The sequence below is a fragment of the Neoarius graeffei genome, chromosome 4 (assembly GCF_027579695.1).
Source record: "Neoarius graeffei isolate fNeoGra1 chromosome 4, fNeoGra1.pri, whole genome shotgun sequence".
Classification (NCBI taxonomy): domain Eukaryota; kingdom Metazoa; phylum Chordata; class Actinopteri; order Siluriformes; family Ariidae; genus Neoarius; species Neoarius graeffei.
In genome coordinates this window covers 38005829-38069148 of record NC_083572.1, presented here as the reverse complement: position 1 = coordinate 38069148, position 63320 = coordinate 38005829, and the positions used below count along the sequence as shown (strand labels likewise).

The 63320-nt window shown below is 42.3% G+C and overlaps 1 protein-coding gene across 2 annotated transcripts; it reads left to right on the top strand.

Moving 5' to 3' along the window:
* Window positions 1–16833: 16833 nt before the first annotated feature.
* LOC132885012 (TSC22 domain family protein 1-like) lies at window positions 16834–61184 on the top strand. Of its 2 annotated transcripts, XM_060919219.1 has the most exons (3): window positions 16834–19968; window positions 55490–55541; window positions 60072–61184. In XM_060919219.1, the coding sequence occupies exons 1-3, from the start codon at window positions 17738–17740 to the stop codon at window positions 60324–60326; spliced, it is 2538 nt and encodes an 845-aa protein (XP_060775202.1). In that variant the 5' UTR covers window positions 16834–17737; the 3' UTR covers window positions 60327–61184. The 2 variants fall into 2 exon arrangements, with proteins under 2 accessions (XP_060775202.1, XP_060775203.1); XM_060919220.1 differs by lacking the exons at window positions 55490–55541; window positions 60072–61184 and adding an exon at window positions 36803–37000.
* The last annotated feature ends 2136 nt before the right edge of the window (window positions 61185–63320 follow it).

Genomic DNA, 63320 nt, shown 5'->3' with positions numbered 1-63320 from the left:
ATCCTGCTCGTCACAGAGACCTGGCTTCACTCATCCATTCCAGACACAGCTGTCGAGCTAGCAGGCCATACATTACATCGGCATGACAGAACCAGGGACTCTGGTAAGAGCAGAGGAGGGGGGTTATGTATTTATGTGAACAACAGCTGGTGTACCAATTCTAAGACTATTAGTAGTCACTGCTCTCCAGACCTGGAGTATGTGACTGTTAAATGCAGGCCAATATATCTTCCTCGGGAGTTTACTGTTGTCATGGTAACTGCTGTGTATATTCCACCGGATGCTAATGCTAGCTTGGCCCTTGGATGTTTACATGAGATCATTAGCAGTCAACAAAGTATGTATCCCGAGGCTGTTCACATCATGGCAAGGGACTTTAATCATGCTGATTTAAAGACAGTGCTCCCTAAATTCCATCAGCACCTCAAGTGTGCTACGAGGGAAGCAAAAACACTGGACAAGGTCTATTCTAACATTAAGATGGGCTTCAAGGCAAAGCCATTACCACACCTGGGCCAGTCAGATCACATGTCCCTGTTCTTGATCCTGGCATATACCCCCCTTATGAAAAGTGCTTGGACCATATCCAGAACTGTTAAAACGTGGCCTGATGGTGCCTCTCAACAGCTGCAGGACTGCTTTGAGTCAACAAACTGGGATGTTTTCGAGCATCAGGACTTAGAGCAGTACACACCAGCTGTCCTGGGATACATCAAGTTCTGCACAGACACTGTCACTGTGGATAAGTGTATATAGGATTATCCCAACAAAAAACCCTGGATGACAAAAAAAGTGCAGAGCCTTCTCAGGGAGAGGAACATCGCCTTCAGGTCTGGTGACAGAGCATTATATAGTGCTACCAGAGCCAATCTGAAGAGAAGCATCAGAGAGGCCAAAGCTGCTTACAGGAGGAGGATAGAGGACTCCTTTCAGAGCAACAACTCCAGGCAGGTGTGTTAGGGAGTCCAGCACATCATCAACTACAAACCCAGCAACCTCATAGCTGATGGTGACTCCTCTTTGGCAGAGGAGCTTAATCACTTCTTTGCCCGCTTTGAGATGGAGTCACAAGAGGCAGCCATACTACACTCAAGCCCACAACAGCCACACTCTCATGGTGGAGGAGCATGAGGTGAGGCGCACTCTGAGCATGGTAAACCTGTGGAAAGCTGCAGGACCTGACGGCGTCTCAAGACGGGTGCTGCGGGTCTGCACAGATCAGTTGGCTGGGGTCTTTACCAAGATCTTCAATCTGTCTCTGTCTCAGGCTGCTGTCCTACCCTGCTTAAAGTCCTCCATAATTGTCCCCCTCCCAAAGAAGAACACCATTAGCAGCTTTAACGATTACCGGCCAGTAGCACTTACACCTATCATTATGAAGAGTTTCAAGAAACTGGTCTGAACTCAAATTATTTCACACCGGGTTTGACCCTTACCAGTTTGCTTACAGAGCTAATAGGGCCACAGAGGACACAGTAGCCATGGCGCTCCACCTTGCTTTGTCCCATTTAGAGCAGCAGGGGAGCTATGTACGGCTGCTCTTTGTGGACTTCAGCTCCGCCTTTAACACCATCCTCCCGAACAGACTGGTGACTAAACTTACAAATCTGGGAATATCCCACACAATCCGTCATTAGATTAAGGACTTCCTCACTGATCACTCCAAGAGAGTGAGAGTAGGTGCCTACATTTCCTCTGCTGTCAGCATCAGCACTGGCTCCCCTCAGGGCTGTGTGCTGAGCCCCCTACTCTACACCCTCGACTGCATCCCTGCCCACTCCAGTAACAGTATCATCAAGTTTGCTGATGATACCACTGTGGTGGGGCTCATCTCTGGGGGTGATGAATACGCATACCGAGATGAGGTGAAGCAGCTGTCAGATTGGTGTACAAATAACAACCTGATCTTAAACAACACCAAGACTAAGGAGTTGGTCATAGATTTTAGAAGGAAGAAAACAGACATTCTGCCCCTGTTTATTAGTGGGAACTGTGTGGAGAGGGTCTCAGAATTTCAGTTTCTGGGGGTCCACATTCGGGACGACCTGACCTGGAGCGTCAACACTACAACTGTTATCAAGAAGGCACAACAAAGACTGTATTTCCTGAGAGTGCTCAGGAGCTACCATCTTTCACAGAAACTACTGGTGTCCTTTTACCATTGCTCCATTGAGAGCATATTGACTTACTGTTTCTGTGTGTGGTTTTCTAGTTGCACAGTAGGAGACAGGAAAGCGCTCCAGAGGGTCATCACTATGGCCTAGATGATCATCGGCTGTCCTCTCCCCTCTCTGGAGGATCTGTACAGTTCCTGCAGTATAAAAAAAAAGCACAAAACATTCTCAGGGACCCATCTCACCCCGGACACACTGTGTTTGAACTGCTGCCTTCGGGCAGGTGTTACAGGTCATTAACAGCTAGAACAAACTGGATTAGGAACAGTTTCTATGCCAGTGCCATAAGGGCATTAAATAAAGCAAACCTGTAAATTCAATAATACAAATATGATACAATATGGGACCGTGCAATGCCCTCCACACCACAGGACGTGAATGTTTGCGAGTGATGACTGCTGTTTTAAATAATTTTTTAAATTATTTATTTATATGTTTATTAGTTTATCTTGTATTATTTTCATAGGTTTTTAGATGCACTTTTTTTGCACCAAGGATTGCATTTAATTTAATTGTACTGTATTTATTTACAATGACAATAAAGATATTCTATTCTATTCATACTCTTCATTACTAATCCTAATGTGGAATACAGGCGGCACGGTGGTGTAGTGGTTAGCGCTGTCGCCTCACAGCAAGAAGGTCCTGGGTTCGAGCCCCGGGGCCGGCGAGGGCCTTTCTGTGTGGAGTTTGCATGTTCTCCCCGTGTCCGCGTGGGTTTCCTCCGGGTGCTCCGGTTTCCCCCACAGTCCAAAGACATGCAGGTTAGGCTAACTGGTGACTCTAAATTGACCGTAGGTGTGAATGTGAGTGTGAATGGTTGTCTGTGTCTATGTGTCAGCCCTGTGATGACCTGGCGACTTGTCCAGGGTGTACCCCGCCTTTCGCCCGTAGTCAGCTGGGATAGGCTCCAGCTTGCCTGCGACCCTGTAGAAGGATAAAGCGGCTAGAGATAATGAGATGAGATGAGATGTGGAATACAAATAATTTAGGAGAATCTAAAGGTTGCTTGGTGTCAGTAAACCCGCTGAGAAAACTACAAACATGGATACCCTGAACTACAAGTCCCAAGACACACAGCACCCTCTGTCTCCAGCCTACTGAACCTCAGCTGTCCCTCATTTCCTTAATCACCTGTCCCTCTATTTAAGCTCCCCAAACAAACACACCTTTGCAAAGTATTGTCCTGCTAGTTAAGTTCATACCAAGCCTTGTATCTTTTCTGTCTGCCTCTCATATTTCTGACCCTTTGTTATTTCTTCCAAGTTTTTGCTTTGTCTTTCCTTCACTAATTTGTTTGCTGATTGCCTGACCCTCGCTTGTTTTCTGACTCCGATTCCTGTCTGTCGTCTTGGCTTTGTTGACAGTCTGCACTCTGCGCATACATCTATAAGTGCCTGCAGTCTAACAGGATACTTCACCTACATGGATGTAGCAGAGGATACAAAACAGACTGCTCTGAATGTGCAAGGGCGTTTGCTGGGAGAACATCAACAGATGCTCATCGATCTCAACACTAGGATGACACAGCTCGCAACTGTGATGTTGCAGGCCCTCCTGGCACGCCCTGAGTCTCTTCCTAGCCCAGCACTGCAACTCCCCACTCTGGAGAAGTTCGCTGGAGACGCCATCGCATGTAAAGGTTTCCTACTTCAATGTTCTATGTATTTTGCCACCATGCCAAACTTATCTGATGAGCATAAAATCACTAAATTTCTATATTTTCTCACTGGCAAAGCGCTCTGCTGGGCAACTGCTATTTGGAACAAGGGTGGCAAGCCTACTACTTCCTATGAGCACTTCCTCTCCCTATTCAAAAGAGTTTTTGACCATGAACCAGAGGGGATTGAGGTCAGTGAGAGTCTACTCACCAGCTCTCAAGGTTCTTGAAGTGTTGCTGAATATGTCCTGGACTTCAGGACATTAGCGGCTACCAGTGGATGGAATGACCCAGCTCTCAAGGCAGTTTTTCGCCAAGGTCTGCACCCTGAAGTCATCAGTGAACTGGCCTGCAGAGATGAGAACCTCACCCTGGACTCCCTCATTGACCTAGCTATCCATCTAGACCAACTGCTAAAGCGCCGACCCTCTCTCCACAAAAGCACTAGGTCTGTGCAGCCTTCTAAGGACAGCTCACCTATGGAGGTGTCACACACTAGGCTAACCCATGCTGAGCGTGCGAGATGACGTAAGGAGGGCTTATGCTTTTATTGCGGGATCGCTGAGCATAACATCTGGCACTGTCCAGTCCATCCAGTCCAGGAATCTCTAGCAGAGACACCAGCAAAATCTAGATTACCGGTGAGAGAACTTAACTCTAAATCCTTTAAGATTCCAGTAGTGCTAAGGGTAGTGTCCTATACCTATGTCCTTTCTGCTTTTATTGACTCAGGGGCAGAGGAGAACTTTATTAGCAGCACCATCGTACAGAAGCTCAACCTGCCTACCACCCCTCTGCACAGCGTACTCAGCATTAAGGCTATCGAATGGAGGACCCACAGGCGATGGACTCGTCACCACACGCATCCAACCAGGCCAGATTCAAGTGGGAGCGTAACACAAGGAGTTAATTTCCCTGTATGTGGCCACTACCGTTGACCACAACATTGTTCTTGGATATCCCTGGCTACAGCTGCATGATCCTCTGATCTCTTGGCAAAATAAAGAAATTCTTCAGTGGTCACCCGCGTGCTTCCAGAGCTGTCTTTCTTGTCCTCAAATCCAAGTGTCATCCACCTCAGTAGAAAGTCCTCAACCAGACTCCCTGGACAATGTTCCTGAGTGTTATCGGGATCTATCGGAAGTTTTCAGTAAGGGCTACCTCCACACCGGCCATATGACTGCGCAATTGACCTACTGCCGGGTATGTCACCACCATGTGGTCGTATTTATCCTCTATCCCAGAAGGAACATGTTGCCATTGAGGAGTATATTCAGGAGGCCCTCAAACAGGGATATATCCGCCCGTCCAAGTCTCCTGCATCGGCTGGTTTCTTTTTTGTGGCGAAACGAGGATGTGGACTAAGGCCTTGCATCGATTACAGAGGTTTAAACCAGGTCATGGTAAAATACCCTGATCCACTTCCCCTGGTCCCGGCGGCTCTGGAGCAACTAAGATCCGCAAGGATATTTTCTAAGCTGGACCTCGGAAGTGCATACAATCTGATCAGGATTAGGAAAGGCAATGAGTGGAAGATAACCTTCAGCACGAACATGGGACACTGAGTACTGGGCCTTATGGCCTTTCTTTGGCTCCCAGCGTGTTCCAGTGCCTGATCAATGACGTGCTACGGGACATGCTGGGCAAATAAGCCATTGCCTACATTGATGATATCCTGATATACTCCCCCTGATATCAAAAGTCACCAGGAACACGTCAGAGCAATTCTCAAGTGTCTACTGGAAAACAATCTCTATATAAAAGCTGAAAAGTAGTACAGTGGGGCAAAAAAGTATTTAGTCAGCCACCAATTGTGCAAGTTCTCCCACTTAAAAAGATGAGAGAGGCCTGTAATTTTCATCATAGGTACACTTCAACTATGAGAGACAGAATGGGGGGGAAAATCCAGGAAATCACATTGTAGGATTTTTAATGAATTAATTGGTAAATTCCTCGGTAAAATAAGTATTTGGTCACCTACAAACAAGCAAGATTTCTGGCTCTCACAGACCTGTAACCTCTTCTTTAAGAGGCTCCTCTGTCCTCCACTCATTACCTATATTAATGACACCTGTTTGAACTCGTTATCAGTATAAAAGACACCTGTCCACAACCTCAAACAGTCACACTCCAAACTCCACTATGGTCAAGACCAAAGAGCTGTCAAAGGACACCAGAAACAAAATTGTAGACCTGCACCAGGCTGGGAAGACTGAATCTGCAATAGGTAAGCAGCTTGGTGTGAAGAAATAAACTGTGGGAGCAATTATTAGAAAATGGAAGGCATACAAGTCCACTGATAATCTCCCTCGATCTGGGGCTCCATGCAAGATCTCACCCCATGGGGTCAAAATGATCACAAGAACGGTGAGCAAAAATCCCAGAACCACACAGGGGGACCTAGTGAATGACCTGCAGAGAGCTGGGACCAAAGTAACAAAGGCTACCATCAGTAACACACTACGCCACCAGGGACTCAAATCCTGCAGTGCCAGACGTGTCCCCCTGCTTAAAGGCCAATTTATGCTGACAACCCAGTCCTTGCAGACGGTGTCGCAGACAGTGTCTGCGTAGCCCCCCCACCTTCGCAGACACTCTGCGCGCACCTCCCAAAAATTGTGACCACCGCAGAAGCAGTGTCAGTGTCGCAGACAAGAGGGCTCTGATTGGTCCACTCTACATTCGCTGTACACGCACTTACGCTTCCCTACTTTCCTGGTTTGGTTTGTTTTCACTACCACCATTTTTAAAAACACGAGCGAAGATGGAGCAGCACGAAGAGCGGTTGATCGAGGAAGTGAGGAAGTACGTACATCTATACGACTCCAGTTCTAGTCGTTATAAGTAACCGGAGGATAAACACTCCACTAACCACACCCACCAACTACTCCTAGTGATTTCGCAACTTCGCACCCCCTTGTGTTGTGGCGGTGAATAACATCGCGCACGCCTATTACTCCCCGCTCAACAATAAATTACAACTGTCTGCGAAAAGCTATCTGCGAAAGCCTTGTCGCAAGAGCATGCAGAGGCCTTACGCCAATACATGTCCAGGCCCGTCTGAAGTTTGCTAGAGAGCATTTGGATGATCCAGAAGAGGATTGGGAGAATGTCATATGGTCAGATGAAACCAAAATAGAACTTTTTGGTAAAAACTCAACTTGTCGTGTTTGGAGGAGAAAGAATGCTGAGTTGTATCCAAAGAACACCATACCTACTGTGACGCATGGGGGTGGAAACATCATGCTTTGGGGCTGTTTTTCTGCAAAGGGACCGGGACGACTGATCCGTGTAAAGGAAAGAATGAATGGGGCCATGTATCATGAGATTTTGAGTGAAAACCTCCTTCCATCAGCAAGGGCATTGAAGATGAAACATGGCTGGGTCTTTCAGCATGACAATGATCCCAAACACACCGCCTGGGCAACGAAGGAGTGGCTTCATAAGAAGCATTTCAAGGTCCTGGAGTGGCCTAGCCAGTCTCCAGATCTCAACCCCATACAAAATCTTTGGAGGGAGTTGAAAGTCCGTGTTGCCCAGCGACAGCCCCAAAACATCACTGCTCTAGAGGAGATCTGCATGGAGGAATGGGCCAAAATACCAGCAACAGTGTGTGTGAAAACCTTGTGAGGACTTACAGAAAATGTTTGACCTCTGTCATTGCCAACAAAGGGTATATAACAAAGTATTGAGATGAACTTTTGTTATTGACCAAATACTTATTTTCCACCATAACTTGCAAATAAATTCTTTAAAAATCAGACAATGTGATTTTCTGGATTTTTTTTTCTCATTTTGTCTCTCCCTGGCGACTTGTCCAGGGTGTACCCCGCCTTTCGCCCGTAGTCAGCTGGGATAGGCTCCAGCTTGCCTGCGACCCTGTAGAAGGATAAAGCGGCTAGAGATAATGAGATGAGATGAGATTTTGTCTCTCATAGTTGAGGTATACCTATGATGAAAATTACAGTCCTCTCACATCTTTTTAAGTGGGAGAACTTGCACAATTGGTGACTGACTAAATACTTTTTTGCCCCACTGTATAATGAAGAGCAGGAACAGTTGTGGATGCTCACAAGTTCACATTTGTCAAGATTCAAACACAAACTAGAAGCTTGAGAGAATAATTTCATTTTTGTAAGGCAAACAGGATTGGTTCTTTGTTCTTTAGAAAAAAGAACTGTGTCATCAGCTAACTGACAAATAATTGTTCACCATTTATGTTTACACCCTCAATATTAGAGTTTTTTATGAGAAAGCCAATAATTCAGCAACTGCAATAAGCAAAACACAACCCCAATTCCAAAAAAAGTTGGGACACTGTGTAAAATGTAATTAAGAACAGAATGTGATGATTTGCAAATCATGGAAACCTTATATTTAATTCAAAATAGTACAAAGACAACATATCAACTGTTAAAAGCAAGAAATTATATTGTTTATTGAAAAATATATACTCATTTTGAATTTGATGCCAGCAACATGTTTCAAAAAAGTTGGAACGGGGCATGTTTACCACTGTGTTGCATCACCTCTACTTTTAACAACACTCTGTAAACTGAGGAATTGAGGAGACCAGTTGCTGGAGTTCATCCCATCTCATCTCATTATCTCTAGCCGCTTTATCCTGTTCTACAGGGTTGCAGGCAAGCTGGAGCCTATCCCAGCTCACTACGGGCAAAAGGCGGGGTACACCCTGGACAAGTCGCCAGGTCATCACAGGGCTGACACATAGACACAGACAACCATTCACACTCACGGTCAATTTAGAGTCACCAGTTAACCTAACCTGCATGTCTTTGGACTGTGGGGGAAACCGGAGCACCCGGAGGAAACCCACGCGGACATGGGGAGAACATACAAACTCCACACAGAAAGGCCCTCTACGGCCACGGGGCTCGAACCCGGATCTTCTTGCTGTGAGGCGACAGTGCTAATCACTATGCCACCGTACCGCCCGTTGCCGGAGTTCTGAAAGTGAAATATCATCCTATTCTTGCTTGATATACAGTTTCAGTTGCACAACATTTTGGGGTCTCCTTTATCATATTTTACGCTTCAAAATGCACCAAGTGTTTTCAATGGGTGACAGGTTTGGATTGCAGGCAGGCCAGTTTAGCACCCAGACTCTCTTACTACAAAGACATACAGTTGTAATACATGTAGAATGCTAAAATAAGCAAGGCCTTCTCTGAAAAAGATGACGTATGGATGGCAGCATGTTGCTCCAAAACCTGTATATATCATGCATTAATGGTGCCTTCCCAGCTGTGCAAGCTAGCTATGTCATGTGCATTAATGCACCCCCATCCCATTACAGATGCTGGTTTTTAAACTGTGTGCTGATGATAAGCCAGATGGTCCCTCTCCTCTTTAGCCCAGAGGATGTGTTCTCCAACATTTCCAAAAATAATTTCAAATTTTAATTCATCAGACCACAGGACAGTTTTTCACTTCACCTCAATCCATTGTAAATGAACTTGGGCTCAGAGAAGGTGCCAGTGTTTCTGGATATTGTTTATATGTTTTTAACTTGCATTTGTGGATGCAGTGACAAACTCTGTTCACAGACTATGGTTTTTGAAAGTGTTCTTGAGCCCATGTGGCGATTTCCCTTATGGAATCATGTCTGCTTTTAATGCAGTGTCATCTGAGAGCCTGCAGATCATAGGCAACCAATATTGGTTTTCGGCCTTGTCTCTTGCATACAGAGATTAAAAGACTCAGAGAATCCAGAGAAATGATATTATATACTGTAGATGATGTGATCCCCAAATTCTTTGCAATTTTACATTGAAGAACATTACTGTTAAAATGTTGCACTATTTGTCCACACAGTCCTTCACAGAGTGAACCCCTCCCTATCTTTACTTCTGAGAGACTCAGCCTCTCTGGGATGCTCTTTTTATACCCAATCATTTTATTGAACTGTTGCCAATTAAAATAATTAGTATTAAACATTCCACAACTCTTCCAGTCTTTTGTTGCCTCTGTCTTTTTTTAAGCATGTTACTAGTACTAAATTAAAAATAAGCATATACAAGTAGTCGTCGACTTATGACCTATGCGACTTACGACCGATCGACTTTACGGCCGTCTGGTTATGACTGGCAAGTGTTTCCCAGCTGAGCTAGCTGAGCGTATGACAGTTTCTGCCCCAGCTCCCGGCAGCACCTCTCACCGCATACAACAGTTTCCGCCCCAGCTCCAGGCACATGCGCAGTCTCTCTCGCGCTCCCTCGTGCACTCCGTCATACAGTTTCTGCCCCAGCTCCAGGCACATGCGCAGTCTCTCTCGCGCTCCCTCGCGCACTCCGTCATACAGTTTCTGCCCCAGCTCCAGGCACATGCGCAGTCTCTCTCGCGCTCCCTCGCGCACTCCGTCATACAGTTTCCGCCCCAGCTCCTGGTTTATGAAATGAGCAAATGCTCCCGCCAGCCCGAGCGCTGCAACAGCTGATGATGACGTAGACGACCCACGGCCAAGCACCAGTGATGTCAGCGGTCACTAAATTTTGTATTTTGCTATGTTTTACATTTGTATTTTGGTATGTTTCAAACTAAAATGTTTTCTATTTTTCACACCTGTATTTCATATTTTTTGTTTTGCACATATTAAACGAATTGTACTGTACGCAGTGTAGTATGCAGTGTTTGACTTAAACCAAATAATGAGCCAAGGTAATGAAATAAGAAAATGTTGATAAAATAAGACTTTAAGATGATTACAATATCATTACACATCACAATATACTTACGTTCATTTAACATAGGCCGACTTACGACCAGATCGGTTTACGACCGGTCAGTTGTAACCAAACGCAGTCGTAAGTCGACGACTACCTGTATATAATTTTTTTTAAAAATAAGGTTTCTCACTTTCAACATTCTGTGTTGTCTTGATATTATTTTCAATGAAATGTAGGGTTTCCATGTTTTGCAAAAATCATAGCATTCTATGTTTATTTATATTTTGCATAGGGTGACCAGATGTCCCCGTTTTCCAGGGACAGTCCCCACTTTTGATGGCCTGTCCCTGGAAATGTCCCCATTTTTAACCATGACCAACAGACCCACCCCCCCAGAAAAAAAAACAAAAACAAAAAAAACCCACACACAGACTGAAACATCTACCAGATTTCAGCAGGCGCCTTGCATATTGTTTTGTGGATCACTTTAAGATGGGCTCAGGCCGATAGCAGAGATGTTCTAAAACAGTGTTTCTCAACCACTGGGCCACGGCCCATAAGTGGACCATGAATTTTTTTTTCAAGTTGAAGCTAACTTTTACTCATAGTAGGGTACAATTGCTGGGTTGCATCTGATGTTACATCTGCCTCATTAAGCTACAGTCACACTACAGCTCGTGCTGCTTTGCGATGGGTTATCAATGAAAATGAGGCATTTTGGCGGCAATGCATGGCGATATACACGTGAGCTAAAAGTTGTGGTCACACTGCAGGTGAACACTTAACTGTCACACCTTCACGCACTTGAGTCTGACACAGCTTGAGTGGCCGCGCTCACTCACGGAGCGCATTGTGCATGCACTTGGGACCTGGCTGTTATGGGAAACACCTGACACTGATTTGAGCGCAATCAGCATGTGCAGATACGGATGCTGTTTTCATGGAGGCTTTGCGAAGTATCATCATTATCACATTTGTTTCTAGCCATGTTTACAATGCTGTTTAAGTAATCTGCTTTATGATTCTCCTTTCTGTTTTGCTTTCGTTTTTGTAAATATCACAGCTGCTAATAAGCACTCTTCCTGCTCTTAGATCTGTCTACTGCCATCTGTCTTGTAGTGTCCTGATCCCCAGATCTTTGACCTAGCCATATATAAAAAGTTGTACTCCTCCATGCTCTTCCAGGTTTTCATCTGTCTGTCCATGTAGAACGATGTCTGTAGCACCAGATAGTTTGAGACGTCTGAGAACTCAACGGATGGATAATTTTCCAACTCATAGGAAAAATCCTTCTTTGTTAATGTGTAAGGATCTATCCCATTGAGTGGTTTCTATATCCACTTCTTTTGAGTGTACTTCTTGGTTTTAATAACTTGCTTGTTTGCTGTACACAAACATGGCAATAAGTTCTTGTGTTAAAAGACCAGACTCCACTTTTGGATCATTAATCCCTTTTGAGTGAGAATACCCTGCATGTATGGTTTTATATTGGCTTTGGCATATCCATACAGTTTTAAATACAATACTTACAATTAAAAATATTTGTTTTTATTGCATTTATTTAATTCCTGGGTTGCCATCTGTAACAGGGAGTGATGTTGCATCCCATTAATACACTTTACAATAGATTATTAGATTCTAATAGAATAGATGAGCCAAAATAAATGGTGATCTTTTTTCATGGGCCCCGACTTGTTGCAAGTATGAATAGGTGGGCCTTAAAGTAGAAAAAGTTAAGAACCCCTGTTCTAGAACACCTCTGGTGATAGCCTTTCCAGTATTTTGATTGGTGGAGCTGAGGAATAACTTTTTAGTGGAGCGCTAGAATCTTTGCCTAAAGTCATTCATTCAGCTTTGACAGATTGCTTCATCCACTCCTGGACAGGTGGACTATAGTCTTTTTTTGTAGACCTAAGTGACATTGTTTGTCATCTATGTTATTTAGCCTTTAAATGTGTAAACTACATTTTGCGATGTTGTATATGACATAACATTGCTTGTCACACTGTACTGAGAGGTAGCAGTTGACCTAACAAACCGTAGCCTACTGCAGCCAATGCTAGCAGGAGAAAGCTCAGTGCAGTGCCAGTCAGTCAGCTGAAGTTGTTGCTAGATGTAGTGTTACTGTAACAGAAATCCAGATGAGGTAAAATTGTAACAGTTCAATAGCATAAGCTAACTTGCATACAAATTGGTGTGTTATCCCACAGAGTAGCTGGCTATGTAAAGCTGTAGGCTTATGGTAATGTTCCCAAAGTGTCAGTAATTTGTGTAGTGGACTACACATTTTGATTAAGGCTAGTCATTTAGGCTAGGTCATCAATTCAGTTATGGCTACAATTTAGGCTATGGGAGATCAGGAATCATTTGTATCCTCAATGGATTTAAAAAGGATACCAGGGAGGTTATAAGGCTTGGATAATTGTAATCTTACATTTTTTAGAATATAGATACAACCCCGATTCCAAAAAAGTTGGGACAAAGAACACATTGTAAATAAAAACGGAATGCAATGATGTGGAAGTTTCAAAATTCCATATTTTATTCAGAATAGAACATAGATGACATATCAAATGTTTAAACTGAGAAAATGTATCACTTCAAGAGAAAAATTAGGTGATTTTAAATTTCATGACAACAACACATCTCAAAAAAGTTGGGACAAGGCCATGTTTACCACTGTGAGACATCCCCTTTTCTCTTTACAACAGTCTGTAAACGTTTGGGGACTGAGGAGACAAGTTGCTCAAGTTTAGGGATAGGAATGTTAACCCATTCTTGTCTAATGTAGGATTCTAGTTGCTCAACTGTCTTAGGTCTTTTTTGTCGTATCTTCCGTTTTATGATGCGCCAAATGTTTTCTATGGGTGAAAAATCTGGACTGCAGGCTGGCCAGTTCAGTACCCGGACCCTTCTTCTACACAGCAATGATGCTGTAATTGATGCAGTATGTGGTTTGGCATTGTCATGTTGGAAAATGCAAGGTCTTCCCTGAAAGAGACGTCATCTGGATGGGAGCATATGTTGATCTAGAACCTGGATATACCTTTCAGCATTGATGGTGTCTTTCCAGATGTGTAAGCTGCCTATGCCACACGCACCAATGCAACCCCATACCATCAGAGATGCAGGCTTCTGAACTGAGCGCTGATAACAACTTGGGTCATCCTTCTCCTCTTTAGTCTGAATGACACGGCGTCCCTGATTTCCATAAAGAATTTCAAATTTTGATTCGTCTGACCACAGAACAGTTTTCCACTTTGCCACAGTCCATTTTAAATGAGCCTTGGCCCAGAGAAGACGTCTGCGCTTCTGGATCATGTTTAGATACGGCTTCTTCTTTGAACTATAGAGTTTTAGCTGGCAACGGCGGATGGCACAGTGAATTGTGTTCACGGATAATGTTCTCTGGAAATATTCCTGAGCCCATTTTGTGATTTCCAATACAGAAGCATGCCTGTATGTGATGCAGTGTCGTCTAAGGGCCCGATGATCACGGGCACCCAGTATGGTTTTCCGGCCTTGACCCTTACGCACAGAGATTCTTCCAGATTCTCTGAATCTTTTGATGATATTATGCACTGTAGATGATGATATGTTCAAACTCTTTGCAATTTTACACTGTCAAACTCCTTTCTGATATTGCTCCACTATTTGTCGGCGCAGAATTACGGGGATTGGTGATCCTCTTCCCATCTTTACTTCTGAGAGCCGCTGCCACTCCAAGATGCTCTTTTTATACCCAGTCATGTTAATGACCTATTGCCAATTGACCTAATGAGTTGCAATTTGGTCCTCCAGCTGTTCCTTTTTTGTACCTTTAACTTTTCCAGCCTCTTATTGCCCCTGTCCCAACTTTTTTGAGATGCGTTGCTATCATGAAATTTCAAATGAGCCAATATTTGGCATGAAATTTCAAAATGTCTCACTTTCGACATTTGATATGTTGTCTATGTTCTATTGTGAATACAATATCAGTTTTTGAGATTTGTAAATTATTGCATTCCGTTTTTATTTACAATTTGTACTTTGTCCCTACTTTTTTGGAATCGGGATTGTAAATTCCATCAGTGGGAAATATATTCAGATGGTGTAGGTTATATTTGGTGTTGTCCATGGTACCGTTTTGACAGTAGTTTTTCCTGCCAATAGGTTAAAATTCTACTTATTGTGATGTAACCGCTACAACTCATCTCATCTCATCTCATTATCTCTAGCCGCTTTATCCTTCTACAGGGTCGCAGGCAAGCTGGAGCCTATCCCAGCTGACTATGGGCGAAAGGCGGGGTACACCCTGGACAAGTTGCCAGGTCATCACAGGGCTGACACATAGACACAGACAACCATTCACACTCACATTCACACCTACGGTCAATTTAGAGTCACCAGTTAACCTAACCTGCATGTCTTTGGATTGTGGGGGAAACCGGAGCACCCGGAGGAAACCCACGCGGACACGGGGAGAACATGCAAACTCCGCTACAACTCAATTCGCCATAACGTTAGAAATGTTTGTCAGTGATGGCTATGATCTCTGGCATTACCTCCTCGAATGTTCATTAAGTTCTTACCCGAAAGCTGTGTAATCCATGAAATGTATCCCTTGCCTATTCAAAAAAAAAATCACTGTGCCTGAAAAGTTAATATTCTAAACAATGTTTTGAGAAGTTTGCATAAACAAAATTCAGGCAAGCAATAAGAATAAGTATTTTATTTAATAGTGTACTATTTATTGTTAAAGACTGGACAGGGAGAAGAAGAATAAGGTGAAGGGACAAAAGAGAAAGAAGATAAGTGGCATATATGGTAATCCATGAAATGTATCCCTGGCCTATTCAAAAAAATATCACTGTGCCTGAAAAGTTAATATTCTAAACAATGTTTTGAGAAGTTTGCATAAACAAAATTCAGGCAAGCAATAAGAATAAGTATTTTATTTAATAGTGTACTATTTATTGTTAAAGACTGGACAGGGAGGAGAAGAATAAGGTGAAGGGACAAAAGAGAAAGAAGATAAGTGGCATATATGGTAATTAATTTCATATATTTACTTTCATGGGGGGGTGGCATGGTGGTGTAGTGGTTAGCACTGTCGCCTCACAGCAAGAAGGTCCGGGTTCGAGCCCCATGGCCGGCGAGGGCCTTTCTGTGCGGGGTTTGCATGTTCTCCCCGTGTCCGCGTGGGTTTCCTTCGGGCGCTTTGGTTTCCCCCACAGTCCAAAGACATGCAGGTTAGGTTAACTGGTGACTCTAAATTGACCGTAGGTGTGAGTGTGAATGGTTGTCTGTGTCTATGTGTCAGCCCTGTGATGACCTGGCGACTTGTCCAGGGTGTACCCCGCCTTTCGCCCATAGTCAGCTGGGATAGGCTCCAGCTTGCCTGCGACCCTGTAGAACAGGATAAAGCGGCTACAGATAATGAGATGAGACTTTCATGGGTCTAAAACATCAGTTTCAGCTAGCCTACAGTTTAAGAGTCTATAAATCTAAACCATGTACCCATACCAGACATTTTCACATTGTCTTTAATTAATGTTAATCTAAAGCAGTTGCAGAATCGGCCTACAGCGCACTCAGTGAGAAAAATCCCACTTTTTATGCAATGCATGATCAAAATACATGAAAACCAGAAATGTCCTGCCTTTTTATTACAAAGATGAAAACATTAGATGTTTTAATGATATTTTCACTGCCAAACAGAAAATGTCCCTGGTTTTCTTCTCAGAAATCTGGTCACCTCAACTTTTTTTTTTTCGAAATGAGGTTACATCTTCATCTAAGTTATACCTCTTCCTACGTTGAATCTAGAGCATGTTCCTTCTGGGAGGGCAACACAGCTGATAATGTCTGTATGTAACATATAATATTCATATCTACAAAACTACTGCCAAATCCAAAGTGTTTAAGTGTGTCAAAAATAAAAGCAAGTTCAATTAAGTCGAACGGAAGGAGACACTATCCAAGTATTTTATAACTGCTCCCTGACTGAGACCTTCACGTGACGGTAAACAGTCGCAAAACAAACGCACCGAATAATACAAAAAGTACTGTATGGGAGATGAAGTTATCCAATCAGATCACAACCCTACGTCAGTAGGCTGTGACTGGATCAGCTGATCCATACAGCGCACTGATACGAGGTTTATGTGAAAACGTGCTGTTAATATTACATTAATAATTAATATCAATATAAAGGTTGACATAAAATATAAAACATGGAAAAAAAAACAACCAACCAAACAAAAAACAAAACAAAACACTACCGTCAAACAATCGTCTCAGACTGATGACGTATTTGAATGCGACACTCATTCTTCTGGTTATGTAGAGACACAACTGAAGCGTAAGTTAAAGAGAAAACAAAAGGGGGGAAAATGTGTCACAAGCCTGGATTTTTATCTTGGCCTTATATTTGTGATGTTTTCATTTTGGTCATCATTAAATATATCCAGCTCGCCAAGTAACCAGCTCAGCAGTGAGCCCGTGTCCACTGTGCCTGGTCTCCTCCCATTTCTGTCGTCGAAAGAGGAATTGTTAGCGTGCTAGCTCTCTGCATTCAACTATGCCAATGGGCGGCTGAAGATCATAGGAAAGAGGATGATACAGCAACCCTTCAATTGAAACAGTTGCGAAATGGATTTACCAAGCTGACAACCAAGAGGATTAAAACCAGAACAAGGATTTTATTGCAGAAGATGCCAGAGTTGCGTTTTCTTTATTAAACAAGAAAGCAGACTAATATGCACTCCAGTTCAACAACGTTTGTCCTAGTGTGATGGAGGTGATGTCATACAACAGTTTGTATGAAATTTAGCTTACTACTATCGTTGTATGATAACGGATAACGGATGTTAGTCTCAAAATAGAACGTGGGACATAGAAAAATGTGTTTAGATAACGTATGCGTTGAATTGTGCCTAAAACGCACATAGACTGCTGCATATATTTCAGACATGTCAGTTGACCTGGGAATGTATTTTAGCATTGCAGCTAGCTTGTAGGTAGCTACCTGCCTAGTTAGCTTTGGAGTATTTTTGTTAAACTTTGTACACACAACCGGTTCGATTTAATTGTCGCTGATTGTTGCTATGCGTGACTATTAAAACGGGACTGTACTGTCAGTCTTTAAACCGAAGCTTGTGCGTTAACCGACATTTTTTCCCTAAAGCACAGTTATATTTGCCTCTCTTTACTTTGTGAAGAGACAGTTTCATGAAATGCATCACTCTGAAGCAACCGGGGATTCCCCCGGGACCAGAAAGATGGCGCATGCATCTGTTTTCACCAGTCGTACGGGCAGTAACATGGGAAGTGGTGGAACGTCTGCCTCGTTGAACGCCGTCAACATGAGCTGTAATTCCATCCTGAATGATGACCACCAGTCATCACTATTAATCCACCATACACCCTCCACTGGATCATCCTCACCAAGCCCTCATCATCATGCTTCCACCAACTTGAACATATACACACAGTCTCAATCTCACCAAAGCACTGGGGCCCAAGTTAAAAAAAAGAGTGGCTTCCAGATTACAAGTGTCTTGCCGGCACAGATAAGTGCGAGCACTAACAACAGTATAGCAGATGATACAGAAAGCTACGATGATCTGGATGAGTCACATACTGAGGATCTGTCCTCTTCTGACATTCTTGATGTGTCTGTGTCACGGGCCACTGACCACGGGATTCCTGAGAGAAGTTCTTCAGAAGAAACACTAAATAGTCTTCACGGAGGAGAGACTCCTGGAGTTGTATCACCTAATGAAGCAGTGAATCCTCATCTGCAGTCTATTCAGCCAGGATATATGGTGAATGGGACTGTTCATCACCATAACCACCATGCTTCTGGACATTATAAGGACCAGGGTATGTCCTCAATGGCTACACCACAACAACCATTTCAAGGCATACCTGTGTGCTCTGCATTAGTACACAGCAGTGCTCAATCTGCAGATACCACTGTACAATCTGTTGCTGTTGTCCAGAGTAGAACCCAAAGATCAGCTTCAGTTCAAGCTGCTGCTGTTGATGTTAGTGCTAGTGGAAAAGTGAACCAGGCCTTATTTTCAGCATCAGGCTCTGCAAGTGGTGCCAGTGGATCAGAGACGTCCGGAGGTATGACTGGGTCAAATGCTGTTGGAGGAAGCCTCGTTGGTGCAACAGTGCCTCCAGGAAACAGTACAATAGGAATTGCAGTCACAGCTGTGCAGCCTCCTCCAGCATCAAGTACCACTCAAATTCAGGCTTCCACAGCCATAGCGTCCCGTTTCAGAGTGGTGAAGCTGGACTCCAGCTCTGAGTCCTTCCGAAAGGGACGATGGATGTGCATGGAGTATTATGAGAAAGAAGCTCTTGCTGCAGCTCCATTTACAGATGCAGCACTGACCTGTCGACTTCTGGAGAGCTTCATACATTCAGAGAGTGAAAGCACAAGTGGTGGTACAGGAGATCAAGGAATGCAGCCTACCCAGCAGACATTTATACAACCTGCTGTTCCTGTTGTTCACTCAAGTCTGTCCCAAACCACTTCCCAACTTCACACGCCTTCCCAAGATGCTGGAATGCATACGCTTGGTTCACCACCTGTAGCCCCCCCTAACAACACACAAGTTGTTTCAGTCCCAAGTCTATTAGGAACTGAGGGTCAACCTCCCCCTCTCAGGGCCCAACAGCAAATCCCCTACATTGTAGAAGGCCACACGGGCCAGTTGCAGAGTGGCTACCCTGTAAATCAACAGCCTTCTATGCTCATGAACCAGGGTTTGCAGTCAGTAGATTATGCCCAGATTTCACAGGGCATCCAAGCCCCAGCTCAGTCTCATCCAATGCTGCCAGTTCAGAGTAGTTCAGCACCTACCCCAGTGCCTAGCCTTCCAGTTGGTACACCCACATTGTCTGTCCCACAGCCTGTATCTCCAAGGCCCCAAGTTCCAGTTCCACAGATGGTGTTGGCCCAAGGAAGCACAATAAATCAGGTCCAGCAACATCAACCACAAATGCCCCCAGAGCAGCAACAGCAGGCCACTGCTAATCAGCCACCCCAGCCAATGTCCTCAACTACAAGTCAGACACCACCTAGTATACCTTCCTCTCTGAGCAATATTCAACCAGGCATTCCTCCATCTCTCCCACACGGAGGTCCTGTTGGAGGCCACTCTGGTGGACTAAGTCTGACCTTGCATCACCAGGGAGGCCAGTCCTCCCAGCCTCCCCTAACAAGAGGCCCTTATAGTGGTGTAACACCTTTGACTGCCTCCCAGCTTGAAGATGCTGGGCGTCTACTTCTCCAACACCAGTCCCTGCTTTCTCTTCCCCGGCTGGCAACAGGCGTCGTGTCGGGGCTTACTGGACAGTATGGCTCTGAAGCAAGTGCCAGTTTTGGACAGGAGGGCAGTGCTAGTGGAGATGCCGGCGCTTTAGCCACATCTGCAGGCACAGATGAGGACAGGTAAGAGTTATGACCTCAAATATAAATTAAAGGTAGACTGCTTTTCAGATTTAAGTGTAAGTCATGAAAATAATTTGCCTTGACACCCAATTATTTTTGCTTAGTTGACTGAAAGTTACTGAATTTGAATCACAGACTTCCAATTTTATTAGGGTTTTTTAAATAGAACAATTAATGAATTTAGGGCCATGTGGCCCTAAATTCTCTATTTTCTCCCTGCTTCACCATGACCCAATTCAAGATACTATGTCTTGCATCATGTGGTGGGCTTTCCCTGTTCGCGCAAGGCATTGTGGGATACAAATTCAAAACAGGACAGAAAAATGGAGGAAGGGAGTGTGTGAATGAAATGTGAAAGACAAACTACAGCAATGGAAAGTGAGAAGAAAAGATATGTTGCAAAGGAAAGGAAATGCAGGACCAAACTAATAAATATCGGCGGTCAGTGAGCACCTCGGTGTGATCAGCTGTTTGTTTGGCGACAGAATGATGTAACTGTTAGTGTATGGTCAAGGTAAACCTGTAGATGGCAGTAATGCAACACTGTGGATGCCAGCTGCCGTAAAACCCAAAAGAAGGTAAACCTGCGCACATGGACTTCCTCTGTCTGACTGTGCGAAACGAGTGACTTCTTGCACATTATTTGCTAGGGAATCCCCTCAAATTAAATATCTTCCCAGCCACAGAATGGCCTGGGTTTTTTTTTTTTTGAGATATTACAGAAATAAACATATCGCAATGACCAAATTTCAGAGGTAACTAAATTTCACCGATTTTATGAAATCAAAAGGCTGTCTAGCTTTAATGAAACCTGTGTGTGTGTATATAATATTATATAAAAATACATACAAAGACCAGTGTTTCCCCCAGCACTTTCCAGGCAAGGCGGCCGCCCTGGGTAACTCGACCGCCCGCCCTAGCAAGGTTCCAAGAAAAAAAAAAAATGCGTCCAAAAAAAAAAAACCGAAGTGGTAATGCATTTCAGCGCAGGGACTGACAGCTAGACTAAACTGCGGCACCTAGTGGTTGGATATATTACTACGCCATATGTCCTCGAGGCCATATTTACAAACATTTTAATTTTAAATTCAACGGTTCAGCGGGAAAGTCGAGACGTTGCCATTATCGTCGGTGGAATAAGAAGGTAAGTTGTATTTGTAACTGCTCATCTAAACGGTGCATTTGCACTGTTACAGTGAAATTTAATTTTCATGTACTAATATAAGTAAGATAATATAATAATATAATTATATAGCCTAATGCTATATAATGTTCATGTGCTAATATAAGTAGGCCTAATATAAATGTATTAAGGTAGGCAATATAAATTATGGCTGTTGAGCACTTTTTTTATGAGCACTTTTATTGGCCAGGAAACCATTTTACCTCAGTTTTTGTAAGTAGTTGTGACATTTAATTTCAATAAATACCTATTTTACAGTTCTACACAGCTTTGTTATTATTGTAGTACTACTACCCCCCCCCCCCCCCCCCCCCCGGACTATCTGTGCAACGTGTGACGCGTTACGGCCCGACAACCCCCCTCCCCCGGACCACTATCCGTGCCGCGCGTGATGCCCACCGAAGACTCACCACCTTGACTAAGCAATTTTCTGCGGGAAACACTGCAAAGACCATGTGTTAACTTGTGGTTTTATATAAGCACTAAAAGTATTAAGATAAACTTATTTTTAGCAAAACAATCTCCCACTTTTGGCCTGTGTAGCACAATGATCTTTACTGAAATATTTTCTGCTTTGTGTATGTGTACCAGATATTTACTTTTGAGTGAAATGCTCGGTGTCCATCTAATTTGTGCTTGAGCATCTGCTTCTAAATATAGCACCACCTCTTTTCTACTCTAGGATTATTCGTTTACATCATTTAACACTCTAGGTGTACACTGAATATCTGTTTATCCCGTGACATGTGATGGCATAATAGAACACTAAACATAAGCAGAATCATATTTTTATTTAGTACCAGTGAATGTTCTTTTCCTATGTCAGGGACCAACCTAGGACTTGATTCATCACCTTGTGTGTCTTGTAACACAATCACGGGTGGAGTGTTGTTTTTTTCTGTTTGTTTTTCTGTACCTGAATCAGAATTGAGCTTTATATTGATTCAGTCAGACCAATGAGAGCATTGTGCTGCAAATGGTGAACCCTTGTACAAGCTATTGACCTCTATAGAGATCTTGCAGTCACGTGACCGGAAAGTACACAACCCCCATCTTGTCGGTTAAAAACACCGCTGAATACTGCTGCACTCGTGTACAGAATGGATCAATTTCAACCGACGGACTACACGGCTCATTTTTCTAATGAACAGATAACTAGATATATGTCTAAAATAAACGATCTACAGATTTGTGACCCTTATGGCTTTCCGGACGGAGTTTTCACGACCGGATTTTGAACTGCCAGCGGAATACCCGGACGTGTATATTACCTCATTAACTTTCCCTCGCTGTTTAGTGGTGAAGCACTGCGTGTTTATAAATCTCTGGACAGTTTTCTTTACAGAAATTCAGGATTTGTCAGCGACTCAGATGTGGCATCTTGTAAACAAGAAAATAATCCTCACTGGATGGGTAAGTCACTTAAGTATTGAGTATAGCACTGACCAGCCGATTATAGAATAGAATAAGGTAATTCCAAATCGTCCGTCTTGTTTACATGGATCTGGTGTTGGAGAGGTAGAGGCTTGGCAGTGGAGGTTTGAGTAGCTGTTTTCTGTGCTTAGTCAACAGGCCGGCTCTGCCTGTAGCCTCGCTTTTGCTTCGGCTCCCGGCGCCGCCTCCTTCGCTTTGCTTCCGATAACAATCCACAGAGACCCCGCTGGTCTTGCCATCTCGTCCGGAATGTTTATTTATTTATTTTTTTTCTCGTCCGGAATGTTGTGCATGCGATGGAAATCGCTACAAACCGTCATTTTCTGCTGGAAACCAATGTCCAGTAAGTCCATACGGTTGTAGTGGATATTGAAGTCCGGTACAGACGAACAACACGCAAAAATACACACAAAAAACATAAAAAACGTGCACAGGTAGGGAGAGCTTGTAGTTGTAGTAGAATTGTATATAGTAGGGTTTTCCAGAAGAAAAGGCAGAAGTAGAAGGTGGAATATGGCGTTTGACCGACACGATGGCGTCTGTCACAATCTGGATCGGCTGTGACGTCACATGCAAGTGCTCCATACAAGCTTTTCACTTAGTGTTGTCCACCGATCAACTATAAAATTAAAAACACTGACAGGTAAAGTAAATTAAATTTGATTGTTGTTACAGTGGCAACTGTCAAGGGGTGGGATATATTAGGCAGCAAGAGAACATGCAGTTCTTGAAGTTGATGGATTACAAGTAGGAAAAATGGACAGCATAAGGATCTGAGCAACTTTAAGAAGGGCCAAATTATGATGGCAAGATGATTTTGATCTGAGCATCTCCAAAATGGCACATTTTGTGGGTTGTTCCTGGTATGCAGTGGTTAGTACCTACCAAAAGTGGTCCAAGGAAAGACAATCGGTGAACCGGTGATGGGGTCATGGGTGGTCAAGGCTCATTGATTCGTGTGGGGCACGAAGGCTAGCCCATATGGTCTAATTTCACAGAAAAGCTTTCTGACATCAAGGGCGTGGGAAGTGGGGTGCTGAGGGCGCTGCAGCGCCCTCTATTGGAGTACTGAGGGTGCTGCGCACCCCTACTGAGCAGGGATGAAACGTTTTAAATCATTACTAATTTCGCCATCTGAGCAATTTTAAAATCACACAATGAAATTCATATCCGAATATAAACATAATAATGCATAAAAATGACTGTGTATTTAAAATTCGTTTTTATGTAGGCTACATTGTAAGGTCAAAGGTAAAAACTCGTTACTATGGAGAGAGCCATACAGTGAGGAATTTTGGCCCAAAATCACAGGCTGGTTCTGCTTACATGCGTTACATGTAGATTATGGAACGTCGGGTACCACGCTGCAGTGATGTCAAGGTATCAATCTTAAAGTGCATTATAACGGCATATATATAAACCCATGACCCCCATTAACTAGGCTACTTAATATGCAGCACCCCGACCTAAAATGTGTTCCCGCGCGCCTGTCTGACACCTGTTTTAGCCAGCATTAACTTTTTCAGAAGTTTATGCTACAGTATCTCTTCTGTGGGATTGAACCATGTGGGCTAACCTTCATGCCCCATGTGAATCAGTGAGCCTTTGACACCCATGACCCTGTTGCTGGTTCACCGGTTGTCCTTCCTTGGACCACTTTTGGTAGGCACTAACCACTGCATACTGGGAACACCCCACAAGATGTGACATTTTGGAGATGCTCAGATCCAGTCATCTTGCCATCGCAATTTGGCCCTTGTCAAATTCACTCAGATCCTTACACTTGCCCATTTTTCCTGCTTCCAACACATCAACTTCGAGAACTAACTGTTCTCTTGCTGTCTAATATATCCCACCCCTTGACAGGTGCCATTGTAACAACATAATATGTCACTTTGCCTGTCTGTGTTTAAGTTTATGGCTGATCGGTATATCTAGTACATAATGTGTTATGAATGTTCTTATTTCAGAAATACTCACCTGATTCTCCTCAATTATAGGATTTTTAAATGGTAACTTTTTATATTAATTGTTCATGTAACTTCCCACTTATTTAAACCTCATCAACCTCAATTGCACTTTCAATTAAGACACAGTATGCAAAGCCCATGGCATGTTACATCGTCTTTTTTGGGGGGGGTTCAGTTATGGCACTTATTGGATGTGGTTTGGCTATAGAGTCAAGTAAATAAATTTTTGTAGTCAGTCCTAAAAAATTTTATCAGTGTCATTCAGCAGCCCATTTTGCCTCTCATAACTGGTTTTAGCTGGACAATAATGAGGAGGCTGCCGTGTTTGGCTCTGTTGTAGCTCTGGACTCTGTGGAAAAACCCCAGTCCTGTCATGTGATGTGCATGAATAAGAGTGAGGGATGGTCTCTGAGAGGGATATGCTGAGGGTGTGTAGTTGGTTCACTAATACAGGTTTCTACAGTAGGTTCTCTTTTTATTTGAGCTAGTGTAATGTTGCTGCCAATATCATTCATACACTCTATTGTACTACTATGACATTTACTCTGTGGCTATTCAATATGGAATCAATTTTGTGCCAAAATGTTCATACAATACTTTTGAAATATCAAACAAAAACGACAAATCAAAATACAAAAAAAGAAAAAAAAAGTAAATTTTTTTAGACTGGCAAACAAATTATTCATGTAATCATGCAAAATATCAGTCTATTACTCTTCAGAAACCTTTTATTTTTGTTCCGCGTCTTTCTCGGTTTTGTTTGACGTAATTTATTTTGGTTGTGATTCCAGCTTTCTCGTTTGCGCTCCCTGACTTTTTGCTTGCAGTTTTGGCACAAACTTCACGTGTGGGTGGGCTGTCCAGGAATGCATTCCCATTGGCTAACTTGTGTTTGACTGACAGCTACGCTCAGCCATTCCCTACTCGGATTTTGGCGGACTGTTTGACGAGTGACTGATCCATTGACGGTAAACAAGGATCGAGTGGACTTCAGTGGCGACTATGATATTGAATTTACACTTTTGTTGAATTAATTCAATATCATAGTCACCACTGAAGTCCACTCGATCCTTGTTTACCGTCAATGGATCGGTCACTCGTCAAACAGTCCGCCAGAATCCGAGTAGGAAATGGCCACAACAGCCTCCGGGGGAATGGCTGAGCGTAGCTGTCAGTCAAACACAAGTTAGCCAATGGGAATGCATTCCTGGACAGCCCACCCACACGTGAAGTTTGTGCCAAAACTGCAAGCAAAAAGTCAGGGAGCGCAAACGGAGCGCGCTGCTTAATTTGAGGGGGAGCAAGCCGGAGCGCGCTCCGGCAGCTATTTACACTGGATCCGGTGTAAATAGCTGCCGGATCATAATTACAGTAAACTAGTAAATACAGTAAAGGAAAAACTTGAGACTGAAAGGTTTTAACAGTCATCCAAATGACTGAACGTAAACATTGCTACAGTAACATACTAGCTACTATGTTGTTGACATTAGCTAGCTTGACCTTCAAAATGGCGGACACCGGGGCGTCACGTGACCCTGTGACGTCAGGTGAAATACCTCAATACAGCTTTTGGATCAACGTGCCCGTTCTCTTGTTCTTGTCGTTTTTCTTTTGTTTGTTTTTTTCCTATAGAGAATGAACAGGGCTCATGAATTGAATCGTCCTACTCGGACACGCTCCATCGCAGATGCACCAAACCTCGTGATACTTCAGGCCAACTCCCTCAACACATGCATGCAATCGGTTCTGACCCGCACTCATGTTATTCCTTTCTTTTTGCTCATTCATTTTTGGCCCCATTGAAAATGAATGGTGTTTCAGGAGAAAAACTTTCACTCTCCATCAAATTTTTTTTTTTTAACCAAGTGACCAAACTTCAAGAAACTTCACTTGATGCCTCAGGCCAAGTCCCCGCACAGATCCATCCCCTTATCTGAGACCTGCACTCGTCTTTTCCTTGGTTTTCACGCATCTCTTTTTACCTCCATAGGCTTCCATTGATTTTTGGCCCCATTCAAATGAATGGAGTTTTGCTCAGTAACACTTCACCACACACCCACCAAACTTCATACGGCACCTCAGGCCAAATCACCCATCACACACGATATCGGTTCTGACCCGCACTCGTCTTTGTCTTGCCTTTCATCCGTCCATTTTTCTCCATTTTGCCGCTAATCAATGGAAGCTTGATTGAGTCATTCCTCCCTTCCCCCATAGGTGATGATGCATTTGGCAAGGATCTGCTCATTTGAGACTTTGACAGCAAATCAACTTCAACTCAATGGCCACTTTATTAGGAATACTTACCCGCACACACGACAGCAATTAGCATATAAGCATTCACGTGTTACCATGCTAGCTGTTACCCATTACGATATCATGCCTGCTGTTAGCTCGCGAGTTGTTAGCATGTTCACCATTAGCATGTTATCATGAGAGCTGTTAACATGTTAGGATTGGCATGGTAGCATGCAGAGTTCGCATGTTTGCTGTTAGCGAGTTTGCTTGAGCATGTTAGCATGCTAACTGTTAGCTGTTAGCATGTCACCCTCAGCATGTCACCCTCAGCATGTCTCATCTCATCTCATTATCTCTAGCCGCTTTATCCTTCTACAGGGTCGCAGGCAAGCTGGAGCCTATCCCAGCTGACTACGGGCGAAAGGCGGGGTACACCCTGGACAAGTCGCCAGGTCATCACAGGGCTGACACATAGACACAGACAACCATTCACACTCACATTCACACCTACGGTCAATTTAGAGTCACCAGTTAACCTAATCTGCATGTCTTTGGACTGTGGGGGAAACCGGAGCACCCGGAGGAAACCCACGCGGACACGGGGAGAACATGCAAACTCCACACAGAAAGGCCCTCGCCGGCCCCGGGGCTCGAACCCAGGACCCCCTCAGCATGTTAGCATGCTAAAAGTTAACATATTAGCCATTAGCATGTTAGCTGTCAGCATGCTAGCTGTCAGCATGTTAGCTGTTAGCAAGCTAGCATGCTAACAGGATTAGCATGGTAGTATGCAGAGTTCGCATGTTTGCTGTTAGCAAGTTCGCCTGAGCATGTTAGCATGCTAACTGTTAGCTGTTAGCATGTCACCCTCAGTGTGTTGGCATGTTAAAAGTTAACATACTAGCCATTAGCATGTTAGCCTGTTAGCTGTTAGCATGATAGCTGTCAGCATGTTGGCCTTAGTGTTAGAATTTTAACAAATAGCATGTTAGAATGCTAGCTGTTAGCATGTTGTCTATTAGCATGTTGTCTATTAGCATGTTATCTATTAGCATGTTAACATGTTAGCTGTTAGCATGTTAGCTGTTAGCATGCAAGCTGATGCTAACTGTTCTGCTACAGCTCAGCAAGCACACTTTGCATTTTCTCTGCAGAAATGAAGTCTAGTTGTTATTTGAAGTCTGAAAACCTGATTGTTTTTTCAAGTCTGACTTTTTGTGATCCTGACTTACATTGTCAAATCCCTGTTTTAAGATCGTATTTGACAAGGTCACCAAGCAGGACGTGAGCTCATATCTTGGCTAATTTTTGGTGAATTCACATGAAACTTGCTATGAGTGCATACAGCTATGCCTTTGGCAAAATGATGTGAAGTTTTCATGGCAATTATGCCCTGCTGGACTTTTTGGCCACCTTATTGCTGCTTGCAGTTATATTGTTAGGGTCCAGTCAGGAAGCTGCTGGAACTCTGTTGTATAGATATTATATAGATTCCTGAACTAGAAAAAAAAATCTCACAAAATTATAATTACCTTTGAATGACTCGAGGAGTGCTATAATAAGCATGGTCTACAACAGTGTTTCTCAATCACTGGGCTATGGTCCATTAGTGGGTCGCAATTTTTTTTTTTATTATTGTCACGTTCTTCCTTTGCATTTAACTCCTGTGCACAGAGAGAGAGAGAGTGCAAAATAAATCAGTTTGTGGGTAAATTCTATGGGTCTGTGATGCCTGCTGGAAGAGAAGAGCAGGGAGGATTGAGAATCGAGCAGCTGTGGTTTGTTTACACCCAATACTAAAACTTGTAACATCCTAGCAACCATCTCAAAGACATGTACAAAAGCCCAGAAACTCCTATTTACCCAGGCAAAAACGATAGAGGATTTATCTTGTAGTGTCCTGATCCCCAGATCTTTAACCCAGCCACATATAAAAAGTTGTACACCTCCATGCTCTTCCAGGTTTTCATCTGTTTGTCCATGTCGAATGATGTCTGCAGGTAATTTGAGATGTCAGGGAAGTCAGCGGCTGGATAATTATGCTGGGGTCATAACGATAATTTTCCAGCTCATAATGAATGAATGACTTTATTTAAACACGATAAGTTGACCAGCAGAACTGGGGTTGTGCGTGTACGGATACAAATAATTACAAATACAAAAGATTAAAAGAAGAAGCCTTTGTCACATGCACACTCAAGCACAGTGAAATTCATCCTCTGCATTTAACCTGTCTGAAGCAGTGAACGCGCATGTATGTATACACACACACACACACACACTACGTTTACATGCACATAGAGAGAATCGAATTTCTGCCGTTGCTCGACTGAAATCGAAGTTCAAAATGCCATGTATACACCTTAATTCGGCTGAAATTGAACCGAACTTGATTTCTCGGAATCGAGCTACACGACCTAGTTTATGCGATTTCTGCCGAGCTACTTTGTGCATGTATACCCTATCGAGCTAGTTGTCGAGCTACTTCCGGAAGTGACGAGTGACGAGACCACAAGCGGGAAACACAACAGCCTCGGTCGGCATGACAACGAATCATGACAACGGCATGAATCTTTTCTTTTTGTGGCATTGTTTGCACTGTTAAAATTTAGCTCACTTACTGTATCACCAAATACATCTGTACAGCTGTTGCATAGCTGTGAATTGTGTACATAAACAAGTCATTGTATTTGTGTGTGTGTGTGTGTATATATATATATATATATATATATATATATATATATATATATATATATATATATGTGTGTCCAACATCTGAAGAATGTCAATAAAAACAAAACAATTGAACTTTTTATGTGGTTATTAAGACATAAGTTAAATTGTAAGCAAAAAAAATATATATATTTTTTGTAAGCAAAAAATGGACTTTAGAAAAATATTATAGTGCAAAATAAGTTGTCTTACAAAACAGTGGTCTGCGCCGGACAGTTTGTAGCCATAGTCTGTTAGAGCAAGCCTAACAGCTTGAGCACGGAACTGCTGCGATTGGGGGTTTTAAGTGCATTTTAGCGGATTTGAACATGTTTTGGGCTGGAAAACGTCAGCAGTATCTGGCAACACTATACACACATGCAAACTCCTCACCTTTCGGCGAAATTCGCCGTTTTGGTCCCAAAATAGGTCACTTGTGTGAATCGTGTAGATCCGAAGAGTTGTTTTTTTTTTTTTTGGGGGGGGGGGGGGTAGGCAGGCTACAACGCTATTGTTGCCAAACATTTCACTTACAAGGTTACAGCCAATCAAGATAAACAGTTACTAACGTGCTTCTTTTCCATTGGAGTTCTGATCAGCTGGTGCGCAACCCACTGCTGGTTGCCAGTCCTCGCTTACGAATATTCCATAGATTCAGACCGCAAAGTCACCTTTTTATAGAGAGATCTGGCAACCTCATCTCGCGACTGGATCTGAATACCAATGGAACAGTTTCCAGCGCGCTCGGGGGTGAATAACCATGGGCGGATCTACCGGGGTGGCATATGCCACTCTAAAAGAAAGCCTTGCCACCCCTGCTGCTACCCCAGTTGGCAGCGACGAATTCAAAGAAAAATTACGGCCAATTTGACATTTACGTGCGCGAATTTCCAATGTCCGACTGCGGCGAATGCAGCACGAGATAACGCCAGAGATTGGTTGTTTTGGAAAATTGAGAGGCGCGAAGCGAGGGAGCCAGGAGTCGCGAGGAAAGGAGACACGGGAGGAAAGGGGTAAAAGCTGATTAACTATCTATCAAAAAATGAAATTATAATGAATGAACAGTGCTAGTATAGTTGCGATGCTGATTTTGAGAGGATAAAAATCAGGTTGGAGAAGGTTATTTAGCTAACTATACATGTAAGGCAAAAAAAAGTGTGTTTCCGGTAACCCGACCGATCGAGAATTTCCGCGTCGAAATTGCCGACCGTAAAGTTTTTATTACAAATTTCCCTCGATATTTTAGTGTAAGCGGCGTTAGTTTGTCATAATTTTTTGTTTCAACGCATTCAAGTTGTGAAAGAAACGATAAAAAGTAAAATGTTTTGCCACTTCTATCAGCCCTCCTGGCTGTAATGCAAATTGCTTCCTCTTCAGTATACAAGTGCACTTCCATGGCAGGGAAAAACACTACATTCTGCCGCCTATGTAGTCCCCTATTTATACAAATAGGAGTCATTCAGGATTCAGCCATGTTTTTGCTCCGTGTTTTTGCTCGACCCAAGTTCTACAGTAGGCGAGGCCGTCTGCTTTTAATGGAAGTAGCCTAGCCTAGGACGTTAAACCATATTTTCACGTTATTTCTTGATAAGGTGTTTTCACATTATCACATGAAAATATCATGAAATTACGTGATGTTATTACATAAATATATTGTAAAAACGTGATAACTCTGTTAACAATATCTTTTCACGTAATTACTTGAGTCTAAGCCAATTTTTTTTTTGAGTGTGGCAGCAATACGCTTCCGCAGATCATAACTCGGACTCTTGCGATATTTTTTTTATTCGTTTAAAGATTTAAAACACTTATTTTATTATGATGTGTGGTATAAAGGATTCTGTGCCAAAATACTATTTTGTAAGATGTTTACTTGTGTTAATTTTTTCGAACAAAATAAAACAAATTAAGAAAAAAAAATTTCCTACCTACCGACCTTATTTTAGTATTTCATGTTACCTGAAACACACTTTTTTTTTTTTTTTTTTTTTTTTTTTTTTGGCCTAATGTTAGCTAGGTCTGACATTAGTTTTGTGTAAAGTCGGCCACAAAAGTTAATATTGATTCACCGTCTGTCAAGGAAAACATTGCTATTGGCTGAAGCTTATGATTCAAATATTGAGGATCTTAAACATGAGTTACATCAGACGAGGAGAGGACTAGACAGAAAAAAGGGGGAACAGGAGAGTCCTACCACTCTCATGGAGTTCACTGTTTTTGGACCCATACCAAGATGATGATGTTGTTTTTTTTTGAGTTGTTCAGGTTGTGTAAAATAGCGGTTGTCTTGCCTGTGAGCAGTGCATCCTGTGAACGAAGTTTTTCATCTCTCAGGCTCATAAAGACTTATTTGCGGTTGACTATGACAGAAAATAGACTATCAAGTCTGGCTGTACTCAGCATTGAATCAAAGCACACAAAAGCATTAGATCTTGATAAATTTGTGAAGCGTTTTGCTGAGCAACATGGAAATCGCCGCATTGAGCTGTTGTAGGCATGACAAGTTCATGTTATGCTCACTGGTGAGCCTTTACAAAGCGTGAGGAAAAAAACTATAAAATGTGACACTGGTGTAAATGGTTTAAATCATGCTGAACTTGAAGCAGTGTTGTTGTTGTTGTTGTTGTTTTTTAGTGTCTGTTCTTTTGCATATACAGTATAAAACTGTCCAGAAACGGTATAGACCTCATCTGAGAATGTGTGTTCTTCGTGAACAATAAAGGCATGAGATTAAGTTTATCTGTATGAGTTTGTAAATGGCAGTCTGTGCCCTTTTGTAGTGTGTACATACTATTTGTCATCAAACTGTGATTAAATTCAGTATATATACACATGTCTGTAATACGTTGCCACCCCTCAAAAATTCCTGCCCCCCTCTTGCCACCCCATAAATATTTTTCTAGATCCGCCACTGATTTCACATAGGTGATGTCTTTAAGAAAATTGACAGACAGGGATTGGCCAGGTGTGTCCTCTGGGGTACGTCTGTTAGATAGCACAGGCAGTAATATATACCTTTTTGTAAATAGCCCACTGTGTTGTACACAGGGGTGAAAATTAACTTCACAAAATATCAAACTTTACCGGCCACTGACAAATAAATGGTACAATTTACCGGCCACTCAACAGTAACTTATTAAGACATGTTTATGGAAAGTTATTTTGTACTGTATTAAATTCAAGATGTCACTGGTTGCAATTTTTTTTGTAACGTAGACTACGAAATGTACTTTTGCGCGCGTGCCGTGTCCCCATGCATCCTTCTCACCTTTTTCACCCCTGACCAGTTTGCATGCCTGACTATAGCTCTTCTTCATGACGACAACCGGAAGTGTACCAACACGATGGGGCGTGTAGCGCCACGTGTGGCTCGGGTGCACAATAGCCCGATTTCACTTGTGCATGTAGGATTGGATTTCTCTGGCACCCCTGCTGGGACCCTTTGCTCGATTACCAACAGCAGCTTGATTTGGACATGCATGTAAACGTAGTCACAGAGTAGTGGGCAGCCATACTACAGCACTTGGGGCACTTCAGCCTAAGGCTGCCCCATGTTAACCTAACTGCATGTCTTTGAACTGTGGGGGAAACCGGAGCACCTGGAGGAAACCCATGCAGACACAGGGAGAACATGCAAACTCCATAGTATGCATAACTCTTGTCTTTTGTATTTTGTTACAACTACAATAGGATCAAAACTTATTCAACTAATGTCAATTTTAGCTAGTAAATTTTTCTTTTATAGGAAAAATCCTTCGTTAGTGTATAAGGATCTATCCCATTGGGTGGCTTCTATATCCACTTCTTTTGAGTGTACTACTTGGTTTTAATAATTTGCTTGTTTGCTGTACACAAACATTAGTAATGAGTTCTGGTGTTAATCGCCCAGACTCCACTTTTGGATCATTTAATCCATTTTGGCTGAGAATGCCCTGCATGCATTGTTTTATGTTGGCTTCTGGCACATCCATACAGTTTTAAATACAATACCTACAATTAAAAACAGTTTGTTTTTATTGCAGTTATTTAATTCTGGGGCTCCCATCTCTAATAGGGAGTGATGTTGCATCCCATTAATACACTTTTTTTTTTTTAATAGATTATTAGATTCTAATAATAAAATAGATGAGCCAAAATAATTGGTGATCTTTTTTCTTGTGCCCCGGCTCATTACAAGTATGAATAGGTGGGCCTCAAAGCAGAAAAGGTTGAGAACCCCTGGTCTACAACATTCTTTGAAAACGCATGAAATGTCATCCATAGGAGACCCTACAATTGATAAGTGTCCATTTCACAAAAACCGCTTAAACTAAAAATCTGAACTTTGGTGTACTTTTACTTCACCTCATTTGTCTACATTTCTAAAGTACCAATTGGCTGGCTTACCAAAATGGCTGCCAAACAGCCAATTAAAATTCAGCAACCAATATTTGCCATTGACAATGCCCAAACTTCATGAAACTTGATGGGCTCATGCTTATTGGCACATAGAACCTATATACTAAATAGGAAACAATTCAGTCAGAAGGGGTGCTGTACGAAGCACATTTGCATTTTGTCTCATATCTCAGCAACTGCATGGGTTAGAACAAAAATTAAAAAAATAAAATCATCCTCGACTGTTTGAATGAAATGACCTTTTCTTTTTTTGGCAGTATGGTGGTGCATTGTCGCCTCACAGCAAGAAGGTTCTGGGTCGAACCTCATGGCTGACGGGGGCCTTTTTGTATGGAGTTTGCATGTTCTCCCCATGCCTACGAAGGTTTCCTCCCACTGTTGCGAGACATGCAGATTAGGTAAAATACCCAGTCACTGGGGTTGCACAAGCCAGTGCATACTTTGTGCTGGTCCCAAACCCGGGCAAATTGGGGAGGGTTGTCAGGAAGGGTATCTGGTGTTAAAAACCAATGTCAAATCAAATATGCGGATCTGGATGATCTGCTGTGGTGATCCCTAATGGGAGCAGCCAAAAGAAGTAGTATGTCCATCCAGGTCTCGGCATTAACGATAGTCTGACTGTCCAAATGTTTGGTCTGGACAAGTCCAATCTACATCTGTCTGTCTGACAGGACAAGTTAAATTATTCCCAATTCTCCCTGAAGTTCCAGGAGTCTCTCACACATTCATAGCAGCTCCCTGACACCCGCATATTAAATGCGGTATCCCGGAATCAAGAGCTAGAGTGAGGGAGAGAGCATCCTGATTGCTCAGTCTTGCTAAGTAGACTAATCAGTTTTCTGTGTGGGTGGACTTTACATCATCTCTCCCGGACTGAGAGTCTATCACTTCAGTGTATCCAGGAGTGTCGTGGCAGAGTGCCCCAAGAAAAGAAAATGCAAAACCCACTACACAAAAGTTTATCCTTGTCTAATAGGGGTAAAAAAATAATGACTGTGTTGCATGCTGTACTGTTTGCAAGAGTGATTTTAGCATTGCCCCTAGCGGTTTAAATTATTGTAAAAGACATGTTGAAGTGATTTTAACAGTGTCATTTGTTCATGTGCATGTTATTTATACTAGCTGCCAAGCTAGTATATATATTTATACAAGCTTGGTGAGCTGCCAAGGCTACCATGATGAGGCCAAACTCCTTGAAAACTTGCTTAGAGTTGCAATAGAATATAAAAAATAAGTTAAATAATAGTGATAAGCCTTTTACATAAATGGTATAAGAAGACTACATACTTGATTGTCACATTTTCTACATGTAGGCTGATCTAATTTGGTTGACAGGCTAGAGAAAATTACTCAATAAAGTATTACATATAACCGCCCCAGACAATATAGTAATGATACCTTATGCCTTTTATATCTGTTAAGGATTGTTGAAAATCATCCATTTTTAATAGTGATTTTGATTCAAAAGTTACACCAAGAAAGTTCCAACAAAACTAGTTCAATCCCTTCAGTGATCTAGACGTGTTATTGTTTACAAAATTCCAGGGAAGCAGAGTGTAAAAATGACCCCATCGTAATATCTAATTATAGATTATTAGACTTTGAATTCATTAAAATCAGAGAAATGGCAATAAAATACCTCAATAAAATAAATATGTGGTGAATCTTCATTTCATTTGGACAATCATTTGTATTTTTCTTTTGTATGATACACATTTAATGCATTATTATAAAAATATTTTGTGGGAATTTTACGACCTTGCCAAACTCACTTACAGTTTTTCATTCACAACATGGTTGTCACCCTTATGTTCAACTTGTTTTCTTTCAGCTTCATTTCTTTAAATTAATTTACACTTAAACTTTTACTGGATTAATCAAGATTTAACTCCATGTTCTCCAGAAGCTTTGAATTTGGGTGAGTCTAACGCTTATAAAACTGCAAATCAGGTAATGGGTTATAACAACACATGCACCATAATGGGGCAGTGGATAGTTTTGGTTTATTGTTACAGTTAAAGTTTGAGTTTTATTGAAAAATTATAAATCCTTAAAACATAATGATTATCCTAACTATACCTGCTTTTTGATAAACCGTTAACCACTTTTGTTTCATGGAACTAGTAAATATATGGTAATAAAAAGGTTATGGTCAGGACAAATGAAAAATCTTGGTGCTTGTCTGACTGGACAAGTGGATTAAAAAGTTAATGTTGAGCCTTGCCTTAGTAACACAGAGCCATCAAATAAAGACTTCTAATTATTAAAAAAAAACTGTAAACTGTTACTACAAAGTTGGAAGCACGCAATTGTATAGGATGTTTTTGTAACATTTTTATAATTTCCCTTCATTGGAAATAAGAGCCTATCCCAAACCTATTCAAGCATGACAACATCATGGTGCACAAAGCAGGGTCTATGAAGACAGTGACTACGTTTACATGCACATCCAAATCGAGCTGCTGTCGGTAATCGAGCTGAAGGTCCCGGCAGGGTGCCAGAGAAATCCAATCCTACATGCACACAATGAAATCGGGCTATTGTGTGAGGTGCATTGTGCACCCGAGCCACAGGTGGCGCAACACGCCCCATCGTGTTGGTACACTTCCGGTTGTCGTCATGAAGAAGAGCTATTCAAGAGTGTAAACAAAGTTATCAGTTCCGTGTTCTCCATTGCGCGTTTTTCTCCCGTCCATGAATTTTAATATATTCAACTCCTTAAGCTGAATGAGCATGAACTCTGTCTCCTCATTGCTCCAGAAGTGCACGTTTCTGCTTGCCTGTGGCAGTGGGGGCGTGGTCAAGCGCCGGTCTGTGACAGGAGGGCGGAGCCAGGGAAGGTGAGTGGCAGAATCACTTCATCTGACGGTAATTAACCTGTGTTTGTGTGTCTTCCCAGTAACCGCGCCCTATTTAAGGAGGCAGAGGGAGAGCAGAGGGGACAGCTCATCCCGGGACTAGAATACAGCACGCGTGCGTGTGTGTGTGTGTGTGTGTTTTTCTCTCAAGAATAAAAGTAGGCTGTTAAACTGAAAAGTCTGACAATAAAAAGCCTATTAGTACCAGAAGCTTTGTCCTGTCGTCCTCTGTGCTCCACCCACACTTCAGAGAGCTCTACATCGCCATTTTCTCTTCTTCGTTTGTTCCTCCTGACCTCTTCTGCTGCTCGCTACTACTGTTGTCATGCCGACCGAGGCTGTTGTGTTTCCCGCTTGTGGTCTCGTCACTCGTCACTTCCGGAAGTAGCTCGACAACTAGCTCGATAGGGTATACATGCACAAAGTAGCTCGGCAGAAATCGCATAAACTAGGTCGTGTAGCTCGATTCCGAGAAATCAAGTTCGGTTCAATTTCAGCCGAATTAAGGTGTATACATGGCATTTTGAACTTCGATTTCAGTCGAGCAACGGCAGAAATTCGATTCTCTCTATGTGCATGTAAACGTAGTGATTGTTTTCCAAAAGACTGGACAATGAGCGAAAAATGGGAGCGCTTGGTCTACACAGGCTGTGCACTGAAACTGTGCAAAGCTCTCGCAGCCTGCTCGCACTTCCGTAGATAACATCACGAATCTGGCTCCAGACTCCCTTGGGATTTTTCCAGACATGTTTTATTTTATTTTTTCTGCTGTAGACAGATGGCCTTGTGCAAAATTACCCTTCTGGATGAGTGTGTAAAGGGGCATACTTTCATAAAAAACACGAAATTGGTCCAGAATATGCCCTTTAAGTTTGAGAGGTCAGCCCTTTTGTGGATTGGCAGTTTGTTACCACGTTCATCCCCTTTGAGGGATCCCCTAATCATCATAAGGAAAAAAGTGCATCCAGGTGGGACAAGTGAAGAGTGCACTACCATTTAAACTTGTGGTGGTGGGTTTTTTTTTTTTTCTATGCGAAACCCACCCGCCCACACTTCCATATACTCAGAGACGCAAGGCTTCTGGGCAGGATTTGAAATAACACATTAAAAGCCATTTTATGAATGATGAAGAATAAGAGACACTTCATTTCATTGAAAACCTTTAATTGTGCCATTTTTAATAAAATTCCTATGTAGTCTTAAAACAGTTGCCTGTGGTGCAACTGAAATGGTACATTCAGTGGACAGGGATCCAGTCAGAGGAATGAGGTGGAATCTGAAGACGCTACAGTACAACTGAAAGTAAGGTGCAAGTAGAAGTATGTGCAAACTGTGCATAGTTTTACTGAATTCAAGGTAAAGTTGCAACTTATTTCCCACCTCCAACTGGTAAAAAACACAAACACCCCCTCAACTTGAAATTTCAACGTGTCGGCTTGGGGTAGTTTTCTCAACTTCCAGTTCCTTCCCCATTTACAGAATGTCGTCAAATTAACATGGCTGTGTACACTGTGAGCAATGTAAAGTATCCCTTTATTTTTGAATGAGTTTAACAGTATTTGCTTTGGATCCATTACAGGCACAGTACTGGAACACTGACCCTACTAGTCCAGTATACACATGCACAAAATTTATTTGGGTAGGCCGCTCAGGTATGTAAACAGCCTCCAAAGTATATTTGGCCACTCATTTTGGCAAATAAGTATGAAAAATGAGAGTATTCTGTGAGCGACAGGTAAATGATAATGAATACAATATATCGCTAAAAGGTACGGTGTTGTGCTGGAATGATGAGCCAAATGGCTGAGCACATGCACCAGAGAGCTTTCGTGCTGCAGACAGCATTAATCGGTATGCTTGTTACACGTTATTGTCATTATCATGGAGTGCTTGAGTCATCAGCACGTTTGGGTTTTGTAATTGTGCTTTTTATTTATTTTTTTTATTCTTAGTCTGTTTAACTGATTATTAAAAGCAAATTAATTGTCTATTTACGTTTGGTCATTCTATTTTCGTGTCAGTAACAAATAGGCCATTTTTGTTTTTATCATCAGAAATTGCAGATAGAAATTTTAAAAGAAACGTTTCTTTTCCTTCTTTGAAAGTCAAAAATTGAAATAGTAAATTAAACAAAAAAGAGGGTTTTTTTTCTGAAACCTGTGGTTGTCACTGGTGGATAACATGCACAATTCACTCAGCAGCAAGAGTGGAGTAGATTCCAATCTGCATGAGCGAAGCAAATTCCAACGCGATCTGAATGTGCATGTAGTAGACCATTTTTGTGCCAGTAGGTAATGTTGGCCCTTTCCACCGGCTACCACCAAAATTGTTTCACACCTGTGGGAAACACTGTGATCGCTGTTTTGAGAAGGTACTCCCTCGACATTTTAGTTATTAAATTGCAACCCCACTATAACAAACTCCTCGGGGGATGTCCAAATAGTTTGTAATACTGAAAGGGACCCACTTGTCACACCAGTCACACACACTTGCATAAAACAAGACTAACTGTGTTTATTTGTTTAGTTCACTTAGATATTTATGAAGTAAGGGAAACGAGTCACTCTCTTCAATGTCATAAAAGTGTGAATAAAAGTACGTGTGGCAGCGAGGGCATGGTCAAGTGTTTGCTGTGAATGAAAAGTGAAAGTAAAGATAAGCAGAAAAAAATGCACCTTGACGACCTTTCTCTCAGGTCCTTATTGCCCTAGCGTCCAAGCTGTTACAGTACAATAATGGCCCTTTTCCACTACCCTTTTTCAGCCCACTTCAGCCCGGCACGGCTCGCATTTCGACTACCTCAGAGCAGCACGACTCGGCTCACTTCAGGCCTGCTCAGCACCCAAAACTCGCACGGTTTTGGGGTAGGGCTGAAGCGAGCCAAACCGAGCCGAGTGGGGCTGGGGCGTGAGGAGACACTCCCCGTGCACTGATTGGTGAGGAGGAGTGTCCTCACATGCCCACACACGCCCCGCGAGCACGCTGGGATCTGTAAACCCGGAAGAAGAATAATTACGAGAATTTCTGAAGCCTTATGCGCCTCGCCTCATCTATACGCTCTTGCCAGTATCTGTTGGCGTTGTCGGTGACAACAAGCCACAGCACCAAGACCAGCAACACTAACGATTCCATGTCCTCCATGTTTATTGTTTACTATCCGGGTTGTGAGACTACCGCTTAAAAGGTCACTGATGTCACTGTTTGCGCCGCCTAACGATATCACGTGACGTCCACCCACTTTCGCTAACTCCACCCAGTGTGTCCACCCACTTCCAGCCAGCACGGTTCAGCGTGGTTGTAGTCGAAACGCAACTCCAACAGCTCGACTCAGCCCAACTCAGCACCGCACAGCTCAGCCCAACTCAGCCGCGTTGGTAGTGGAAAAGCGGCATAAGTGTCCCATCAGTTTTACTAGCCGAAGAAATCTGTAATCCTGGACCTTTTTTTTTCCTTTAATGATTTAAATGTCCAAGTCACTTTCACAGTTCACTGACTAAGTTAAAGGATCACAAACTGAGACAATGATTGATTTCTTTGTTGGTTATGGAAATGATGGAGGTTACCGGTGTATCATTGTCGGTGTCCACCCACTGACTCGTTGTGTGTGGGCTTTTTTTTTTTAAACCTTCATTGTTCGGTTCATTCATGTGTTGCAAATCACAGCTGATGTCGGCAATCATTTCATCCTTTGATCACCGTTCTCGATAATTGTTAGTGATGGACACCTAAGCGAGGCTAATTAAGCCTTTGTTTTATGGTGTTAACACGTATTGTTAACTTGACTGTGGGCTTGATTACTTAGTGTTCATCTCTGCGGAGGAGAGCACGTCTTTTTTTTGGGTGTGTAATTAATATATATATATATATATATATATATATATATATATAATATATAAATATGGGTCCGTCTCAGAAACTGGTCTCTCATTTGGGACATCTCATTATCTCTAGCCGCTCTATCCTGTTCTACAGGGTCGCAGGCAAGCTGGAGCCTATCCCAGCTGACTACGGGCGAAAGGCGGGGTACACCCTGGACAAGTCGCCAGGTCATCACAGGGCTGACACATAGACACAGACAACCATTCACATTCACACCTACGGTCAATTTGGAGTCACCAGTTAACCTAACCTGCATGTCTTTGGGGGAAACCGGAGCACCCGGAGGAAACCCACGCGGACACGGGGAGAACATGCAAACTCCGCACAGAAAGGCCCTCGCCGGCCACGGGGCTCGAACCCGGACCTTCTTGCTGTGAGGCGACAGTGCTAACCACTACACCACCGTGCCGACCCATTTGGGACATTATGGTCAAAAAATAAATTTTCTTATTTTACTTTTTTTTTTTTTTTTGGCATTTACCTAACACTCAATGTTTCTTTTGTCATGTTTAATAAGAATAAAGATAGCATCTTGCTTTATCTGGCCTCCACTGTGGAAAATTTTTGATTACAATTCAAATGCTTTTGTAAAATTGATTTACATATAAAATAACTACATCATGAAGAATTAAAGCCCCTCCTTCACAGATGAGTGAAAATATTGAATACATTTCCTCTTTTTGATTGCTTGGGTTAAAAGTGCCAAGTTATGATGACTGAATTGATTATTCACTTAAATATGAATAATATGATACATTTTGGGTATTTGATATGGCGAAATAGGATGCAATGGAAAAATCAAGAACACACCGGAAAGATGAGAATAATGGCAGTGATAAAAGAACAGCGACTGTACCGGCTGAAGGTCGCGTGGGTCTCTGCTGTGGTGCATGAGCAACGGGACATCACTACCACACCGGACGGAGTGCAAGGCGGGGGCAGGGCAAAATGACTGGTCGTAGATTCTATCAAAAGTTCGATCTAAATTGACCATGGTTGCAAAATATTGGCCAAAAATATGCAAACACTATGAAATATAAAAGTAAGATGAAAAAAACACATTCTATTGCCTTATACTGCAAGACCAAAATAAAACTGTCAGCTCACCTTTTCAGTGATAACATCCAAACAGATCACTCGTGTAACAGAAAGACCGAAAATGGAAGCACGATCAACTTCTAACTGTTGGAGTGGAAAATTCCATTCTACACATGCAAATTGTTAATGTGTGTCCTTCCCCGCACACAAATAACACGCTACGGTAAAAAATAGACCACAACTCATTTTATAGCTCAGAAATTCATACAAGACCAGCTACCATTGTAACATATTCTGTAAGAAACATATTCTATACCTAACTTTTCAGTTTTCGTTTTAAAAAAAATCGCAGATTTATAACTAAATTTTTATATGGCGCAGTGATATTTTAAGTTACTACCGTATTTTTCGGACTATAAGTCGCACTTTTTTTCATGGTTCGGCTAGCCATGCGACTTATACTCCGGTGCGACGTATATATGTTTTTTTTTTTTTTCACCGCGGAATAACTGGAGCTGATGCTGAGTCTGACGACAGCCACGCAGAAGAAGAAGAAACGGTGTTTCGTCTGCCGCTGGAGTTGGCAGAGTTGTTCAGAAGCGACACCGAGGATGAGGAATTCAATGGATTTGCTGATTTGGAGTGAAATCGCCAGCTTGATAAACTTGATTGACCTGTGTTTTATTATTAATGATAGGGCTATAGTTATTTAAATAAGTTATGTAATGATTTTAGGCAGTGCTTAATTTGTGAAGTGGGAGGTCCCGGAACGCAGGAGGTGGGTGGGTCCGGCGACTCAAAAAAAAAAAAGGTGGGGGGTGGTTTACTATAACTTTACGCACACGCGCTTGTGTGCGTAAAGTTATAGTAATTGTATAGTTATTGTGTGTGTAAAAAAAAAAAATATCAGACATTATGATCTTAGAAAACGCTTTAGTGACGAACAGTTACAGACAGTAATATGTCGTGATATGTTATAAAATATTATTTTTATTAGGCTATATATTAAATTATATATTAAATTTATCTTCTAAAATAACAGACTACTCATATCACAACCGGTTTATTTCACCATTGGAGATCAGATCACACAAGACATGAGTTAAATTACTCTTTTTAAGGATTTAAGTAGGGTATTTAAAAGCGGTTGTTGTTTTTTTTTCACTAGACGGTTGTCTTTGGAGATGATATACCTATAGCCTACTTGACCTCTGATTTAATGAAATAAAATTCGACAAAAATGAAGAATGACTCTCCTCGATGATGACTACAGCTTTAATAACAAAGATGAAAGAGCCATGGGGCGATAATAAACCCTACCGGTAAAAATAATCTAAAAGCAAACTGATTAATGCATCAGTAATAGGCTACTAATATTAGTTATAATAATAATAATATAGGCTATTAGTAATAACGATAGTGATAGTAGATATTTAAAATAATCAGACTAGGCTACTTACAGGGCAAAGGGCGCGTTATCACTGCTCAGCTGTTCGTTTATTAAATAAACAATGCAGTCGCGCAGTAACCACGCGCCACTTATCAGATACAATCACAGATTCTATGGATAGAATAACCCTTCAAAAAAGTGCGACTTATAGTCCGGTGCGACGTATATATGTTTTTTTCGTCTTCATAATGCATTTTTTGGCTGATGCGACTTAAACTCCGGAGCGACGTATAGTCCGGAAAATACGGTACTTTTGGTGAGTTAGTGACCTTGACCCTGAGGCTTTCCGTTTAGATCAAAACACACGATTGTATTGGTTTTGGGTATGCGGAAAATGGGGTTACAACGGTGATCAAATATTTTGCATGATGTTTTATTACGGTTATGATTATTCTGTGAGCACACCAATCCTTAGGTGTATAAAGTTACAACTTAAAATACAATTAATGATAACTGTAGACTTTTCAGTGGGCTACACCCTTTTTAAGGGAATGTGATGTAGTCAACCATTTATCATGTCCCAGATCAAGCTGCCATTTTTCCACAAATTTGCTGAATTTTTGCCAAATTCTGAATAGAGTATTCACATCAAAGATTTAGTTTTATCTGTATTATTTCTTTCCTCATTTTATTTCAAATTAAAACCAACATCATTCAAAACTGTATAGTTTATTGATTGAGTATATTTAGTGGGGTACCCCCACAGTACCCAGTTTCTGAGACAGACCCTATATATATATATATATATATATATATATATATATATATATATATATATATATATATATATATATATATAATATGGTGTATGATGATAATATATGAATGAAGATAGACAGCAGAGTCCTGGCCTGAGGAACTGGCTCTCCTGTGTTGAGCCATGCGCCTGTGAAGCAGTTGTTTTGTTTCCCCAATATGAGTCCGTGCATTCCTCACTGCACTGAATTGCATACACTACGTTGTCCTGTTTGTGTCTGGCTATTCTCTCAGGGTGGACCAGTTTCTGCTTCAGGGTGTTACTGGGTCTGAAATGTACCGGAATGTTGTGTTTCTAGAAGATCCTCCTGAGTTTCTCAGATACACCAGAAATGTAGGGAACGACAATGTTCTTGTTTGTTCCTGTTATCCTCCTTGTCCATTATGTTCCTTTTTCTGCTCTTGAAGAAGGTCCAGTTGGAATACCCGCAGTTCTGAAGTGCTTTCTTGATGTGATTCTGCTCCTTCTCTTTTCCCTCTACCATTGTAGGAATGTTCTGACCCCTGTGTTGCAAGGTCCTAATGACCCCCAATTTGTGTTCCAGAGGGTGGTGTGATTCGAAGAGTAGGTACTGGTCTGTGTGTGGGGGTTTCCGGTAGACCTCGATGCTAAGGCATCTGTCTTGTTTAATGTCACAATCCAAGAAGGCTAGATTATTCCCACTGACGTCCTCCCGAGTGAAATTGACATCAGGAGGACGTCAGTGGGAATAATCTAGCCTTCTTGGATTGTGATGTACACATTAAACAAGACAGATGCCTTAGCATCGAGGTCTACCAGAAACCCCCACACACAGACCAGTACCTACTCTTCGAATCATACCACCCACTGGAACACAAATTGGGGGTCATTCCCTACATTTCTGGTCTATCTGAGAAATTCAGGAGGAGCTCCTACAAACACAACATTCTGGTACATTTCAGACCCAGTAACACCCTGAAGCAGAAACTGGTTCACCCTAAGGTAGGAATAGCCAGACACAAACGGGACAACGTAGTGTATGCAATTTAGTGCAGTGAGGAATGCACGGACTTGTATATTGGGGAAACAAAACAACTGCTTCGCAGGCGCATGGCTCAACACAGGAGAACTAGTTCCTCAGGCCAGGACTCCGCTGTCTATCTTCATCTTAACAACAAAGGGCACTCATTTCAGGATTGCAACGTACGCATTCTAGCCAGAGAGGATCGTTGGTATGAGCAAGGAGTTAAAGAAGCCATTTTTGTCAACCTGGAACCGCCATCGCTGAACAGAGGTGGTGGTCTAAGACAACATTTCTCAGCCACCTACAATGCAGTCCTTGGCACACTTCCCAGACAACTGAATGCATACCAAAACCCAGCTGTTTTCAGTCAGTGCGTTTACATGCACATCCAAATCGAGCTGCTGTCGGTAATCGAGCTAAGGGTCCCAGCAGGGGTGCCAGAGAAATCCAATCCTACATGCACACAAGGAAATCGAGCTATTGTGTGAGGTACATTGTGCACCCGAGCCACAGGTGGCGCTACACGCCCCATTGTATTGGTACACTTCCGGTTGTCGTCATGAAGAGCTATTCAAGAGCAGTGTTGCCAGATACTGCTGACGTTTTCCAGCCCAAAATATGTTCAAAAACCGCCCAATCTGGCAACACTGTTCAAGAGTATAAACAAAGTTATCAGTTCCGTGTTCACAAGAAGTGTTTGTAGTTTGTATATACGAACAGAAGTGTTCTTAATAAAATGGCCACTAAGTTGAAGTTGGTCTGTAATGGTGAACATATTAACTATGGTAATAACTTACCAACTAATTGGAAATGGGTGCATACATGCCCAGACACAAGTGTTCCTAATAAAGTAGCGGCTAAGGTGAAGTGTCATGCCGACTGAGGCTGTTGTGTTTCCCGCTTGTGGTCTCATCACTCCTCACTTCCGGAAGGGGCAGTGCTGAAGTAAGCAGCTCGACTACGTATTTCGATAGGGTATACATGCACTAATGCCGCTTTTCCACTACAAACGCGGCTGAGTCGGGCTGAGCCGTGCCGTGCTGAGTCGAGCTGAGCGGGGCTGTTGGAGTTGCATTTCGACTACAACCGCGCTGAACCGTGCTGGCTGGAAGTGGGTGGACACATTGGGTGGAGTTAGCGAAAGTGGGTGGACGTCACGTGATGTCGTTAAGCAGTGCAAACAGTGACATCAGTGAGCTTTTAAGCGGTAGTCTCACGACCCGGAGAGTAAACAATAAACATGGAGGACATGGAGTCGTTAGTGTTGCTGGTCTTGGTGCTGTGGCTTGTTGTCACCGACAACGCCAACAGATACTGGCAAGAGCGTATAGATGAGGCGAGGCGCATAAGGCTTCAGAAATTCTCATAATTCGTAATTATTATTCTTCCGGGTTTACGGTGTTGACAGATCCCAGCGTGCTCGCGGGGCGTGTGTGGGCATGTGAGGACACTCCTCCTCACCAATCAGTGCACAGGGGAGTGTCTGCTCACGCCCCCAGCCTCACTCGGCTCGCTTTGGCTCGCTTCAGCCCCACTCCAAAACCGTGCGAGTTTTAGGGGCTAAGCAGGACTGAAGCGAGCTGAGTCGTGCTGTTTTTTGGTAGTCGAAACGCGAGCCGTGTCAGGCTGAAGTGAGCTGAAGCGAGCTGAAGTGAGCTGAAAAAGGGTAGTGGAAAAGGGCCATATGTAGCTCGGCAAAAATTGTATAATCTAGGTCGTGTAGCTCGATTGCGAGGAATCAAGTTCGGTTCAATTTCAGCCGAGCTAAGGTGTTTCCATGCCATTTAGAACTTCGATTTCAGTCGAGCAATGGCAGAAATTCGATTTTCTCTATGTGCATGTAAACGCACTGAGTGACTCACAGGAGGACAGAGAGAACCAACGATCCTTTTGATCACCCCAACGACTCTCTAGGCCGTTCACACCCACCCCCCAGTGACCCACACCAAGAGGATGACTTAACGACACCTTAGGATTACTTTTCATCCATGAGAGGATAAATACCTGATACTCCCTGTTAGTCAGACAGAACTGAAGAAGCCTTTCGGACGAGAGGTGAAATGTCTTCAGGAATCTTCAAGCAAGTCCAGTTGCTCTCTTTTTTACCACCCAAAGGTTCACATACTTTTGCCACTCACAGATATGTAATATTGGATCATTTTCCTCAATAAACAAATGACCAAGTATAATTTTGTCTCATTCGTTTAACTGGGTTCTCTTTATCTACTTTTAGGACTTTGTGTGTGAAAATCTGATCGTTTTAGGTCATGTTTATGCAGAAATATAGAAAATTCTAAAGTGTTCACAAACTTTCAAGCGTGTGTGTGTGTGTAATAATATATTGGCCTTCCCAACTTAAGTGGCATACATTGACACCCATTACTGATTATAGATACAAGTTCATTTTTAATGCAGACACCACATGGAAAATTACATCCAGGTCCTAGCTAACTATTAGTTTAAAAATCCATAGACTTTGATACTTGGGTAGGTTAGCTTTGTATCCCTTTGTTTTTGTAGTATCTCAGTAGGCATTTGGTATTCGAGGGAAGCTCTGGCTATGTAACAATAGTAAGAATTTGTGGTGGCGGGGTTGCAGTGTACTAACAATAGCCAACTAACTTGTTGCTAATAAGTTTCTCTTGTCTGCTGGCAAGCTTATTGCTAACATCACTTCCTCTTATCTGCTGTTGTTGCTGTCCTGCAATTTTGGTCCAAAATGTTTCAAGAATGTTTGAAATACACTAAAAGAGAACAGTATAGTAGATAGCCACCCAGGCCTGTAACTGTAAACGTGTAGTTAAAGTAGCTTTTTATGAGCATTACATGCTCTGACAGAGCAAACAGAAGACAAATTTTCAAGGAGCTGTCCATGTCTTTTCTCCCCCACTTAGCACATTGAACGTGCTGCAGTGAAGAAGAAGAAGAAACCTTTATTCATCACATGCACACTTCAATTCATCCTCTGCATTTAACCCAGCTGAAGCAGTGAACACACACGCGCACACACTCAGAGCAGTGGGCAGCCACACCAGAGTGCCCGGGGAGCAGTCAGGGGTTAGGTACCTTGCTCAAGGGCACCTCAGCCCAAGGCCGCCCCACGTCAACCTAACTGCATGTCTTTGGATTGTGGGGGAAACCGGAGCACCCGGAGGAAACCCACGCAGACACGGGGAGAACATGCAAACTCCACACAAAAAGGCCCTCGCTGGCCACTGGGTTCGAACCCGGAACCTTCTTGCTGTGAGGAGACCATGCTAACCACCACACCACTGTGCTGCCCAAAAATGAGGTTATTACAACTTGCAAATCACCACTTACAAGCTGTGGGTGTTAAAAGAGAGCAACTGGACTTGCTTGAAGATTCTTGAAGATGTTTCACCTCTCATCTGAAAGGCTTCTTCAGTTCTGTCTAATAGGGAGTATCAGGTATTTATCCTCTCATGGATAAAAAAGCAATCCTAAGGTTTCGTTGAGTCATCCTGTTGGTATAGGTCACTGGGGGCTGGGTGTGAACGGCCTAGAGAGTCGTTGGGGTGATCAATGGGTTGTTGGTTCTCTCTGTCCTCCTGTGAGTCACTGAAAATAGCTGGGTTTTGGTGTGCATTCAGTTGTCTGGGAAGTGTGCCAAGGACTGCATTGTAGGTGTCTTAGGCCAAGTTTACATTAGACCGTATCTGTCTCGTTTTCTTCGCGGATACACTGTCCGTTTACATTAAACCGCCTGGAAACGCCGGGAAACGGGAATCCGCCAGGGTCCACGTATTCAATCTAGATCGTGTCAGCTCCGGTGCTGTGTAAACATTGAGATACGCGGATACGCTGTGCTGAGCTCTAGCTGGCGTCATCATTGGACAACGTCACTGTGACATCCACCTTCCTGATTCGCTGGCGTTGGTCATGTGACGCGACTGCTGAAAAACGGCATGGACTTCCGCCTTGTATCACCTTTCATTAAAGAGTATAAAAGTATGAAAATACTGCAAATACTGATGCAAATACTGCCCATTGTGTAGTTATGATTGTCTTTAGGCTTGCCATCCTTCCACTTGCAAGTAGTAAGTGATATGCGCTGGGATCACACACACAGCGGCTCAGTCCCGAATCACAGCTTGTGCACTTCACTCGCGTGCTCTGTGAGCTGCGCAGGGCTGGAGTGCGCACCCTCCAGAGGGCACTCGCTGTTCAGGGCGGAGTGATTTGGAGCGCAGGATGCCTGCGGAGTCGAGCGTATCCGTGTATTGGTGTTGCTGTGTGCACGCAAATCGTGTATTGGTGTTGCTGTGTGCACACTAATCGTTTTAAAAACGTTAATCTGATGATCCGCTGATACGGTCTAATGTAAACATGGACTTAGACCACCACCTCTGTTCAGTGATGGCCGTTCCAGGTTGACAAAAATGGCTTCTTTAACTCCTCGCTCATACCAATGATCCTCTCTGGCTAAAATGTGTACGTTGCAATCCTAAAATGAGTGTCCTTTGTTGTTAAGATGAAGATAGACAGCAGAGTCTTAGGCTACATCCACACGACAACGGCAACGAGATGTTATTTAAAAATATATCGCGTCCAAATGGGCAACGATCAGTAAAATATCAGGTCCGTATGGCAACGCAACGCTTGCTGAAAACGATGCAATACACATGCCACACCTCTAGGGGCACTGTAAGACGGTCCCTTCGGAGACACCAGAACAATAGAAGAAGTAAGGACGCATGCGCGTTAACTATTATGCGCGAGACTTCATATTAGCCACAAAGTCAGGAAAATCTGTTCGTAAAATTACATTATAATGACCAAATACAATGAAAAGTATTTTTCCAGTCTCACCTGTGAAAGGTAATCCCATGTGATCTCGTTTGGACGGCAAACCTGTTGGTACAGTTAAACGCAGCTAATCTTTATTCTCCGCTTTGACCTATCCAATATGGCGGCGAGGATGACATATGATTCTACGCGGAAGGCGGCGTCTTTAATGGTCCGGAATAAATTGAATGCTACACGTTGATGGATTAATTTGCTCTTCTACGCCCTTTTTGAGGAATGTATTGTCGGACTTAAACCAACATCTGAAGAGGTGAGATCGCTCCTTTTTTTCCCTATTTTTGCTGGCGGGATTGACTCTGCCCTAAGGGCAGAGTCTCTCTCTCTCTCTCTCTCTCTCCACCATTACACAATAAATATTCACAGTGAAAATATTTTGTAAGCGCGTTTCATGAACCAAGTTATAGGATTTGTTGACAACTCGCATCGAGTTCGTTACACTTCTACCCGGCATGAAGCACTCACAGTCATGTGGTTGTGACGTCATCGTAAACAAATCCGTTCTACTCATCCAGACGACTTCACAACGGCAACGTTGCCAGATCTTTCCACTCTGGAACCCGTTCTCAAAAAGATTGCGTTCTGGGCACCCAAAACGCCGGTGCCGTGGGGACGCCAGGCCTAAACGATAAGCAATTGTATCGGAGTCACCTGAATCCGTTGCCATGTGGACAGGGCCTTAGGCTACATCCACACGACAACGGCAACGAGATGTTATTTAAAAAAATATCACGTCCACATGGGCAACGATCAGTAAAATATCAGGTCCATATCGCAACGCTTGCTGAAAACGATGCAATACACATGCCACACCTCTAGGGGCGCTGTAAGACGGTCCCTTCGGAGACACCAGAACAATAGAAGTAAGGACGCATGCGCATAAACTATTATGTGCGAGACTTCATATTAGCCACAAAGTCAGAAAAATCTGTTCGTAAAATTACATTATAATGACCAAATACAATGAAAAGTATTTTTCCAGTCTCACCTGTGAAAGGTAATCCCATGTGATCTCGTTTGGACGGTAAACCTGTTGGTACAGTTAAATGCAGCACATGAATGAGGCATCTTTATTCTCCGCTTTGACCCATCCAATATGACGGCGAGGATGACGTATGATTCTACGCGGAAGACGGCGTCTTTAATGGTCCGGAATAAATTGAATGCTACACGTTGATGGATTAATTTGTTCTTCTACACCCTTTTTGAGGAATGTATTGTAGGACTTAAACCAACATCTGAAGAGGTGAGATCGCTCCTTTTTTTCCCTATTTTTGCTGGCAGGACTGACTCTGCCCTAAGGGCTATTCTCTCTCTCTCTCTCTCTCTTTGCACCATAAATATCTCATCTCATTATCTCTAGCCGCTTTATCCTTCTACAGGGTCGCAAGCAAGCTGGAGCCTATCCCAGCTGACTACGGGCAAAAGGCGGGGTACACCCTGGACAAGTTGCCAGGTCATCACAGGGCTGACACACAGACACAGACAACCATTCACACTCACGGTCAATTTAGAGTCACCAGTTAACCTAACCTGCATGTCTTTGGACTGTGGGGGAAACCGGAGCACCCGGAGGAAACCCACACGGACACGGGGAGAACATGCAAACTCCACACAGAAAGGCCCTCGCCAGCCACAGGGCTCGAACCCAGGACCTTCTTGCTGTGAGGCGACAGCGCTAACCACTACACCACCGTGCCGCCACCATAAATATTCACAGTGAAAATATTTTGTAAGCGTGTTTCATGAACCAAGTTATAGGATTTGTTGACAACTCGCATCGACTTCATTACACTTCTACCCGGCGTGAAGCACTCACAGTCATGTGGTTGTGACGTCATCGTAAACAAATCCGTTCTACTCATCCAGACGACTTCGCAACGGCAATGTTGCCAGATCTTTCCACTCTGGAACCCGTTCTCAAAAGATTGCGTTTTGGGGCACCCAAAATGCCGGTGCCGTGTGGACGCCAGGCCGAAACGATAAACAATTGTATCGGATTCACCTGAATCCGTTGCCGTGTGGACAGGGCCTTAGCCTGAGGAACTGGCTCTCCTGTGGGAATAATCTAGCCTTCCTGGATTGTGATGTACACGTTAGACAAGACCGAAGCCTTAGCATTGAGGTCTACCGGAAACCCACACACACAGACCAGTACCTACTCAACTCACACCACCCACTGGAACACAAATTGGGGGTCATTAGGACCTTGCAACACAGGACTCAGAACATTCCTACAATGGTAGAGGGAAAAGAGAAGGAGCAAAATCACATCAAGAAAGCACTTCAGAACTGCGGGCATCCCAACTGGGCCTTCTTCAAGAGCAGAAAAAGGAACATAACAGGAACAAAACACAAGAACATTGTCATTCCCTACATTTCTGGTGTATCTGAGAAACTCAGGAGGATCTTCTACAAACACAACATTCCGGTACATTTCAGACCCAGCAACACCCTGAAGCAGAAACTGGTCCACCCTAAGGACAGAATACCCAGACACAAACAGGACAACATAGTGTATGCAATTCAGTGCAGTGAGTAATACACAGACTCATATATTGGGGAAACAAAACAACCGCTTCACAGGCGCATGGCTCAACGCAGGACAGCCAGTTCCTCAGGCTAAGACTGTGCTGTCTATCTTCATCTTAACAACAAAGGACACTCATTTCAGGATTGCAACGTACACATTTTAGCCAGGGGCGTCACGGTGGTGTAGTGGTTAGCGCTGTCGCCTCACAGCAAGGGGGTCCGGGTTCGGGCCCCGTGGCCGGCGAGGGCCTTTCTGTGCGGAGTTTGCATGTTCTCCCCGTGTCCACGTGGGTTTCCTCCGGGTGCTCCGGTTTCCCCCACAGTCCAAAGACATGCAAGTTAGGTTAACTGGTGACTCTAAATTGACCGTAGGTGTGAATGTGAGTGTGAACGGTTGTCTGTGTCTATGTGTCAGCCCTGTGATGACCTGGCGACTTGTCCAGGGTGTACCCCGCCTTTCGCCCGTAGTCAGCTGGGATAGGCTCCAGCTTGCCTGTGACCCTGTAGAACAGGATAAAGCGGCTAGAGATAATGAGATGAGATGAGACATTTTAGCCAGAGAGGATCGTTGGTATGAGCGAGGAGTTAAAGAAGCCATTTTTGTCAACCTGGAACGGCCATCACTGAACAGAGGTGGTGGTCTAAGACACCATTTATCAGCCACCTACAGTACAATGCAGTCGTTGGCACACTTCCCAGACAACTGAATGCACACCAAAACCCAGCTGATTTCAGTCAGTGCGTTTACATGCACATAGAGAAAATCGAATTTCTGCCGTTGCTCGACTGAAATCGAAGTTCTAAATGCCATGGAAACAGCTTAGCTAGGCTGAAATCGAACTGAACTTGATTTCTCGTAATCGAGCTACACGACCTAGATTATGCGATTTTAGCCGAGCTACTTGGTGCATGTAAACCCTATCGAGCTATATAGTCGAGCTACTTACTTCAGCACTGCCCCTTCCGGAAGTGACGAGTGACGAGACCACAAGCAGGAAACACAACAGCCTCGGTCGGCATGACAACGAATCATGACAACGGCATGAATCTTTTCTTTTTGTGGCATTGTTTGCACTGTTAAAATTTAGCTCACTTACTGTATCACCAAATACATCTGTACAGCTGTTGCATAGCTGTGAATTGTGTACATAAACAAGTCATTGTATTTGTGTGCATGTGTGTGTATGTATGTATGTGTGTGTGTGTGTGTGTGTGTATGTATATATATATATATATATATATATATATATATATATATATAATATAAAATGTGTGTGTATATATGTATATGTATGTGTGTGTATATATGTATGTATGTATGTCCAACATCTGAAGAATGTCAATAAAAACAAAACAATTAAACTTTTTGTGTGTTTCTTAAGACACAAGTTAAATTGTAAGCAAAAAATGGACTTTAGAAAAATATACAATTGTGCAAAATAAGTTGTCTTACAAAACAGTGGTCTGCGCAGGACAGTTTGTAGCCATACAGTCTGTTAGAGCAAGCCTAACAGCTTGAGCACGAAACTTGTGAACATGGAACCCAGTGTTGCCAGATTGGGCGGTTTTAAGTGCATTTTGGCAGATTTGAACATGTTTTGGGCTGGAAAACGTCAGCAGTATCTGGCAACACTGCTGATAACTTTGTTTATACTCTTGAATAGCTCTTCTTCATGACGACAACCGGAAGTGTACCAACATGATGGGGCGTGTAGCGCCACCTGTGGCTCGGGTGCACAATGTACCTCACACAATAGCTCGATTTCCTTGTGTGCATGTAGGATTGGATTTCTCTGGCACCCCTGCTGGGACCCTTAGCTCGATTACCGACAGTAGCTCGATTTGGATGTGCATGTAAACGCACTGATTGACTCACAGGAGGACAGAGAGAACCAACAACCCATTGATCACCCCAACGACTCTCTAGGCCGTTCACACCCAGCCCCCAGTGACCCACACTAACAGGATGACTCAACGACACCTTAGGATTGCTTTTTATCCATGAGAGGATAAATACCTGATACTCCCTATTAGTCAGACAGAACTGAAGAAGCCTTTCAGATGAGAGGTGAAATGTCTTCAAGAATCTTCAAGCAAGTCCAGTTGCTCTCTATCACCCACAGCTTACTATGACCTGGATGACTGAGAATCTTCACAGACATACCACTTAGAAGGCACCGTGAATACGGTATTATGGTGTGTTTGAGGCAAAGTTGCAATTTGTAATCCCCTTCTGATAAAAATCCAAATCAAAATGCCCCTCACCTTGAAATTTCAACTTGGGGTAGTCTTCTCAACTATGAGTTCCTTCCCCATTTATGGAGTGATGGCAAGCCAATATGGCCACACACACTGTGAACAGTGTAAAGTCCCACTTTTCTACTTTTAAATTAGTTTCTAGCAGTATTGGCTTTAGATCAGGTACTATACAGACACAGTACTTTTGTTAAATCTATAACGTTGACCATGCTAAATACCTGTTTTGGAAAGGCAATAATCAGCATTAGTTATCACCAACATTAGCCAATTAGCTTGTTGCTAAAGTACTCGCTATTGTCCACTGGCTAGCTTATTGCTAATGTTACTGTTAAAGTGCTTTTAAAGTAGCTTTTTTAAAGAGCTTTACATGCTTTGACAGCTCCATATGTCACACTATGGTCTGCTGTTCTTGCTGAACTGCAATTTCAGTCCATAGTGTTGGAAGAATGTTTGAACACTGAGCTTTATGTGCTTGGACAGTGTAAACAAAAGACACAGGAGCCTCACACCAGCATGGAGGCCCCCCCCCAAAAAAAAACCTTTAGACTTTGAGCATCCTGAGGTGGGAAATGACATCATTACAACTTTGCAAGTTACCAATTACAAGGCACAATGACTGCAGCATTCTGAAAAGAGAGGTTTGTGGTTGGGGTGATTAGCACCATTGTGAGGAACTCAGCAGATTGACAGCTGAGGTGTTCCTTCTGCTGGTGTGTGAGTAAAGGCTCCTGTAGTAGTTCCTGGAAGAGAGAGATAAGTGAACAGTCCATGGTTTGGGTGAAATGTGTCCTTGATGATTCCACTTGGTCTCCATAGGCTTGTGCTGAATAATTGGTAAATATTTTAGAAATATTTCATTTTCTAACATGTAAGAATACTGCAACATAATTAGCCTACAATTGCTGTCTTTGCAGTTATATGCTTATTTAATTTATACCATATGAATATATCATGCAAATTATCATGTGTGCATTTCTTAATGGTTTGTCTGTCTGTCTCTATAGCTCTTCAGGTGCCGGTATTGTGGCCATAGACAACAAGATTGAGCAAGCAATGGTAAGGATTATAATTTATTAACTTATTTTAATGGTAGTTAAACCTTTTATATGTTTTTCCGTTCATGAAGAACCGTGATTGCTTATAGAGCCTGATAAAAAACGCACCTCAGGTATGTTTACAGTGGTGCTTGAAAGTTTGTGAACCCTTTAGAATTTTTTATATTTCTGCATAAATATGACCTGAAACGTCATCATATTTTTCACGCAAGTCCTAAAAGTAGATAAAGAGAACCCAGTTAAACGAATGAGACAAAAATATTATACTTGGTCATTTATTGAGGAAAATTATCCAGTATTGCATATCTGTGAGTGGCAAAAGTATGTGAACCTTTGCTTTCAGTATCTGGTGTGACCCCCCTTGTGCAGCAATAAGTGCAACTAAACGTTTCCGGTAACTGTTGATCAGTCCTGCACACTGGCTTGGAGGAATTTTAGCCCATTCCTCCGTACAGAACAGCTTCAACTCTGGGATGTTGGTGGGTTTCCTCACATGAACTGCTTGCGTCAGGTCCTTCCACAACATTTCGATTGGATTAAGGTCAGGACTTTGACTTGGCCGTTCCAAAACATTAACTTTTATTCTTCTTTAACCATTCTTTGGTAGAATGACTTGTGTGCTTTGGGTCGTTGTCTTGCTGCATGACCCACCTTCTCTTGAGATTCGGTTCATGGACAGATGTCCTGACATTTTCCTTTAGAATTGGCTGATATAATTCAGAATTCATTGTTCCATCAATGATGGCAAGCTGTCCTGGCCCAGATGCAGCAAAACAGGCCCAAACCATGATACTACTACCACCACCATGTTTCACAGATGGGATAAGGTTCTTACGCTGGAATGCAGCGTTTTCCTTTCTCCAAACACAACACTTCTCATTTAAACCAAAAAGTTCTATTTTGGTCTCATCCGTCCACAAAACATTTTTCCAATAGCCTTCTGGCTTGTCCATGTGATCTTTTGCAAACTGCAGACAAGCACACACTGTTATTGGAGAGCAGTGGCTTTCTCCTTGCAACCCTTCCATGCACAGCATTGTTGTTCAGTGTTCTCCTGATGGTGGACTCATGAACATTGACATTATCCAATGTGAGAGAGGCCTTCAGTTGCTTAGAAGTTATCCTGGGGTCCTTTGTGACCTTGCCGACTATTACACGCCTTGCTCTTAGCGTGATCTTTGTTGGTTGACCACTCCTGGGGAGGGTAACAATGGTCTTGAATTTCCTCTATTTGTACACAATCTGTCTGACTGTGAATTGGTGGAGTCCAAACTCTTTAGAGATGGTTTTGTAACCTTTTCCAGCCTGATGAGCATCAACAGCGCTTTTTCTGAGGTCCTCAGAAATCTCCTCTTTTGTTCGTGCCATGATACACTTCCACAAACATGTGTTGTGAAGATCAGACTTTGATAGATCCCTGTTCTTTAAATAAAACAGGGTGCCCACTTACACCTGATTTCAATCAATGGGATGACAAACACCTGACTCTAATTTCACCTTCAAATTGACTGCTAATCCGAGAGGTTCACATACTTTTGCCACTCACAGATATGTAATACTGGCTCATTTTCCTCAATAAATGACCAAGTATAATATTTTTGTCTCATTTGTTTAACTGGGTTCTCTTTATCTACTTTTAGGACTTGTGTGAAAATCTGATGATGTTTTAGGTCATATTTATGCAGAAATATAGAAAATTCTAAAGGGTTCACAAACTATCAAACACCACTGTACCAGCACTGTACACATCCTCCTGTTTTTTAGTCCAAACAAATGGTTTGGGTTCAGTGAATTCAGCCTTTGGAGAAGAGCAGTTAAAAAGGTGAGATGCATATAATGTGGGTGGAATTGTGATGGTGTGTGTGTGTGTGTGTGCGTGTGTGTGTGTGTATATTTATACATGACAGTTGTACAAACCTCATTTCCAGAAAAGTTGGGATATTTTCCAAAATGCAATAAAAACAAAAATCTGTGCTTTGTTAATTCACAAACCTTGATTTAACTGACAAAAGTACAAAGAAAATATTTTCAGTAGTTTTACTGATCAACTTGATTTTGTCTTTTGTAAATATAAACGAAGCTAGAATTTGATACCTTCAACACACTCAAAGTTGGGACAGGGGCATTATTACCATTTGTATTAAATCACCTTTCCTTTTAAAAAATGTTTTTAATTGTATGGGACCTGAGGATAATGTTGCAGTTTTGCAATTGGAATTTTGTCCATTGCTTATTTGATACAAGACTTCAGCTGCTCAACAGTCTGTGGTCGCTGTTGTCCGATTCTTTTCTTCATGATGTGCCATACATTCTCAGTAGGAGACAGATCTGGGCTGGTAGCAGGCCAGTCAAGTACATGTACTCTGTCTATGAAGCCACGCTGTTGTAGCCCGTGCAGAATGAGGCCTGGTATTGTCTTGCTGAAATAAACATCTTGACAACATATGTCTCCCTAAAATCCCAATACATGCCTCCATGTCAATAGTACCTTCACACATATGTAACTCACCTATGCCATGGGCAGTGATGCCCCCCCCAATATCATCACAGATGCTGGCTTTTGCACCTTTCTCTGATCACAAACTGGATAGTCGTGTTCATCTTTGGCACAGAGAACTCTACGTCGTTTTTTTCCAAAATCAAGCTGAAATGTGGACTTGTCTGACCACAGCACATGTTTCCATTGTCTTTCAGTCCATCTGATGAGAGTTGAGGCCCAAAGAAATTGGTGGCGTTTCTGCATAAAATTGATGAATGGTTTCTTCCTTGCATAATACAGTTTGGACTATGTTAAGTGAAAACGGTTTTCTGAAGTACTCATGAGCCTATGTGGCTATATTTGTCACATTTTAGCATAACGGTTTCTCAGGCAGTGCCGCCTGAGGGTTCAAAGGTCACGCACATTCAACAGTGGTTTCTGACCTTACTATTTACGCACTGTGGCTCTGAATTCCCTGAATCTTTTCATGATATGTACTATACATTTTGAAAGACCTAAATTCTCTGCAATCTTGCATTGAGATGTTCTTTTTGAATTGACTCTCAATTCTCTCACGAATTTTGGGACAAAAAAGTGAGCTATGACCCATTGCAAAGACTGAGCCTTTGGTGCATGCTCCTTTTATACCCAATCATGATACCCTCACCTGTAACCAGTTCACCTGCTTATTCTGGAATCTTCCAAAATGGTGTTCCTTACCATACCATAAACCTTTCCTATAAACTTTTCAGCCTTATTTTGCCTTTGTCTGTCCGTCCGTGTCTCCCCCACCCCACCCCCAGAGTGTGCTGCAAGCATCAAATTCTAACTTCATTTATATTTGTAAAATACAATTACTGTAAGTTGCTCAGTAAAACTATTGAAAATATTTTCTTTGTACTTTTGTCAGTTAAATACATGTTCATATGAATTAACAAATCACAGATTTTTGTTTTTATTGAATTATGGAAAATATTCCAACTTTTCTGAAAATGGTTTGTAGATCCATTGTGTTGTAACATTTCTTAGAATCAGTTCTATTATTTCTTTGTTTGAATAGGGTACTCATTTAACCTATTTCTTGTCCTTCAATGATTTTAATTTTAGCCATATTTTGAGATTTGTTTGACCTGACACCTGTTCAACAGGATTAGTGATGCTAAATGTATAGGTGGGGATAAATGGAGCCTGAACTACAGCAAATTTGTGTTTGGTTTGGTTTTGTTTACTGTCACTTCATTTTAAATAATTTTAATTCAAGAGAATTTACTGCCACAATTTCCAATTTTGTGTACACTGTATATGCACATGATTAACTAGTATGTATATTATATATAATCTATTGTGTTATTTAGGTCTTTGTGTGCCATTTATCCCTGTTGTTTTAAGGTCAGCAAAAATTATCCTTCACAATATGGACTTTGAGTTAAATTATAAGATTCTTGGAGAAAATGGTTATATAATCATCAAAGCAGTGTTATGGAATGCCTGTGGTTTGCTTACCTGCATAATTGTTTGCATAAAATTGGATTGCCAGTTGTTCAATCTGCAGTTTCATTATGTGTCATCTCCAAGTCAAATACAACACTGACATTCCAGAATAAGGTATATGGGATCGAATGTCTGTGTAACATGTCCAACAAAAATAATGGAACACTGTTCCACTAGTGGCATCCGTATTTAATAAGATTAGTGTTGTAATTAAGGCAAGGAGATCAAGCTTAGAAAAGGAATGACTGCACATAATTTTGTCTAGGCGCTTCCCCTGACTGTTTGTAGAGTTCAGTTAGAGATTATGGGCACCAATATGATCTTTTGTCAATTGTCCCGGGAATTCAAATGGGGTGATACAAGTAAGGTAGTGTATAATATTTGTTGAATTTATAGAATTATCTTTGTTTTTGATCAACTTTCTTGGTTTCTTTTTGTTCTGGTGTCATGTACAGGTATGCAAAATTTTGCACTCAACTGTATACAGTGAAAGTGCTAATGCTGTTCTCTGTGTTGAACAAATTTCTCATTCTCACCAAACCTCATCTCTCCATCTTTCAGGACTTGGTGAAAAGCCACCTGATGTATGCAGTACGTGAAGAAGTGGAGGTACTGAAAGAACAAATAAAAGAGCTGATTGAGAGAAATTCCCAGCTGGAGCAAGAAAACAACCTGCTAAAGAACTTGGCCAGTCCTGAGCAGCTAGTTCAGTTCCAGGCTCAGGTGCAGAGCACCTCCCCAACATTGGGTACTCAATCAGGAACTCTGGGAGCTCCACCAACCTCACAGATCCAGAGTTTGGGTCCTCCACTGTAACTACCTCCTGATAGAGTAATGGAGGGCTACAGACCTACAGTCTCACCAAAATATAACGGAAGAAAAACAATACTGTGAATACTGTCAAGAATGACGGCAATATAGCTTAACATGCCACAGTCGCTGAGCCTAGAGGATATGCTTCTAAACTTTTTTGTTGTTTGCACATGGTAAACTGTCATATGATGTCTATGTGCTGCTTGCTAAGAGCCAACCCCTCGAGAGCTTTACATGCTTCAGACAATCAAGACTGAGACAAATGACATGAAGTGGAATGTAACAAAAGTCAGTCATAGGGAAGGAGGATAAATATCTTTTGGGATTTGGGTCTAATCAATCGCACCTTTGCATGCTCTAGAGTCTATTTTGTATTGTTCATATCAGCAGTGAGTCAGAATCGTGCTGTTATTGATGTATAATCCCTCTTTTGTGACCAATGATTTTCTTTTTGTCTTATTTGTGTTTATCATTTTTAAATGAAAAAGAGAAGCACTTTCCAGTGATTTAAAATGAAGAAACAGGGAAAAAAGGACCATTTCATCCCAAATATAAATCTGGAATGGAAACTTATTGTGAGGCTTTGATGATTGATCATTTTTTGCAGTATTTTTAACAGCAAATTTATTTACATTTGGGTAGTTTTCAGGCTTTAAATTGAATAGTGTTCAGACTTCAATCTTATCATTTCTACCCTTTTAAGCTTGTGACTCATATGTCCTTAAGCAGGGGTTACAAAGTGTTTCAGTAGTGGGACATGGGTGTTTGCCTGCTGCAAACCTAGGGGTAGATGTCCACTAAGGGTTACTGGACATTTTTGAATGAATTTTGTTTCTAAAATAAATGTTTGTGTATGTGAAATGACCATTGTAATATACGTACTAGGGGAAAATTTAAAATAAAATTAATTGTTAATGCCGCACTTTGTACAGATTAAGTTCAAACTGAATATACCACAGTTTGGACTGATTGCACTGGATTTGCCCCATCATAAATAAGGAGCAGTGCACACTGATGAAGAAAACTGTATTGTTTCCACAGGTTTAAATCCTGATAACAAATATCTTATTTCAGTGAAAATAATTGAGATTTTTTTTCTACCTTACAGTAATGGACTCTAGATGTAATACAAGCAGTTTGGTCATCAAAATTGTTAATGACCTTTAAGACATCTTGCCTTGAATTCCATGCATGTTCCCTTGAAAAACACATGAAACTGTGACACAATACATTTGCACTAAACAGCTGCACCTCAAGTTTAATAAAAAGAAAAACCCCTCCCCCTATGTAGTATCTTACATGCCATTGCATTCATTGCTATTCCATGTATTATGGATGTCTAAGTAGTGTGATCTGGAATCACTCTTATCTTGGTTTATGGAACAGAAAAATGGGTTTTTCTCAAGCTCTTTGTTAACAGATCACAGTTAATAGCGAAACCCACTTTACCCAATATGCCCATTTTATTATGCACAATAACAGATTTACAGTGCTCAGCATAAATGAGTGCACCCCCTTTGAAAAGTAACATTTTAATATCTCAATGAACACAATTTCCAAAATGTTGAAGACAGAGTTTAACAGAACATCTGTTTAACTTATAACGTGAAAGTAAGGTTAATAATATAAACTTGGATTACACGTTTTTCAGTTTTACTCAAATTAGGGTGGTGCAAAAATGAGTACATCTAGTACTTTGTATGGCCTCCATGATTTTTAATGACAGCACCAAGTCTTCTAAGCATGGAATGAACAAGTTGGCAACATTTTGCAACATCAATCTTTTTCCATTCTTCAACAATGACCTCTTTTAGTGGCTGGATGGAGAGGGATGCTCAACTTGTCTCTTCAGAATTCCCCAAAGAAAATAATTTATTTACACCACAAAGGTGAAGGCTACAAGAAGATCAGCAAAGCTTTACTTATCAGTCAGAATACTGTAGCAAAAGTGGTACAAAAATTTAAGAAAGATGGAACTGCAACCATCTCACAGAGACGTCCAGATCGTCCACGGAAGTTAACACTTCGACAGGAGCGTCTTCTGATGAGAAGGGTTGAAGAAAATTGGCATGCAAGTTCACTGCAGTTATATACAGAAGTAGAAAGCCAAACTGGGGTGACTATTTCCTGTGACACAATACGGTGTACACTGCAGAGGAATGGCATGCATGGATGCCATCCACAAAAGAAGCCTCTCCTAAAGCCCAGGCACTAAAAAGCCCACCTAGAGTTTGCCAGGGCCCATGCTGACAAAGATGAAGACGACTGGGACTCTATACTCTGGAGTGATGAGACCAAGATGAATGTTTTTGGAACTGATGGCTTCAAAACTGTATGGCGTCACAAAGGTGAGGAATACAAAGAAAAATGCCTGGTGCCTACAGTGAAACATGGTGGTGGCAGTGTCCTTATGTGGGGCTGCATGAGTGCTGCTGGTGTCGGGGAGCTGCATTTCATTGATGGCATCATGAATTCACAGACGTATTGCTCCATACTGAAAGAGAAGATGCTACCATCACTCTGTGCCCTTGGTCGTCTTACACTTTTCCAACATGACAATGATCCTAAACACACATCTAAGGCCACTGTTGGATTTCTGAAGAAGAACAGGGTGAAAGTGATTCAGTGGCCAAGTATGTCTCCTGATCTGAACCCAATCGAACACCTATGGGGAATTCTGAAGAGACAAGTTGAGCATCACTCTCCATCCAGCATCCAGTCACTAAAAGAGGTCATTGTTGAAGAATGGAAAAAGATTGATGTTGCAAAATGTCGCCAACTTGTTCATTCCATGCGTAGAAGATTTGGTGCTGTCATTAAAAATGGTTGTCATCTAATCTGACTGTGACCAGAAAGTTATTTTAGCTAGAGGTTCTCAAAGGTTTTGCAGCCTGGAACCACTTTAAACTGTAAAATAAATTTCATGGACCTCCCTATCATATTTTTGTTTAGATTTATTTTATAAATATGATCAATCTGTTCAAATATTAGGATCAT

Bases quoted from the DNA above. Each gene is read 5' to 3' on its own strand.
- LOC132885012 (XM_060919219.1), top strand. From the start codon at position 17,738: ATGCATCACTCTGAAGCAACCGGGGATTCCCCCGGGACCAGAAAGATG. The intron at 19,969-55,489 runs GTAAGAGTTATG...CTGTCTCTATAG, and splicing joins GCAGGCACAGATGAGGACAG to CTCTTCAGGTGCCGGTATTG. The intron at 55,542-60,071 runs GTAAGGATTATA...TCCATCTTTCAG, and splicing joins ACAAGATTGAGCAAGCAATG to GACTTGGTGAAAAGCCACCT.